This window comes from Miscanthus floridulus, chromosome 17 (assembly GCF_019320115.1).
Source record: "Miscanthus floridulus cultivar M001 chromosome 17, ASM1932011v1, whole genome shotgun sequence".
NCBI lineage: Eukaryota > Viridiplantae > Streptophyta > Magnoliopsida > Poales > Poaceae > Miscanthus > Miscanthus floridulus.
Window position 1 is genome coordinate 103,644,378 of NC_089596.1, and position 60,948 is coordinate 103,705,325.

At 49.6% G+C, this 60,948-nt stretch overlaps 4 protein-coding genes and 1 pseudogene across 4 annotated transcripts; 2 read left to right on the forward strand and 3 right to left on the reverse strand.

Moving 5' to 3' along the window:
* The first annotated feature begins 30,062 nt into the window (after window positions 1-30,062).
* LOC136518292 (protein CHLOROPLAST VESICULATION-like) lies at window positions 30,063-32,625 on the forward strand. The gene is made up of 2 exons (XM_066511937.1): window positions 30,063-30,314; window positions 30,425-32,625. Exons 1-2 carry the CDS (start codon window positions 30,208-30,210, stop codon window positions 30,753-30,755), a joined length of 438 nt encoding a protein of 145 aa, XP_066368034.1. The 5' UTR covers window positions 30,063-30,207; the 3' UTR covers window positions 30,756-32,625.
* A 3,778-nt stretch (window positions 32,626-36,403) lies between these two features.
* Window positions 36,404-37,133, forward strand: LOC136515027 (uncharacterized). The gene has a single exon (XM_066508721.1). The coding sequence runs from the start codon at window positions 36,404-36,406 to the stop codon at window positions 36,872-36,874; it is 471 nt and encodes a 156-aa protein (XP_066364818.1). The 3' UTR covers window positions 36,875-37,133.
* A 533-nt stretch (window positions 37,134-37,666) lies between these two features.
* Window positions 37,667-40,207, reverse strand: LOC136516119 (tyrosine--tRNA ligase 1, cytoplasmic-like; annotated as a pseudogene).
* Window positions 40,208-42,431: 2,224 nt separating this feature from the next.
* LOC136518666 (probable 2-oxoglutarate-dependent dioxygenase AOP1) lies at window positions 42,432-44,579 on the reverse strand. Its single transcript, XM_066512337.1, has 3 exons — window positions 44,040-44,579; window positions 43,636-43,954; window positions 42,432-42,837 (listed from the first exon to the last, which is right to left on the reverse strand). Exons 1-3 carry the CDS (start codon window positions 44,441-44,443, stop codon window positions 42,595-42,597), a joined length of 966 nt encoding a protein of 321 aa, XP_066368434.1. The 5' UTR covers window positions 44,444-44,579; the 3' UTR covers window positions 42,432-42,594.
* A 12,144-nt stretch (window positions 44,580-56,723) lies between these two features.
* LOC136518776 (uncharacterized) lies at window positions 56,724-57,679 on the reverse strand. The gene has a single exon (XM_066512470.1). The coding sequence runs from the start codon at window positions 57,618-57,620 to the stop codon at window positions 57,015-57,017; it is 606 nt and encodes a 201-aa protein (XP_066368567.1). The 5' UTR covers window positions 57,621-57,679; the 3' UTR covers window positions 56,724-57,014.
* Between the last annotated feature and the right edge of the window lie 3,269 nt (window positions 57,680-60,948).

Here is a 60,948-nt window from a genome sequence, read left to right on the forward strand (position 1 = left end):
TGGCACGAGCCATGAGCGAGCTGGTCCCCTCTGACTGCACCACCTCAAGGTCATCGCAGACCACTCCGAGGGCAGCGCTCAAGATACTGAGCTCGTCGCTCTCCACCTGAAGATTCCACCTCACCTTAGCAAGGTCCAAGGCTAGCCCGACAAAAATGCTCTTGGCCTCCAGCTTCTGGGTCATCATGTTTTTGAGCTCGACCTAGAGGGAGCCAACCTTCTACTGTGCATCATCACATACTTGGTAGGCCTGGTCATGCTCTCAGAAGGCTAGGTAATGCTCCTCGTGAGCCACGCCATACTCCAAGCAGAGCCTCTCCATGGTTTGGAGTAGCTCATCCCACTCCTTGTGTAGCTGGGTGACCACTGCAACATCTAGGCTCGACCTCTTCTCTAGGGCCATGAGCTTCTCCTCGGCCCCTAGCTTCAGCTCCCTTTCCTTCTCAACCTTAGCCAGAAGGTCAAGGATCTACTAGTGGGTCTCAGCATCCTTCTAGAGCATCTCGTCCCACTCCTTCCTGACCTTGGCAGCCTCCTCGTTGTCCCTCCACGACCTCACCGATAGGGCCTCGAATGCCTTCTTGGCCTCGTTAGGGTCCTAACGGGCCTCGGCCACTCACGACCAAAGATTGTCTACTTCCTTAGCGAGGGGAGTCAACTTGGCCACCCTTTGCTGGGTGGCAACAAGCTAAGCGGTCACCTCCCCATGTAACTGTGCCTCCTCAATGAGGCGGTCCTAGGTCTCCTTCTATTGATGAAGGAACTGAGACTTCCCCGGCTCTGGTCAGAATACAAAATGTATATAGAGAAAGAAAAAGGGCAAGAAGCAGGATTAGGCAAATACCTGACCAGAGGGAATGACAATGTCACGCAAGGCACCCCTGGCATGGTCCAAAGATTCTAGCATGGATATGATCCCAACATTGAGAATCTCCTGCTCCATGCTCTCGACGGCGGCATCGAGGGTGAAGAGCGTTGACACCAGATCGTGCAGATTTGTCCATTGGAGCAGGGGCTCACCCCACGTAGGCGAGTGGCTGCCTACCGATGTTAGGGCTAGGGACGACTCCTCGCCGGTCCTAAGCGCCGTCGACCCCTCTCGCCATGACGTCCCCACTGAGGGACCCCCTCCGGTGAAGGAAGGGGTTAGCGGTGTGGACGCCGACCTCTCTACCACCACCATGACTCCTGGGGACCCATCGACCGCGTCCCCCTCCATCCGGCCCACACCAGGCGCCATCACTTGGGCCACTGATGGTGCGGGTCATGCTGGTGCCTTAGGCATCGCTGCGGTTGCACCCGGTTGTGACCCATATGTTGCGCCTGCAACGATCGGTGCCACGAGCGCGGTCAGTAGCCCTGTCCGCCCCATCATCGGTAGCGGTATCACGGCCATCGCCGGCTGCTCCACGACCTCTGAAGGCGCCCTTTGAGCCCCCATGTCTACCCATCCTGCTGAGGGCACAGGCGCCACCGTGGGTAGCGTTCGATCGGCCAACGACGCGGTCACACTGGTGCCACTCCTACCAAAACGGGCGTGACACCAGCCGATGGTTGCCGCCTCAATTTGAGGGTGACGCTCTTCTTCGGTGCCAGCACCAAAGGATTGCACTGCCTGCCAATGCTGTAAGGGATGAAAGCATAAGTCACGATGAAATCTGACTAAAATATGAAAAAATAGAGGAATTGACAACTCACCTTAGTGTCATCAGGCGATAGATGCGTTTGGGGGGGCGAACCCTCTAACCTTTGCTCCGCCTCATCGGAATGAGGCCATTTTGATCCCACCCCCTGCTCTTGGGCAGAGGGGCTTGCTCCCCTTGGTTCTTGGGGTGTGATGGCAGAGCCACCCGCCTCCACTAGCACCTCGAGCGCATGCGGTAGAGCCATCCGCCCCTGTTGGCTCCTAGGGTAGGCCGATGGTACGACCTATCTCCACCGGCTCCCCGAATGTACCCTCCCCTCCATGGAATGGGAAGGGTCCCGACGCCTACAATGATGAACTGATACCTATTAGTGCATCCTCATTCTCCAGGTCATCCCACTCAATGTCGTCGGCTACCTCGTCATCGGAGTAATCATCATCATCATCATCACTATTAGTGTCCTCCCCTTGTTCCCGCATCTATAGCTTTCGTTGTTTCTTCCTCTTCCTATCGTCCTTCACCTTCCTCAACTGCTCACCCTCGGTGCAATTCGCCATCATCATGGCCAAATCCCTCGACAATGGTGCCAGGTGATCCGTCAGGATGAGATCCCTCGGTTGGCCCTACCCCTTTCAAAATTAGTATCAAGGGGTTGGGAAATCAATTGAAGAGAAGCCAAGAGAAGGGGAAACTTACAAAGACGACGTGGCCTGGTTCCGGCCGCATCGGAGGATGTCCCGGCACTGGGACAATGAAATAGAGGGGGCACTCGCATTGTCCCGTGAGGGCTCCACTGCCTCCTTGATGCATTGTGCAATCTTGGAGTTGGGGAGTGCCCCCTCGATGAGTGTCATTTTGTCGAACGACGCCTTGGGCGCCATCGCATATAGCGGGAGCGCACGCGTCATCAACGGCGCCACCCTTCTTGCGTGGTAGGCCCCGATGATGCCTGACCCCATCTGGTTGTTCTCCTTCAGGATGTGGATGGCAGCGATGTGGTCCTAGATCTTCTTCTTGTCCTTCTTTGGGATGCCTCACTTCCTCCATGACTCTGGGGCCTCTTCAATCAGGCGCCCAGTGAACTTCGGCAGAGGGGCAATGATGTCATTCTTGAGGTAGAACCACTGTGAGTATCACCCCTTATTGGACGTCGAGAGCCACATGGGTGGGTACTCACCGACCTGATTGTTCTAGAGCTAGATGCCGGCGCACCCCATCGGCATATGTAGCTTCTGCCTACCGCTCTTCTCCCTCTTCTTCTGGAGGGTGACAGCAAAGAAGTACCTCCATAGATCGAAGTGGGGGCTGATCCCCAGGAACCCCTCGCATAGGACGATGAACGCCACCATGTGCTAGATCCTGTTGGGGTTGAGATGCTGCAGCTCGATCTTGTAATAGTGTAGTAGCCCCTGAAGAAATTTGTGGGCAGGGATCACAAACCCACGCTCATGGAAGTGGGTGAACGACACCACATAGCCATCAGGCAGTGACGGTAGATCCTCCTCGCTGGACAACAGCCACTCCTCGGCTGAGGTCCACGTGTAGAGAAGACCGTGACGGACAAGGCCTTCCATGCGCTGGAAGGTGATGTTAGAGCGGCACCATAGATCCATTAGAGGTGGGGGCGGACGGATGCGGGCTCGACGGTGATGGGGATGCGGTGCTAGAAAACCTAAGCGATTGGTGGCGGCGGTCGTGCTGCGGAGGCAAGGATGCAAGGTATGGAACCCGGGGGATGAACCCTTTGGTTTTATAGGGGCGATGGATGCAAGGAAACCAACCACCCACCTAGATCTCCATGCCTACCACGATCTACCACCACATCTCATCGCAGGACGCACGCACACAATCTCTGTTCATTCCCTTAAAAACTCACCAGACGTTTCGCCTCTCCAAACGGGCCACGACCCATCATAGGTAAGGGAAACGGAGCTAAAAACTCTACTACGGCCCGTCTAGGCCTAGGAGTTCAAAAATTGGCCCACCAACGGGTTCAACAACCACTCCGGATGCCTTTTTGAAGTGAGAGGTGGAAAGGGATGGGCTTGCTAGCGGCCGATACCTAGGCGCATGAGCGCCGTAGACATCCCAGCCCATGTTTGAATCTCGATCGGATACGATCTATGGTTTTTTCCTCAAAAGAAAGGCAAAAGGCCCTCGGGACCGGTCGAATGGACCCGAGAACTATATCGATTGACTGTCAAGGGTCTGGAGTCGGTCACCAGTTGACCCGAGCCAAATCCCCATGAATGGGATGCCAAGGCCCCAACTCAGACTAGCCAACTAACAACTCAAAAAGCACCATGGCTTGTTCATAGAGGATAATCATGACATGGCTCAGCCCTCTGGTTGCCGAAACCATGGACGAGGTGACGATCACAAAGATGAGCCGACCCTTGACCGGACCCCTGCTACGCATGGAGGCTCGATGAAAGTTGGGCTCGCAAGGAGACCGAACGCACGACTATAGAATGACAGACCCCTGAAGGGGTCAAAATTAGGGAAGGACCTTTTCCGACCCACCAAACCTCATGGCTATACCCCCGAGGGGTCCAATCTCGACGAAAGGGAACAATCATCCCTAGGTCACGACGTGGGCGACAAAAGAAGGCCAAGGCCATCAGAGTCCTCCCGCTCAAAAAAACCTCCGAATGAGTTTTCTACTCCTCCGTAGGCTTGGGGCTACTGTCGGGGACCAATACTAGGGTACCCAAAGACGAGGAGCTAATGACCATCAACATTGACTCATCCGAGCAGTCAAGAGCACGACTACAGCTCCAACCAACCCCCGACGTGCAAGCTCCGCTTCTTCTGGCCACTAGGTCTGTGTTTCGCCTCGCCCGACCCTTAGGTCTGCGCTCTGCCTCGCCCGACCCTTGGGTCTACGCTCTGCCTCACCCGACCCTAAGGCCACGGGCTCCGCCTCACTCGACCCTTGGGTCTATGCTCCACCTCGCCCGACCCTAAGGCCGTGGGCTCCGTCTCGCCCGACCCTTGGGTCTGCGCTCTGCCTCGCCCGACCCTTAGGTTTGCGCTCCGCCTTGCCCAGCCTCTAGGGGAGGACTCCGCCTCGCCCGACACTTGGGTTTGCGCTCCTCCTCGCTCGGCCTCTGGGGAAGAACTCCGCCTCGCCCGACCTCGAGGCCACGGGCTTTGCCTCGCCTGACGGAGACCCATACCGCCGCCAACCACTCCAAGTCAAAGCGTATGGGCCTGAGTCAAAGCTCTGACACTAGGGAAGAGACAGGAATGCCCCGATGTAACCCGTGGCCTTGACGGGCCATACCAGAGGATTCACATCAAGAACAGCGTTAGACATTCTAGTGTTGTTCTGCCTAACCCCTATACGAACACTGACGGGCGCGTCAGTTCACCACGATGTTCGCCAGGACGAAGTGGAGCGCTATGACCGGCATATGACGTCTACGCATGGCGTTAGTGATGCATAGGACCGCAACGCGAAGCCGTCCCTGTTGACATCTACAGGGTCGGCGGGACCCGCATGAAGGAGAAGGACTCGACGATCCTGAAGGCCTTCGGCTCTCTCTCTCTCGTTCTTCTTTTTCTCCACTGTAGCCCATGCTTTTCCTTGGCCTATAAAAGGGAAAATAGGGTGTCCCATAAGGGGCATCGCAACACATCACATCGATTTAGGCTAGATCCGATCGAACCATCACGAACCCATCGAACCCCAAACATACGGCCGAGTAGCAACCGAGCTCTCTCAGCACCCATTCATTCCTTTCACCAGAGGCTTGGGACATGTCCCTCTCTCGCCCATTTGTAACCCCTACTACAAACTTTCAGCGTTAGTAACACGAGCAGCAACAACGAACTAGACATAGGGACATTCTGCCTAAACCAGTATAAACCTCGTATCCTCTAAGCACGTCATCCGAGCCAGACGCGTAATATTAGAAATTTACTTGTCGGTAGCAACTCGAAACACCGACAATCCCCACTCCCTACGGCCTCCGGCAAGATGTCGGATGGGGAAGGGAGGGGGACCGCTACGGTGGTGGAAACGTCGATGGCGGCAGCTCTCGGCCTGACGCGCTAGGGCGCCCGTGTGCCTGAGAAATGAAGACTTTTGTTGTCACAAAACTGATAAATGTTTTATTTCATAAAAATTATTTGCCTAATTAAGAAAAATAAAATGGTGTCGTGTGGTCAGTACATTAGCTATATACAGTATGCATGACAAAACTGACACATATAGCCTCTCCAGGACACTACTGCACGCAGGATTATTCTCAAAACACCAGGAATAAGGTAGCTAGCAACCTAGCTAGCTAGAGGGAGAACAGTCAAATACGGAGTTAGAGTGATGATAAATTGATAAGCATGGAAATTGTACATGTGCAGTGCTGGTGTCAGTGACGATTTTTTTTTAATTTTAACACTTTTGAAAACTAATTTTAAATCTAACATTGCCTGTTTTTTTTTAAAAAAACTAATACTTTTGGCCGCGCCTATTGCCCTGGCGCGGCCAAATGTCTATACCGCGCCATGCATGGTGGCGCGACAGAGGGCTGACGTGGCGGTGACCGGATTCGCTGACCGTTGACGTGGCAGAGCCTGCCGTGCCACCGACCTTGGCGCGGCAGTGCCGCGCCCTGATCCGTGGCGCGGTAGAGTCGAATAAAACTCCGCGGTCAGTCCCGCCTGCCCGAGCAGCAAGCCCGCCTGGCCGCTGCGCCCGCCGCCCGCCCGGCGGTACCTAGACGGTTTAATCGGAACGCCTCGCATCGATAGTGGGAGTTATTCTAAGTATTGCTTCACGTAAAATCAATAGTGGATTTATTTCTATCTTTTGTTGAATTTTTTTCATGGCCGAATAGAGAATTTGATAAGGCAATGATTTTTTTTCCATCTTTCATAATACGGTTAACCACCATGTTAACTAATCAATTACGAAAAATTTGATCGGATTGAAATGAATATTTTTAAGGGAACTTATTTATTTGGCTTTTTGCTTCCAAATTGTAGGATCGGCGGCGACGCGACCATAGACCCCGCTTCCTCGACCCCGAGCGCAAGACGCCGGCCACCGGCGTCGAGATGCCCCGGGACTGTCGATTTCTGAACTAGTTGCTACTTAATTTCGCATGCAATGATGCCGCGACGCATTGAAACGAATATGGAGCAAATAAATGAAGTCCGTGCGCAAGTTGACAAGCTGCCACATAACATTTTCATTGGTTTGACATATGTTTGATATAACATAACCAACTAAGCCTGCAAGTTTCGGACGTCAATAATAGTTCAACCTAACAAACTAAGACCCAGGAGTGTAAGAATCCCTCGGACGCCTCTGTCTCTTCGAATTTGTTGGCAACACATTGGGAGTGTAGCCAACATCGGTGTGGTCGCGTCACCGGTGCGTACGGCTCGTACCCTGCAAGTATATGATATGCACGATTACTTAGAATTCTTTATGATCGTTAGTTCATGTAGCCTACGTATTTAAAGAAACTACCTTTGTTAGTACCTGTGAGGCTCCTTGGGTACCAAGTGGGGCACCACCTAGCTGAGACATGCCAATCTCGTCCTACGGCCAATCGTCCCACTGGTCGTGCTATCTACGGAAGCCCAGGGGGTCGTCGTCATCGTCGTCCTCGGTTGCAGGGTCCTTTCCAGCGCTATGATGTGGTGGTGTATGCACCGCGGAAGTGGCACCTATCATCGACTGAGAAGAGCCGGCTGGTGTCCTCAAAGAGGCTGAAGACGTGCCACCCGACAGCGCTAGGAGTGGCGGTTCCTCATAAGGAGTGTCCATGCAGCTCAGCTTCTGAGCTAGCTTTCTATAGCTCTTCTTCACCTTCTGCATAAATAGACGTTAAAGTTAGTGCATTTCCCAAACGCATATACACTAAAGAAACATTTTTGAAATGGACTAGCTTATGTTTACCTCCACAAAAGTCGCAAGAACGCCGGTCCCCTACCCTCTAGACTCGTAAAGCCGGAACGCTGCTTCGTTGGACATCCTTGACAATTGTGTCGCCTGGGTACAGAAACATGATTGGATAGTTTTAGTACACATACTTAATACCAAAAGGATAATAAATTATACCATTCAAGTATCTTACCACGTATCTTTGAAGCGGGGCTCTCTGTAGCTGTGTGTCCTCCCTAGTGGTAACGTCGTACACATCTTCGATGACATCTTCCTCTGAGTCCTCATCAATCGGCTCCTCAGTGTACGGGGGCTTGATATGTGTCCTCGTAGACCTATGATGCCACCGTAGGTACTCGTTGAAGGTGTGCTGGTCGTGTGGAGGACCCGCATGGACTGGTTGTCGTTCCCCGGTCTCCCACAAGTGGATGTGCGCATTGTGTGTCATGCGCCAATCCTTGGTCTTATACCTCTTCCTGCGGTCATACCTGCAACAAAATGATGTTAGTTATACCACACACACCTCTGAATTGTAGCTTTGTTATTAATCTATAACGCACCCGTGCAATCTTTGGTTGGTGGAGTAAAGCGGTGGTGTGGCAGCCTGTCATTCTTCCAAACTGTCTGCGGACCCTGACGGGCAAGTGAATCTCGACCACGTGGAAGAAAATAAGAGGGACGTTGTAGCGATACTCCTCTGACTCGTCCCTAGTGACAGGACTGAGATAGTACTGGAGCTCTGGAGCATCCCAAGGACACCAATGCACCTAAACATTTCGTAATTGAGTTAGGCTGTGATATAGTGTATATCAAACAAGACACAGGTATGATAGTAAAGAGAACGTAACCTGGTGCCGTGTCAGGACGTCGAGACCGTCCATGTACTCCATGTACTTGCGCCTCACATTCCCTCTAACTAACTCTGATTCCGTCTATAAACAGAGCTGTAGGGAGTGTATCCTGCCCGTTCCATTGCTGCATTGAACACGATAATGAATTAGCCATTAATAAACTCATCATATGTAACCATATTGAAGAATATAATGAATCAAAGTACTTATCGGTAAACCAGTATTAAGGGGCCTCCCAACGGTCCATCGTTCCCAACACCAAATCTAGAGTAGGTACGAGCAACCCTCAAGGTTCCCATACCCTGAGGTGAGACGGCAGGCAACGCATAACTATCGATACGTCCATGCTAGGACTACGCTGCCCTAGTTGTACGCTGCTATGTTCTCCCACGGCTGGCGTAGTATGTCAAGGAAGATCCAACTGATGGTGTTGCCCGAGGCGTCTGGGAAGAGGAAAGCACCAAGAAAGTGCCAGAGCCACACTCGAGCGAACCTGTCGATCAGAGCCTCCTCAGCCTGTGGGTCTAAGTAATCAAAGCGCTCTGTGATCCAGGACGATGAAACACTGGAACTTTTTCTGAAATTGACCAAAGAAAATGAGACCCGATGGTTGCAGGAAAGCAATGCAAGTATTAAATAGGCTTGAATTTCTCACTTATTTTTCTTGGAAACCTCGTCGTTCGGTGGAAGAAAGCCAGTAAACCGAGCCACCAGCTCCCTCCAGTGATCGTTGTCAAATATCCCTGTCACTGGAAGCCCCCCCAACCGAAGGCCAAAAATAGCCTTCACGTCCTGCATGGTCAAGGTCATCTCGCCGTAAGGTAGGTGGAACATGTGGGTCTCAGGCCTCCACCTGTTATAAGAATAGAACGACTGTTAGTTGCCTTAAATTTGTTACAAGAAAGTTTACGTACAAAGAATACACTCGCACATGTCTATAGCTGCGGTAAGTAGTGCTAGGTCAAGGGGCGGAAGACCATGGTTGACAACATGGACAAGCTCGAGGAAGCCGGCACGCCGTATGTACGGCACGTAACGCTCGTCCCACTGGTGCGCCCTGGTGTGCATGCAGGGCCTCAAAGTAGGCAAGGCCACCTCTGCGTCGTTGTCACTCAAGATGTGTGCTCGGTGCTGGTCGTCGTACTCCACCTCAAGAATGGGATACAATGGGTGCTGCGTGGGAGGGACCATCCTATTACAAATTGATAAACAAAGCGTTAGAGTATTCAAATTAACAAAATTCAAATTAACATTATGTAGCATTGTAAAATTTGAACTGCTTGTTATGCAATACGAACACAATATGAAAGCACATCTATATATTCAAAGTAACATTAACAGATATATCACGCACTAGTAACATAAACAACTTCACTAGGAATATAAGCATTTGACGAAACTTCATAAAGTCATCAAAATCGACGTATCACGCACCAGTAAATACCGATATTTGTAAACTAGTATCTATACCCAAAATCCCCAACTAAATAACTAACTATAAACTAAATAATAAATACCTAATCAATCCATAAACTCAAAATCCTAACTATACTAGAACACACAACCTCAAACCTAAAAACTACCTGCGTAAATCACATACAAATTTACTAACCTAACTATCCTAAATCACTAACTATCATAAATCAATAACAATCATAAAACCCTAACTATCCTGAATTACTAACTATCCTAAATCGCTAATTATCCTAAATCAATAATAATCAAAATAATATAAAATCGAGAGGGAGGTATCTTAGGAGCGGGCGGCCTTGACGCGTCGGCGTTCGTGGCGCGGCCGGCGCGGGCGCTGTTTGGGGAGTGGGCGGGCGCGGCATGGGCGGGCGGCAGGCGCTGCGCGGCGGCGGGGCGCGTGCAGCTAGCGGGCGGGCGGGCGGGCTCGCTCGCGATATTTATTTGGCCTTGCCGCGCCATGCGCCGTGGCGCGGCACTGCCGCGCCAAGATCGGTGGCGCGGCAGAGCCCTGCCACATCAATGATCGCGATTCCGGTCGCAGTCACGTCAGCCCTATGTCGCGCCACCATGCATGGCGCGGCACAGGCATTTGGCCGCGCCAGGACAATAGGCGCGGCCAAAAGTGTTAGCTTAAAAAAAACAGGCCGTGTTAGATTTAAAATTAGTTTTCAAAAAATATTAAAATAAAATAAAAATTCTCAGTGACACCTGCCAGCTAGCAGAACACAAACGTGCCTGTCGCTAGAAGAGAAGTTGTTTATTAGGCAGGGGCGTTCCATTTTCTTCATCTGCCTGGCTGTGTGGACTTGTGGTGAACTGGTGATCTTAGGTTCTATGTATATATTGATTAATGATGCCTCAGTTCGTCAACATGAGTACTTGCTATACTTGTCACATATATATATATATATATATATATATATATATATATATATATGATCCTTGGAAGTCAAACCTTGAGAGAGAGAGAGAGATCCCTAGTATAATCCATGGATGTCGCCAAAAGTTAGACGTGTCAAATTTAGTAACGGGCAACCAAGACCTAAGTTTAAACCTAGGGGTGTATGACCTCGATCCCCAAAGGGTATTGCTATTTCTATTAAGGTAAGAATAACTTAAAGAAGTTTACTGCTGTGGATGCCTAAAATTAGGGATGGAAAATAAATTTTGTAACCTGCAACCAAACAGGCACTAAGTTTAATGTTGGAAATATGTGGTGTAAACTATATCTTTGACAGAAACATACATGAAAACTTAAGAAAAATACTTCAATCGCTCAATGAAACATGGCACTTTTATAGTGCATCTATATATGTACTCATATGCAATACTTGAGATGAAAACTCATTTTTAAAACAATCATACGAAAATGAAAAAAATTAGGTGCATATGAACAACAAGACAAAATTCCCAGAACTTTGTCTTCTAGTGCACATGCACCTGAAAATTGTCATTTTGTATAATTTTTTGTGTACTGAGTTTGCAATTCTCTTTTTGTGTGCTTACTACATATATGGGTTCACTATGGATGTGATAAGTTCCAAAACTTTTTTTTTGCATGTGTGTGCACATACCCAAGTATGTTTTCCGAATTTTCATAAAAGATGTTGTTTCCACCACATATTTTCCTGTTTATAAACCTAAGGGTATGACCTCTCCTCCTGGTTCATTGCTATTAAAGTAGGAGAACTCAAACTTGGTAGACGAGGTCTCTCTGTTCAAAACAAAATAGATTTCTATAAATTTTCAAACAAATTAAGGACGGTGCTGACAAAAGATGCATGTGCCCTCATCTCATTATTTTCTATCCCCGAGGATATATCCTAGATTTGGCAGTTTACCATTTGCACACACCTGTGATAAGGTTTTGTATTAAGAGACAATGTTTCATGTTTTTTTTAAAGAATGCTATTTTTGGGGGACAAATTTTAAACGTTAAAAAATTGTTTATTTTGGACGGAGAGAATAATTCATAGAGTACGTATCTTTAGATTTTTTTTCCAACCTTCTTAAATTTGCTCCTACTTCGCTCCTACGGGAAGTCGATGCTATACATGGAGGTGCTACTTAAATTAAAGAATCGTAAGGCACATACACACGTGTACTATTACCACCAAGAAATGAGAAGAAATAATAAAATAGTACTACATCATGACAACGGTTAATTGTCGGCATCAACTGATGATACTCTGATATAGAAAGTCCAATAATGCAAGCGACCGGGCAAAAGTTAACGTGAGGCGGCGCTAGGTAGCGTTTGATCGAGAAATCTTGTGTTGGGTTGGGCATCAACTGATACTCTGCATGCCGTCTTAGCTCTGCTGTCGCTTTTCTACATGATGACTACATGGACCGCGGCGTGTGAAAAAACAAAAATATATATACGTTCTTGTAAATAAACAAAAGATATAATATAATTATTTATTTCCACGTTTTTGTAACATTTTATTTGCACGTTAGACTAGATCGACCAGTAGTTGTAAGAGATCATCACATGAACACTCGCACCGCAAAGTGGTTCACAGCACTCGCCGTGTCGCGCTGGATGTGCTGCCAATCGACTGGACAGCTGCAGCAACAGCTTTCTTGTCTGTGGTCATTGATAGCCCGGTGGCCACCTTCTTCTATAGCGCCGGCTTTCTTGCTTTTGTTGTCGACTGCATGAAGCTGCAAGTATCAGAGTTGAGCTTCCTCTCCGCCATTGGGCTTCTCAGGCGCGAGTTCTCCCTTGTGGACATGCCATAATCATATGGGTCAAAGTCTTCTGGAAGAGGCCCAACAAACGCTATTAGAGTGGCATATAAAATCCATCTCCACCGAAGGGTCGCTCGTAAATTTCTGCTTGCCTATATAATGTCAAGAACATGAGGACAAGGGGGGCTCTCCCTTTCGACTCTTGTTGACAAAGCCTAGTCGTCTCTTTCCACTCTCCTCTCCTAAACCTGTTCGGGAACTGTTTCCCCAACATTAGCGCCCACCGTGCTCGGCACGAATTTTTTCGGAGAACTGAAAGTTGGAACCTTCGTTACCAGACCTTCTCCGGACCTTGTCCGGCCGGGCCTTCGTCGGCGGACCTTCTTCGAACAGCCTTCGTCGGGAGACCTCCGACCGGCCTTCGTCAGAGACCTTCTTCGGCCGGCCCTTCGTCAATAGACCTTCTCCGGCTAGGCCTTCGTCAGCGGACCTTCTCCGTCCAAACCTTCGTCGGGAGACCTTCTCTGGCCGGACCTTCGTCGGTGGACCTTCTACGTCCGAGCCTTCGCCGGGAGACCTTCTCCGTCCGAGCCTTCGTCGGGAGACCTTCTCTGGCTGGGCCTTCGTCGGCGGACTTTCTCCGTTCGAGCCTTCGTCGGGAGACCTTCTCTGGCCGAGCCTTCGTCGGGAGACCTTCTCCGGACGGGCCTTCATCAATGGACCTTCTCCGGCTGGACATTCGTCAGCGGATCTTCTTCGGCCAGCCTTCGTTGGGAGACCTCCGACCGGCGTTCGTCGGGAGACCTTCTCCGGCCGGGCCTTCGTCAACAGACCTTCTCCGGCTGGGCCTTCGTCGGTGGACCTTCTCTGTCCGAGCCTTAGTCAGGAGACCTTCTCCGGCCGGCCCTTCGTCAACAGACCTTCTTTGGGCGGGCTCTCGTTGGCGGACCTTCTCCGTCCGAGCCTTCGTCGGGAGATCTTCTCCGGCCGGGCCTTCGTCGGCGGACCTTCTCCGTCTGAGCATTCGTCAGGAGACCTTCTTCGGCCGAGCCTTTGTCGGGAGACCTTCTCCGGACGGTCCTTTGTCAATGGACCTTCTCCGGCTGGGCCTTCGTTGGCGGATCTTCTTCGGCCAACCTTCATTAGGAAACCTCCGACCGGCCTTCGTCGGGAGACCATCTCCGGTTAGGCCTTCATCGGCGGACCTTCTCCGACCAGCCTTCGTCGGGAGACCTTCTCCGGACAGGCCTTCGTCGACGGACCTTCTCCGAAAACCTTTTTCGGACGGCTTTCTTTGGGAGACCTTCTTTGGAGTGATTTTTTCGAGAGCTGGAACCAAGGGGACAAAAATCCACCGAAGTCTCCGAGCGAAGCCTTCGTCAACTTTGAACCCTGGAGGGAAGCCTTCGGCGCCTTCACCAAGGCTAAGCCTTCTGTCTCCAATGGTCCAGATAAGTCGACTTTAACTCCCAAAATTTCCAAAAATAATGCCAAGGATAAGTCTTGTACGCATAACCTTCGATTCTCCAAACAACAAAGTCTAACCACTGTTCAAAGTCTTGAACGCAAAAGCAAAGGAGATGTAGACCGTGTTCGGCTGGCTGGTTGGCTACAGTTTTCAGTCGGAGCGGTGTTTCCTCTCACAAATTTCAGCATAAACAGTGTTTCCCAGGGAACAGTAAAATCCAAGTCCAGCCGAACACTGCCTGCGTCTCCTTTGCTTTTGCGTTCAAAGTTGAGCAGTTTTCTTAATGACCACTGCCGAAGGGTCATAGACCCCTTTGCAGGCATGACCTCGTAAATGCAGGTGTTGAGATTCACCTTCTGGGACCAAGGTGTTCAGGTACAGCGGCCACCCATCGGAGGTCGTAGGAACCTTCAGGGTCCTTCGGGAGTTGCCGAACTCGTAGTCAGTCATCGGGAGCGCAAAAGCGGTGTCAGCTTAAGAGAAGTCAAAGGCGCCTTCGGCCCCAGTGGCACAGCTTCATCTCCGCCCCGGCGCCTCAGCCTGCGCCTGCTTGCGGAGCCCTGCAACGGAACCGAGCCTGACCAGCACCTTCGGCCGGCTCGACGACGACCAGCTTGCGTCATCGTCAGCCACCAGCGGCCGAGGAGCCCCGCTCGACCTCCACGAAGTCCGGGCGCACGGCCCGTGCCTTCAACGTGCGCGCGTGGCCATGGACGCCGCCACGGATGGCACGAGACAACGCGGCCACCACGTCGCTAACCAAGCTAGGCAGCAGGAGCGATGTTGCGTCGTTGGCTTGGCAGTCCCGAGCCACGCCGATGCTGGCTCCTATGACGCTGCGGTGATGGTGCCTGCGCGGCGATTCAGAGAGCCTGCCGATCAGTACACGCGCACGGACGGACCTGTTCTTCCTGCAAACTACGCTTCTAACGTCGTCGACCTGCTGGCTACCGGTCGGCTCCTCGGATCACGCCGAGACCGACTACTCCCTCCGGGCATCCCTGTTTTCGTACAGAAGTTCAGCGGCCTCGCCTACTCGGATAAAGATAAGTATACGAAAATAATCAGCTACTCAAATACTATACTAACAATACAGCAGGCTGCGTGCTTTTCCATGCTTCGAAGAGGCTAGGCCTGCTCGTTTGTTATTAGCCGGCTTATTAGGTAAATTCTACGGTATTTTTCTCTCATAACAAAAATAGCTTCAGCCGACTTATCAATCGGTTTTAATACCCGCCGAACAGCTCCATATAGCACACCTCCGGCCTCGGGGCACACCCTCGATGGGAGTTCGGTGGTGCGGAAGGCCGGAAGCTCGGACCTTCGGCCATTTTTGGGTTTTCTGGACGAAACGAGTACATCAGACAAAAATCCACGATGAGTATCCCTTCCCTTCTCCATTCTATTAATATTAAAAAAAAACAAGGTTTCCAAAGCTGCCAAGCCTTCGGCTTTTAAAAAAATTAATTAAGATACGTACATGCCTTCGGCACCGTTATACACACATCTTTTGAATTTCCTTTTTTCTGCTAAAAAGTTTACATCGTCTGACCTTGAGCTCTAGACCTCTTATCTTATTAAAATATAACCTCCATCAACACGTGTTTCTACTTGTTAGTGTGGAAGTAGTTAATTGGTATCTACTCATGCATGAAGTGTACAAGTAAGCCCTTGTTTAGTTCGCGAAAAGTTTTTCCAAAAAGTGCTACAGTACCCATCACATCAAATCTTGCGATACGTGCATGGAGCATTAAATATAAACGAAAAACAAAATTAATTGCACAGTTTAGTTGGAAATTGTGAGACGAACGTTTTGAACCTAATTAGTCCATGATTGAACATTAATTGCCAAATAAAAACGAAAGTGCTACAGTAGCCAAATTTCCAACTTTTCGCGAACTAAACAAGGGCTAAAAGAAACTAGCATGGACGAGATCCATCAACACGTGGCGCTGCAGAGGCAAACCTTCGGTTTTGCCTGACAAGGCAAAAGAGCGCGTGTTTAGAGGAAATTTTGGAATTTGGCTACTGTAGTACTTTCGTTTTTATTTGATAATTGATGTTCAATCATGAACGTTCGTCTCGTAATTTTTCACCAAACTGTGTAATTAGTTTTTTTTGTCTATATTTAATGCTCCATGTACGTATCGTAAGATTCGATGTAACAGGTACTGTAGCACTTTTTGGGAAGTTATTTTGGAACTAAATACGGGCAGAGTACTGGTCTTCGTGAAATTAATGGTATTGTCTGTCGGCTGGAGCATTCAAATCGTTGGATGGGCTGAGGCTGGAGCATTCGATTCGATGCAGCCTGTTCGCTTGTTGGTTTCAGCCAGCCCAAATCAACCAGCCAACAGTGTTTTTCTCTCACAATAAACCAGCACCAGCCAACCCAAACTAGCCCAGAAACCAACAGCGACATATTGATCTGTTTGAATCTTCGCATGAAGGCCGGATTTATCTGTCGAAGTATATCTTCAAATGCCAGATGATATATCTTTGACTCTGAGCCTTCGCATAAAAAGGCAGTGCCTTCGGCTGGGTATCTCTATTCAACCCTTCCGATGACGCAACACTCCAATCAACACTGCTATTCAAGCTTCGAACTTTCGACCTATCACTCCAAAGGTTGACCCAATTATCTCTTGAACTACATGTCATTTATGATAAAGCTTGAACACATATTTATCTATATTTATATACATATCAAATACTAACCTTTTGTACATGTGCTTAAAGTGTCCGCTTGCAGGAACCAAACCAATATAAGTGAGTATTTCTCACCGGTTTATAAATTCTCACAGCTTATAATGCTTAATGATTTCGCTCTTATGATTTACTTCATCACAATTGTGATCTAACCAACCTCTCTCAAAACAAAATTTGAAAATTAACCTTCGCATACAGCTTGTCACCAATGTGACTAAAAAAGTTGCCGCAGCCTTCACCACATCAAAAACAAAAACATGGCACGAATGGCTATGCCCTAACTGGCCAACTTAAAACACCTTTTTTTTCTTATTATTTATTTTCTACATCTCTATTCAATTACTAACATGCAGATCACCATCACTATAGGTATTATCTTCCCAAACTAAAGCCCCCATAGAGTATATTTTCTTGGTTATATGCATGTTTTCATCTTCTCAAGCCAAATCAGTCAGTACTCTCCATCAGTCAGCAGATCTCATTAAGTGTTCAGCTTTCATCACATATTTGTCTAACAAGTCTTGCATCATTCAGTATCCCCGTCAGTCAGCGGTTCTCATGGAATATTCAACCTTTGTCAGATACCTCAGTGATCATCTATCAGTCAGTGGTTTTCATTTAGTCAACAGCCTTCGTTAGTTATTGGTTTTCGTTAGTCAGTGGCCTTCGTCGGTCAGTAGCCTTCGTTAGTTATTGGCCTTCGTCAGTCAATGGCCTTGTCGGTCAGCAGCCTTCGTCAGTCATTGCCCTTCGTCAGTCAGCGATCTTTGTCAGTCAGCAGCCTTCGTCAGTTATTGGCGTTCGTCACTCAGTAGCCTTCAACAGGCAGAAGCCTTCGTCATTCAGCAGCCTTCGTCTGTCAGCAGCCTTCGTCTATCAGTAACCTTCGTCATTCATCAGCCTTCATTTGTCAGCAATCTTCGTCAGTTGGCAGCCTTCGTCATTCAGCAGCCTTCGTCTGTCAACAGCCTTCGTTATTCAGCAACCTTCATCTGTCAGTAGCCTTCGTCTGTCAGCAGCTTTCGTCTGTTAGCAGCCTTCTAGTCAGCAGCCTCTATCAGAAATTGACTTTCGACAGACAACCAACCTTTGAACCCACAAACACTAACATGTTTTTCACTTTTTTTTTGTTTTTTTTAGTTTTTTATAATATGTATCAACCAAATTTTATCTGAGCTAACCTTTGCAGGGAACTGATCATTTTTAAGTTCAATGTTACAAGTCACATCCATACCCATGTAGGTTCTTGAATGGCAGCCTTCGCTAGCCATCCAAAACTACAACCCTCTCATTCAAGGGCATTATTTCTTATATGCAGAGCTTATCTCTTGTTCAAGCATAACCATCATTTTTGCAGGGTGTATGATATGTTTACCCCTCTTAATATTTTTATGCAAATACATTCATTCACATCATCACATACATACATGCATTACATAAATGCATTGCACTACGGTAACCAGACAAAGACCTATCCCTGACCAGGCACGGTCGCGGGGCCGAGGACATTGTTGATGCCGCGATAGCGCAGTGGCATCTCATCGTGAGACGCGTCCACCCGCTCCACCTCGTTAGGCGGTGGTGACACAAACTCAGGCTCAGTCGGTGGTAGAGTAGGTGGAGTTGATGGTTGTGGTGTTGGAGGCGATGTTGAAGACGGAGCTATTGGTGCCGTGTGTGAGCCAGCTGGTGGCGCCGAGGCAGGGGATGTTGCTCCCCCCGCAAGTGGAATTGGCACCACGGGGACAACTTGCTTGACCGTCATGATGATGAAATCGCTGCAGGACGAGGCCACGCCATCGACCTCCCAATCCCAGCTCTTCTCTTTGTCGAAGATGGCGCACACGTCACGTGCACTTGCTTGTTCACCGGATTGTAGGCACGGTATCCTTTGGCACGCTCGTCGTAGCCGATGAAGACCACAGGAGAGCTCTGATGGTCAAGCTACTGGAGCTGCAGGCGCACATCTTTAACGTAGACGACGCACCCGAATGTGCGCAGGTGCTGGACAAATGGCCTCCTACCATGCCATGCCTCATATGGCGTCATGCCGTCTAGGCTCTTGGCAGGAGCGTGGTTCAGTAGGTACACCGCCGTTGTGACCACCTCCCCCCAAAACTCCATCGGTAGCTTCCTCTGCTTCAACAATGCTCGAGTAGTCACGACGACTGTATTATTCCGATGCTCCACTACTCCATTCTGTTGTGAGGAGTAGGGCACCATGAACTGGCGTTGCACACCTTTTTCCTCGTAGTGGCGTGCGAACGCATCTGAGGTGAATTCACCGCCGTTGTCAGTGCGGATAACGCGCAGTTGCCGCCCGCATTTTGCTTCCACCGCTGCTTAAACTTGTCGGATCAAAGCAGCCACGTTACCTTCCCCGGCTAGGAGGACCACCCACATGTAGCGGGTGTAGTCATCCACCAGCAACCGGAAGTAGCAACGATCACCAGAGGTTGCGGGCAAGATTGGCCCACATACATCGCCATGGACGAGGTCAAGGCACTCCTTTGCTCTGTAGTGCGCCTCCTTGGGGAAGGGCATGCGTCGATGCTTGGTGATCCACATGTTCAAGCTTAGGAAGACCACGCACCTGCTTGTCGTACGACATGCGTCGCGACACGTCGAAGGAGATATGGCCAAACTGATCATGCCATCTATTGGCGTCGTCATCGTGGCGAACGGCGAGGCTGACGGGGCACGCGACGTCCAGGTGCAACAAGCATAGCCTGTTGGAGCCGCGCCGCACCTTGGTGAGTAGCTGTTGCTGCCGATCTCAAATGCGGAGCACACCATCGTCGATGTAGACCTTGGCTCCGTTCTCATCGAGCTGCCCGAGGCTCACGATGCTGTTGCGGAGTTGCGGGATGTAGAGGATGTTGGTCAGGACCTTGTGTGCGCCTTGCTTGTCGGTGAGGACAATGGAGCCACGACCTTGGATACCACCCTAGAGGGGCATTTAATTTTTACCATTATTACGGATGACACCATAACATACACTACAGGAAACTGAATCTTTGCCGAGTGCGTAGAGATTTGCCGAGTGGCAAAACTCGGGCACTCGGCAAAGAGCCACTTTGCCGAGCGCCAAACCCAACAGTCGGCAAAGGACGATTTGCCGAGTGCCTGACTCTCGGCAAACTCAGGCACTCGGCAAAGAAGTTCTTTGCCAAGTGCCAGGCTCTCGGCAAACATGGGCACTCGGCAAAGAGTGCCAGGGGGCAAACGACATCCATGGCCATCACCTTTGCCGAGTGCCTGCCGTTAGGCACTCGGCAAAGAGCTGCCACGTGGCAGGCTCTGGGGCCACCAGGCCGGCTGGATTTTGCCGAGTGCCATGTGGCCGGCACTCGACAAACGATCTCTTTGTCGAGTGTCAGCCCTAGCACTCGGCAAAAAAAATATATTTTTTTGGTTTTGGCCGTCAGTTTTTTTTGTGAATCATTCCTACAGTACCATGATCAACATGTTCAAATTTGGCACATTTTTAGTACATTTTGCTATATTTTTCACTTTATTTTGATTTGTTGAATTTTTCTGGAAAATGTAGGTTTGAACTGCAGGTGCATCGAATATTCGATTTGAATGATTCAAAAAATGATATTCTTGTTTTTGAGTGTAAAGTTAGGCCAAATCCATGAACTGACCCAAAATTTCGATCAACGTGCGCATGGGGCAACGCCACCATCTTCCGTGCGGGCGGTTTTTTAATTCTAAAAAATGCAAACGAATTCCGAAAATCGCGAAACTTGTCGAGATGTCATGATATCGTATGCGTATGTTGTGGTCAAATTTTGAAAAAGTTTCCAGCACGTTGCACGTACGATGTTCACAAACATGGGATGTACTGGAAAATCAGTGGCTCCTTCCTACGATGACCCAGGGATACCTCCCCGAGCCAGTGTGGCGCGTACTGGCAGAGTTGAGCTATTTCTTCCGCCAGCTTTGTGCCAAGGAGTTATCTCAGGCCACGATTGCTGAACTGGAGCGTCTTGCACCTTTGTTGCTCTGCAAGATGGAGATGATCTTTCCATCCAACTTACCTCATTCCAACTTTGAGATTCCACTTTGCTCCTAGGAGCGAGTAATGTAACGATCTACCTGGCCTCACCTTGTAGGCCCGCACAGATGCGGAAATGAGTGATGAATTGAAACAGGTTGGCAGGGGCTTCTCCCATAGGGTCAAGTCATTCACCGTTTATGATGCGAATGGCTATCGCTTTCGCACGAGAAGCTACGAGGAGAGTCGGCCCAACCGAAGCACCACGTGCACCGGAGTTCGTAAGCCCAGCACCGATGAGCACGACTATTACGGCATAGTCAAAGAAATATACGAGCTCAACTTTGTGGGTCCCAAAGCTCTTAATCCAGTGGTTTTCAAATGCCATTGGTTCGATCCGGAAGTCACGAGAAGAGCCCCTGAGATTGGGCAAGTCGAAATTCGACAGGATTCCGTCTATAAAGGAGACGATATCTATATTGTGGCTCAACAGGCCAGGCAAGTTTATTATCTCCCATGGGCGTGCCAAAAAGACGAGAAGCTTACGGGTTGGTACCTTGTGCACTTGGTATCGCCGCGTGGTAAAGTGCCTGTCCCAAACGATGATGACTTTGACCCAAAGACAGATAGCGGAGAGTTCTATCAACCTGAGGGGCTAGAAGGGAGTTTGGAGATAGACATAACTTTGCTGATGGGCATGGAAGTAGACAACGACATCGATGAGGATGAGGGTGATGAGGTGCAGAATGCCAAGGACTTAAGAATGCTTGAGCGATGGAGGATGGAGCGCGATGGAGTTGTTGAGGACGATGTAGATGATGAGGACGATGTAGATGATGAGGACGATGGAGATGATGCCATTCGTGGATATGATGAGGACTTATACGAGCTCAACAATATTGATAGTAATGACAACAATAGTGATAGTGATAGTGATGATGATGACGGCACGCCAGTCACTGCCGTTCATGGAGATAATTTCTAATTCATGTTAATAATATATTGTTATCATTATTACCTTGCAATTATGTTTCGTTCATTTTGCATCTCTTTACAAGTACTTCTTGTTTATTTGTGAATGAGGGTTTAATCTTTATCATTGCAGGCACTCGAAAAAATGTCGGGTGGAAGGCGGTAGCAACGACAGGGGATCACCTCGGTCTACCAGAGGGACTGCTCACCCACCGCCGACGAGGAGCCACCGTCGGTGGAGCCATCGATGAGCGGGGAGAGGAGGCCCCACGGACGTCCCTCGGCGATGAGGAGGTTGGAGTTGCCTCCCGACTCGACGCCCCAACAGGGGGTGACGACAACGATGACTGGCAGTTCCTCTTCCTCGTCGGACTTGGACCACGGGGGCGAGGCGACACTAGGGGAGACGCCTTCCTTAGGTTCAAGCAAGGTCTACTCACGTGGGCCCTCGTCCCTCCCTTCAGCGCCGCTCGCGCCTTCCCGCCGCCCTGTGATTCGACCCTGCGGTGACAAGTAAGTAACCATTGATGTTTTCACTACTTGTTCATATGACATGTTGACAATCGTACTTTAGACTAACAATTCTTCTTAATGACTGGTGCAGTAACTGGACGATTGTGAGCGGAGGGGGCAATGCACGCCATGTCAATGGCATCCAGAGCCTCCTGCTTCGGAAGCACTACCCTGGCAGGGTCACCCACGCCGGGGTGATAGGGCCGCCCTGGTCGTGGGAGCACTTCGCCAGCATCGTGGACCCCGACCACAGCACCCTTGCGACGAGGGTCAAGAGGGAGTTCTGGATGAGTCTTCATCACACCGCATTGCTCAGTACTACGCATTCGTTGGACGTTCTTGAAATAATGAAATGATACATGATGTCTGTATGCAGGACTACTTCATGTGCGAGGATGGGAAACAGGCCGAGGCGGCGCGAGTGCAGGACAAGGTCTACAGAGAGCGACTCAAGGACCTATACCACGAGGGGCATATCCAGTGCATCATCACCTACAACATCGACATGCTTGGTCGGGTGGTGAGGAAGAGGGAAGCCAGGCAGATGATGCTCCAGAGGGAGACCAAACTCACTAGGGAGCAGTACCTCCAGGTAAGTAGGAAACATTCATTCTGATTCCTTCCATGAAAAATAAGTAGGCTTCAATTCATCTTCTGACATGTCAAATACTTGATGTCATGCAGATGTGTCCTGCTTGGTGCTCCAAGTACAAAGACTGCTGGGTGGACATTGTGAACAAGTGGGTCTCGGAGGACACGTACACTCAGCGCAGAAGCCGTTGGAGGTGCCGCCTGGAGATGCAAGGGCCATCACACCACCAAGGGAACCGGCCCCTCCTAGTCTACATGGAAAGATGGGTACGCTTCTGTTGATCTATTTATTTATTTATTCTAGCGCTCAATTGTCATTACTTGTAATCATGTTTGTGTTTTCCTCGCAGTCCCAGTCGAATGGTGGCCAGGAAATCAACAAGTTCATGGGGTACGCCCTGGCTCACAAGGGCCCAGCGACAACAGTGAACAACGTCTACAACCCAGAGGACGGGGCCGACACGTACACCAACGTGAGCGTCTACCCCAAGCTTGTCGAGTACACCTCGGCGGCTCGCACGCGCCATGGGGAGGACTTCAATCTGGCCACCCAGCCCCTAGATATGGACCTCATGATGAGGTTGGGAGGAGGGAAGCAGCACGGTCGGTACTAGATGGCCAATAGCGCAATTGAGTCATCCTCTGTTCCTAGACTGAGCCAGATTTGATAAACCAGCACGAGCTCCTCTGACATCTCCATAGCACCTCGGCAGCCGAGCTCCACATAGATGATGGCAGCATTTTAGGTAAGTATAGTTTTATTCATCGTTCACTGGTTTTACACATGTACCTGGCCTTTGCATTGTTTAAACCTTGCGGGTGTAATATTGCAGGCCCAGCTGGCAGAGTTGTAGGCCCAGCAGATGGACCAGGCGGAGGCCCATCAGCGGCACCTGGAGGCTATCTAGCAGCAGTCGGCGCATCAGCTGGAGGCTATCCAGTAGCACTCGGCGCGGCAGCTGCAGGACGTGGTGACCTACTTTTAGGGCCTTCAGATCCTGGGTTTGGTCCTACCTCCGTTGCCTCCCTTGCTGTTCGCTCCACCCCCTCCTCCTAGTCCTACAGGGACTCCGGTGAGTATATATGGTTGTTTATTGCTTTAGCTTGTGCAGCCATCCTACAGGTACTAATGAGATCGCTTCTCCTTTGTGCAGGCACAGTCGGCGGGTTCGAACCCGACTCCTCCAAGTGGCCCTTCTCCACAGCACGGGTGGCCGGTTGGCACGGTTGGCCCGACTCCACAGTACACGTGGCCAGGTGGCGTTCCTCCGTCTACGCAGCACGGGTACTCCAGGTGGACAGGCGGCCATCTTCCACCACCCGAGTGGATGTTCTAGGGTGGCCCTCCGTAGCAAGGGTGGCCTTCATGGCCATCTGGGAGCTCTTCACACTCTGGGGGCCATGGGGACCAAGGGACGCAGTAGGTACCTCTCATTTCGCTTTTGGACTTGTGATGGTTATGTTGGACTAGTGATGGATTGGCTTCTGTGAGGGTTATGTTAGACTTATGTTGGACTAGTGATGGATTTGTATGGATGTACTTGTGATGGATGGATGGATTTGTTACGGATGAACTTGTGGATGGATTTGTGTTGAATTGTATGGATGGAATGTGATATATATGTGATATATGTGATATTGTATGGATTTGTGTTGAATATATGTGATATTGCATGGATGGAATGTGAAAAAAAAAACTGCAAAAAAATTTACCCAGATTTGCCGAGTGCTAACACGGCACTTGGCAAAGTGACCATTAGTTTGCCAAGTGTCAGCACTCGGCAAAGATTGTTTCAAAAAAATTACTTTGCCGAGTGCCTGTTAGAGCGGCACTTGGCAAATATTATTTTTTAAAAAAAATTAAAAATTCTTTGCCGAGTGCCTGCCACGTCAGCACTCGGCAAAGAAATCGGCAGATGATGGTGGACATTAACTTTGCCGAGTGCTGACATGGCACTCGGCAAAAGCTTTGCCGAGTGCTCGACAAGTGGCACTCGGCAAAGAATTCTTTGCCGACGAATTCTTTGCCGAGTGCGGCACTCAGCAAAGCCTTTGCTGAGTGTAAAGCGGGCTTTGCCGAGTGCGGCCTGCACTCGACAAAGAACCAGAATCCTTTAGTGATAACATGTATCACTGACTCATGAGTCACTGACATGGTATTTTATATACCACTCACCCTGTAAGTCTGGTAAAATGTTAATTATTCCCCCCTCTAGATGCTCAATGTCATCTTCAGTCGTGGCAAGGAATGCCTTCGCATGTGGCTCATCAAGATCCACACCCTCCGGCGCCACTAAGAGTGCGCAAGCAAGCGCCATGAGAAGCGTTGGCTCCTCATCTTCCTCATTAGCTTGGGTGAGGTGCGTCTGCGCCTTCTTGGGCTTGCTACAGTCCTTTGCCCAATGCCTAAGGCAGCCACAGTTTTGGCACCTATCCTTCTCATCATCAACGCTGCCATCCTTGTTGTCCAGCGTGCGGGCCTGCTGCCTGGGGATAACACACAGGAGCTTCTCGACTATGCGCTACTCGGTGATGTCCTCGCCATAGAGGTTGAGGGAGCTCATCATCGCCGTTAGGCGGAGAGCAAAGTTGTCGATGCGCTCGCCATCACGGAATGAGAGCAACTCCTAGTCCCTCTAGAGTCGCTACAGCGTAGACTTGCGTGCACGCTCTGAACCAACATGGATGGACTTGATCACCTCCTTGGCAGTCTTTTTCACCGCCAGCGCGGATCATCTCCCGGGGCATAGCAGAGAGGATGGCGTCAGAGCCATGCGATCCTCCGTAAGATCAGCATCACTACTTGATTGCATCCTAGAAGCCATGAGCTTCTAGCTTCACCTTCATGAGGAGGCTCCAATCCTCATAGTTGTTGTGTCAGCTACGGATACGGCATGCCACCGACCTCCTTCACCACGCGCTAGATTAGAAATGTGCTTATATGGAGGACAACCCACCCTCCCATCGCTCCTAAGCCGATGAAGCCGAGGAGGACCTCCCATCGCCGAGATCCCTTGGGGCGGGGTCATCGGGGCTTTTCTCGGGCGCGTTCATCGGCTGTGGTCGCGAGGAGCGGATCTCCTTCAATGACTTAGAGGATTACTCCGACTCCGAACCGCCCTCACCGCCACCGCCTGGTATGGGTAAGGCTGTCGTGGGGCCGTGTGGGCACCGTCGACGTGCGCGTCGTCGTCGTCGTCTCCGGTGGAGGCCCAGGGACTTCATGGCTGCGGCTCAACGTTCACATCCATAGCTCAACCCGGCTCTGGCTGCCGCCTCCCGCCAACATTGTGACACCCCTACGGTGCACCCTACTCGTGTCCTGGAGGAGCCGGACACAGACGGCTTCTTCCAGGTGCGGAGTCACCATCAATGGCATCGTCGCTCGCCGCCCAAGCCAGCAAGGCCTGTCCTATCGGCATTGGTGGGCCTCTGTTTCAACTGCTTGGCGAGCTCCCATGTCAAGGTAGAGTGCAGCTTCCCAGCAAGGTGCTTTAATTGTTGGTGCATTGGGCACCGTGCCTTCGCATGCCCGCTCCCTGCGAGACCTACGGGCGCACTGCTCCGTAGTTACCCAGGGGTCATAGGGTCTCCTGGTGGTGGCTGACGTCCGATGGCCGGCGGGCTCGGCGCGCCGATGATGACACGCTATCGGCGCGGTCTGCATCCACGGGACGGTCGCCATCGGTTCCACGCTGCTACGCCCCACCGCCTCCGCCTCCTCTGCCGCCACCTCCGTCCTCTGGTGCCGTCGTGACTACTATGGGGACGACCATCGAGGCTCCTATGGGAAGCCGTGCGGCAAGCCGACGTCACACGGAGTTCGTCGTCGTCCCTCGTTCGGAGGAGTTGCTAGCTGCCGAGGACGCGCTCGGCCTTGCGCTTGTCACGGTGGTTAGCGGTACATGGCCACCGGTGTCGCCACCCATGGTGGCTCGGTTCCTCTTCGGGCGCTTCGGATTGATGGAAGAGGATGTAGTGGTTCGGCGCCATGATCCTAAGGATTTTGTCGTACGGTTTAGGCACCGCGAGGACAGAGACTGCATCCTTGCCACGCCACCGGGGGTGGCCGCTACCCCTCATCTGGTGGCCATGGCGGAGGACATCGTTGGCCACTGCTGGGTCGTTCCCATTTAGGGTGCTGGTGGGGATGAGGCACGTCCCCCTCCATGCCTGAAATGCGACCACGGCAAAGACCATCCTCGGGCCCGCTTGTGCCAAGGTTGACGTTGTTCGGCCAAGCGACGTACCGGCGGATGATGACCGGGAATTCTTCATCACAGCATGGTGTTTGCATCCACGGTTCATCCCCGACGAGCAGGTCGTGTTCATCCCGGAGCCACGCATCCTCAGCCCCGTCGAGGCCGCTCTGACCGTGCTTCCGGGGCTGCGCTACCTCGTGAGGCCGCGCCTAGTTGTGTTCCAAGATTAGAACACGCCGCCTGCGTCCCCTGTGGACGATGGCCATGGTGGGGTGATGCTGATGAAGACGACGGTCCAAGCGATGGCAAATTCCACCTAAGGGTTCATGATGGGTGCGGCGGCCCACCGCGGGGGCCGAGCTTCGGGGATGACTACTCCGGCGGGCGTGACAGCGACGATGATGGCTCCGTCGACAGCAACTTTAACCGCTATCATCCTGGGATCGACCGTCGCCATTGTGGTCGCTCGTCGCCGTCTTGCCTGACCGCCTTGGCAAGGCCGTCCGTACAAGTCGAGACGGTTTGTTGCCCGCTGGTCCTAGGCAGGCATGGGCTCATGAGTGCGGGCGTCGCAATTGGTGGTCCATGCGAGATCCCGGATGTCGAGTCACCGCGGCCTCGAGTGCTTGTGCCTGCGCGTCCTCAAGAGCGCATGCCGGAGGCCCCGTCACTGTCGGACACTGCTCCACACCATGCTGACATATCTCCTTTTCAGCTGGCTTCCACGCCGGCCACGCTAGTCGCTGTAGCGCTGACTTCTGCCTCGGGTACCGCGGGCGTCTGCCGGCTGCTGGTACCAATGAGCCCATCTCCTATGCTGCTGTGTATGTCTAAAGGCTCTTCGGCTAGCTTTGTGGGCCGCTTACTCACAGTCGACCCATAGCTACTCCATGGGGGTCGGCTCATCCAGGTGTCCCCCTATCCGGCGGCCATCGACGACTGGTGGGTTCATTGCATCGAGGTCAAGTTCACAGGCCCAACCCGTTAGTCCTACTCGATGTTAGGCGCAGACGTGTCCACTGGTCCCCATGTGCCTGAGGCTTCGAACTATAACCGCGTCCAGGCAGAGTTCGTCGGCCAAAACCGGCCGGCCTGCACAACATACCAGGATGGCCCGGGCCTCGCATGGACGATGCCCAAGCCTAATCACGATAGGACTCCACCCAGGCTTACTGCACCACCTACGGCCTCTCCCACCAAGCTTGGGCAACACGCGGCGGCGGCGGCGGCGGTGCCGGCTCCAGCAACACCATGGGAGATCTCAAGGTGCCTCTAGTCGTAGCTGTGCTCCGTCATCACGGAGCCTATCATTGTTGAGCCCCCACAACTACGTGCCCCCAGGAGGCGTCGTGTGGTGGACAACGCGCTCTCACCGCCGCGTCAGAGCGACAGGCTCACGGCCAAGAGCAGATGCAGGGCACCAAACCCAATGGTGCAGGCACAGAACATGTTGATGGCCAAGTGGGGAGTACGCCCGCAGTAGCCGGCTACACAGACTGGAGTGGATTGGGAGTTCGATGAGTACCTGGCCCTGTTCGACGGGCCCCTCTCGGAGTCCAAGCGGGAAGCGATGAGGAGGCTGTTCTCGGCCAGTTGTGCGATCGACGGCATCCAGCTTGTCGACGGGGTTGAGCTTGAGGTCTAGGCAACCTCTGCATCCTTGTCGCCAAATGTTGTCGATGTCAAACAAAAACATTTTCGTCTGGAATGTCTGTGGCCTAAATGGTCGCGCGCGGCGCAACGTCGTAAGGGACTTGATCGTCCAGGAGAGGGTGTCGCTTGTTTGCTTGCAGGAGACTAAGCTCTCCAATGTCTGCAACCAACTTGCTTCTGAATGCCTTGGAACATCATTTGAGTATGCCTTGTTGCCTGCTGTGAATACCGCCGGTGGAGTTCTCCTCGGCTGGAGGACGGACGCCTGGTCGGCGTCGCATGTGTCTCTGCAGTCACACTCGGTAACTGCCAAAATCGCCAGTCGCTCTGATCCCAGGCTGGCCTGGTGGATCACTGTCGTTTACAGGGCGCTGAATGCTAATGCCCAACAGGCTTTTCTTAACGAGCTCGTGGCTCTCCGCTCCTCGCTGTTGGGTGCCTGGCTCCTTTGCGGGGACTTGCTTTGGAAGGAACGCAACGCACGGACTTTCAGGAATGAAGCCAAGGACGCTCGCGAGCTGTGTTTGGAGATCCTACAGGAGGCCGCCATGTGGTTGCGGGCCGGGTATTCGATCATGTCGTCGCTCAGTTCATTCATGTAATTAGTCTCTTGTGTGGTCATTGCCGGCTTCCTTTGGTTTTTCGTTTGTCACTCTGTTTTATGTTTGTGCAGCTCGACGGGGCAATCTTTGGTTACCTTCGGTCGACGCCGGCTTTGTTTGTTTGGATGTTCTCTTTTTTCTCTTAATGAAATACGTGCTACAGGGCACGTTTGAGAAAAAGAAATGTGCTTATATGTCATCTAAAAGTTTATGGACCTAGATGATACTAAATAAAAATTTTAGAAATGCGCGTGTGCGATCTGTTTGGATCTTTTTTTTTGAGAATTTTATGTTCATGAATCTAAATGACACTGATTAAAGTTTGGGTATGGGCTTGTGCCATCTGTGTGCCCCATGCCCAGGGACTGATGGGGACTAGATCTTGGGAGTAGATGGCACTAAAGACAAGCCGGGTGAAATGATTTGGCCCAAACCAGAGGGGAAATGCAGTTTTCCCTTTTGTCGGTGCGGGCCAAATTTGAGTATGGGCCTGGGCCTAGGCGTAGGCCCTCGCCGGCTTCACCTTACGCCTCCGTTGGCTGCCTAGCCGAGTTGCTCTGAACAGTGCGGCACGTCACACGACACGACATAGGCGCACAAATATCCAACCCAGTTGGGTGGGGCCCGCGCTCCCGACGTGCCTGCCGGACCATAGCACACGCCACCGGTGGTTCCACACGCCAAGTCAGTAACCGGGAGAAGTACACGTTCCCGGCGCTAAAATCCAGCGTCCAAGTCCGAATCAACCGCCGTGATCTGACCAGCCACCTCTGTTTCTGCTCTGTTCACCAAACGCCCGCCACTTCCATGGGAACGCCTATTTACGTGGCTCCCGAGGGCACGAACGAGCCCACCGTCGATCACGAGCCGTCTGTCTCGGCTGCCGCCCGCCGAGCGCCGAGCACGAATCCAGAAGCTCTCGGGACTCCGAACGAGCATGGCGGTCTCCTCCATCAGCTGCTCCCTCAGACCTCCGGCTCCCGTCAGAGAAGCCTCCGCTCGCCTGACGACGCAGCCGTCGCCGCCAAAGACGACGACGCCGTGGTAAGTTGCTACCTCTCGCTCAAGGTCGGTTGCGTTGCGTCATGTCCAGCTAGCCCGGCGGCAATGGCCAGACGTCGCTCAAGATCCGTCGCCGTGATCGTTCTCTGCAGGGCGGACGGGTTACGGCGGGCGTGCGTGGCGGCGACCGCGGCGGCGTGCGTCGTGATCGGGGCGGCGGGCGGCGGCGACGTGGCCGCGTCGACGACGCCACGCGACGCCGCCGTCGTGGTGGCCCCGCGGTGGAGCGACCGCAGGGAGTGCCCGCCGTGGCGCGCCAACTCGCTGGAGAACATCGTGCCGGAGAACCTGCCCCGCCCGTCGGCGCGCCGGAGGTTCAACAGCGTCAAGCGGGCGCCGCGGAAGGCCCCCGCGCTCGGGCCTCAAGCGGTGGCGCCGTTCCTGGCGCTGCCATACGGCGTGGACGACTGCTTCACCCTCTAGGCAAGTTAGGCAGGTAGTACTGGCTGACCATTCTGCACTGCAGCTGAATTTGTTGTATTTGTTTTGTATACCCAACAAGAAGTTCCAAGTGAACGAAAACAATAGGATTCTTATTTGTATATATATTGTAGATTTCACAGGGGATCGTGCTATTCGATACAGTGGGAGATAGAATATACAGCTACGAGCATGTGATTCTTGTGTTGTAGTAGTATTTCCTTCGGTCTTTTTGCTCGCGTATTGTCACTGTCACGTCCAAAGGCCTGACAGCAACGCCAAAGCCATAGAAAGGCCAAACTTCATGTACTAGTAGCACGTACGTGGAAGGCCGACCAGTTGACACACCATTTGCGGCCTCGCCGGCGTGCCGAGTGGCGCCGAGAAGGTTTGCCACCGCCCACCGCTTGGCCGGCGGCCGGCCGCGGCTCATCGGCTGCGGCAGCGCAGGCAGGGAAGGGTTAGATAAATGGGCCTGACGGCTGCCGCAAAATTGCTTGGGCCCTACCTAGGCTGCCGAGTCCCCCATCCCGGTACCGTATCCTGGGCCTAACCGATCTCACTGCGATGAGGTTTAGGCCCTAACTGAGATGACTGGGACAGTCGAGAAGAGACCATTTTCTCAAAAAAAAAAAAAGTGACGAAAGAGACCAGGACTAGTATATTCACAACTGAATTCAGTAACTGGAGAGCTGACAGACTCAAGTTCGTAACCCACGAATGTGATGATCTTGTGATCCAAATCTTGGATTGCCGTCCAAACTCACATGTCAAAGAAAATTCATGTGATCCAAATTCAGTGAGCTGGTTGGCAAATTCATGTTTACTCCAAACTCACGATCACTAGGCCAGCCACATGGACCCATCGTCATGGTATACTTCTTAAAGTTCAAACAACATTTTGGATGCTTTCGAAACGAGCGTGACGACGTGAACCAACCAACTACCTACTGCTGTCAAAGAAACACCCACAGCATTAGCAGACCTGTGCACAAATATCTAAGGAAGCGGGCCCCGCGCTCCCGACGTTCCCGCCTTCCCGTCTGCGGCAGCATGATACACGCAACCGCAGCAAGCGAAATGAATTACAGCCGCTACAATCCATCGTCCAAGTAGGAATCGACGGCTCTGATCTGGACACGAAACAGCTCTCGACCATGGGAAGCCACTATAATAACTTCCGTGTCCAAACCAGCCAGTCCACCACTACGATCGAAACTTCTCAACAATGGCGGCTTCCTCTCCGCCGCCATCATCGTCAGCTGCTCCTTCCCCGCTCCGCCCAAACAAGGCGCTGCTGCAGGCGTGTCGGTGTCGTCGTCGCACGCGCTGCGCCGGGCGTGCGTGGCAGCCGCGGCGTGCACCGTGATCGGGATGGCGAGCGGCGGCGGCGACATGGCACGGGGCGGCGGCGCGGTCGCCTCGAGGGCCGACGCCGTGCCCGTGGACGTGGCCCTAGGCGCCGCCGCCGCGGTGGAGCGACCGCAGGCAGTGCCCGCCGTGGCGCGCCAACTCGCTGGAGAACATCGTGCCGGAGAACCTGCCCCGCCCGTCCGCGCCCAGGAGGTTCGACAGCGTCTCGGCCTCGGCGGCGGCGCCGCCTTCTTTCCTGGGGCAGCTTCCCGGCACGGGCTGCTTCCCTCTCTGACGCAGCCGGCAACTGTGGAAAAAGGAAGTTCACAGAAAAAAGAAAAGCTGTGAAAATTGGAAAACACACTTGTGTTCTATTTTTTTATTAGGTAAAGACTTGTATTTTGTATACTATAGGTTTTAGCAGAAATCAACTTTGCCTCAGTAGCTCAACAATATTTACTATGGGGGGAATTGAAATATTTAGGGCTTGCTTGTATGAATCAATGTGAATTTGCAATAAGCCCATGCAGTTTTTTTTTTCTAGCTTGCAAAATGTGCAAATCCTGCAATAATCGATCAACGCCGATGACCAAGGCGAATTTGGAAAGGCTTGTGATGATCTAGAGGACCGCGGTTGCTTTCGTGGAAAAGCAGAAAAGCGTGGCAGGCACAGTGAGTGCACGAAAACGAGGCCTTGTTTAGATTCCAAGTTTTTTCACTCTCTCTCCATCACATCAAATCTTTGGACACATGCATGGAGTATTAAATGTAGATAAAAAAAATAACTAATTACACAGTTTAATTGTAAATTACGAGACAAATCTTTTGAGCCTAATTAAACCATGATTGGACAATAATTATCAAATACAAACGAAAGTGCTATAGTGTCAAATACTGATTCCTAACACTCATCTAAACAAGGCCCGAAATGGAGAATTGATCGAGCCAGTTTCAGAGAACAAAAATTTGCTCGGAATTTTCATACAAAAGCCGCCCCAGGCTCGTTTCGTTTTCACGTACGTGGCGCGAGAGCCAGGGGGCGTGGGACCGGGCACGTACGAGCTGTTGTGCCGTGCCGTTGCCTCCGAACTGATCTCAGTGGTAGTATAAGTGTACAACAAGCTTCGAGTGAAGTACAGGGCCGAAACAGCCTGCCACGTCTTTCGTTTGGTTTATAAGTTATATTTTTTTCAGTTAATGAATAATATTTTTCTCTCATAACAAATCAGTCAAACGTACTTTCAGTCATAACTTATCATCTAAACGAACAGGACATTTGTGTAGTACGAAAGTGACCGTTTTCTTTGTGTTTTGTGCAAGTCTCGAAGTACAACATCCAAAAGAGAAGCAACACCTAGAAAGCTCAGGGCATGCTGGATCCTGGGCAGGCGGCAAGCCGCTCGTCTCACCTTGCTTGGTAAGGCCAGGCGTTTCGTAGTATCCAACAAGCTAGCTTTGCCAGGTAAACCCATGCACCTGAGCAAGTTTTTTCTTACCTAGGCAGGAGAGACACCAGCAAGATTCGTTTGCTCACACGTTGCTCTGATTATTAGTCGTGACTTCCCTACTAAATTGAAGCTCATCCCTGTCAAATGGTGCTTCTTCTCCACCAAATTGATGTTTCCAAACTGTTCTACACCCAAATTGAGCTTGTGGACATCCAAATCAAGCTTATGATAATAAGCTGAATCGAACTTTTCCCTACCCAAACTACGCTTGTTGGCTTCTAAATCGAGTTTCTTATAGCTTGAATTATCCTCTCTTGAACTCCTCCATGGCAACCTTGTCCATTGGACGAATAAGAGAGGAAATGGGAGGAAAGAAAACCAAGCAGAACGAGGAAATTGCTTTGCTTTGCTTAACATGGTGAGGCGAGGCGGGTGACGGTACCAAGTGTACCTTGAGAAATCAGAACCATCCTGCCACAACCTACATTCAGGTGTGGAGCTATGGATGTAGCTATGGTTGCGGCCGCACTCACGGCAAAATTAAAAAAAAGTGATTATATTTAAATTTTCACCATATATGTATCCACAAAAGTAAAAATCTACTCCCTCTGTCCCAAATAATTTGTCGCTTTTGGTTTCCGTGCCACAAGTTTGACTTGATTTGAAGAGAATATGTGCAATATTTGCATCTCCAAATAAATTTATTAAAAACTATATTCAAAAATATTTTCAATAATATTAATTATATACCATAAATATTAATATTTTTTAATATATATTTTGTCAAAGTTGTTTCTTTAGAAGTGAAAACACCATATATTTTAGGACAGAGGGAGCATGCAACAACAAAGTAAACGTACCACCCCTTTGATTGAATCCTACAAAATCCAAAGGGAACACTTTTGAACTCCGTGACTTAGGTCTCGTTTAGATCCAAAATTTTTTGGATTTTGGCTACTATAGCACTTTCGTTTTTATTTGGCAATTAGTGTCTAATTATGGACTAATTAGGTTCGAAAGATTCGTCTCGCGATTTCTCACCCAACTGTGCAATTAGTTTTTTTTCGTCTACATTTAGTACTCCATATATGTGCCGCAAGATTCGATGTGATGGATCCTATGCAAAAAAAAATTTGGCTTTTGGGTGGCATCTAAACGGGGCCTTAGCAGATTTGCGTTTTCTTTTGATAAATGGTAACCAACACTCGGGTCTTTTGTCCTGCTCCAGCACGCGAATTTTTAGCCGTGCGATTCGCCACGTGGTGCTCGCATCAGGAGGCGGCAGGCGTGGGGACTAATGCATGCAGAGATAGAGGAAGGGCAACTGCGTCAGGACTCAGTAGGCAGGCGTGGGGACCGATTTGCAACCGCATGCAGAGAGAGACGAAGGGCGTGGGGCTGATGCGCATGCGCGTCAGTCGTCAGGTGGCAGGCTGCAGAGGAAGGGCTACGCGTGCATGCAACGTTTTGGTTCTGTATTTGACATTAGTGAAAATTTCACATATATTTCTATGATATCTGTAGTTCACATAAATAATTTGTTAAATTTTCTGAAAAATTTAGCATATATTTTTCTAAGATCTGCAATAAGTTATATTATCCCCAAATCACATCATCTTGTTCAATATATACTAAATAATCGGTGTAAATATAGTAATAAGATAGTGTAAATATAGGTAAAAGATAGTGTAAATGTATAGACAAAAATCAGGTGCCAAGAGATAGACGGTTTAAACAAGAAAAGACCCAAAATTTCAAACACGTGTTTAGAATCACAAAAAAACTACAAATAAAAATAGTAAAAATTAGCTCGTTAGGAGCCCATCCAAGATTATTATAGACCCGACGAATTAGTAGCTCCCAACCACGGGTGGAGTGGAATCCAACAAAAAAATCATTAACTAAAAGAATAAAAAAAGCTTTTATTGAATCATTTAAGTTATAGAAAAATCCATGAACCTTCTTTCAAACGCACAGTTATTGGGTACACAGACTCTTTTGTATAGAATATCTAATTTTATGTTCCACCTTGCTATTCGCAAATCACGTCGTCATCCTCGGTCGCTTGATTGGGAGAACGCAAAGTAGGCCTTTGACAAGAAGCTCGGTCTCACGACCCACGAACAAGACTGCCTGGACTCGTCCGCGCGGGATCCCTCATCTTCGGCTGGCCCAACTGCCGCCAAAATCTGCAGTCGGCCCAGAAGCGATTTCGTTAGCGAAAACTCGGAGCCCAGTCAAATCCGGTTCGGCACGGTCCTCTCATTCCGAATCCGAACTGACGGAAGGACCCCACGGGCGCCGCTGCATTTGCCGCGGACCGTGGACGGCAGCTCTAGTCAGTTCGTCCGCCGACACGGACGTTCCTTCACGAGCTGAGCGAAGCGGTGCAGTTTTGGCGGCTGCAGAGATCATTATCTCCCCAGCTCCCTCGGCGCCTCGACAAGGACCGCGACGACCCGCCGAGCAGGACCATTTCAATGCGGGCGACTCCAACCGTCAACGTCCATCTAGCGCAGCGCCCGCCGCTCATCGATGCGCCGGCAAGAAAGAATTCAAGCCTCACGTAGCTAGAGCCTAGAGATCACATCACGTCAACACATATTGACCTGGCACCAGGATTTCAAGCCACTGATCAGCTGAGCTGCTTTAAGCTTGGTCCGTGCCAAGCATCTATATAACCACCAAGCCGCCAGCAGCGTGCTGCACACCTCGCGGCGGCACCAGATCTCGTCGTCGTCGTGCCGTCCGTCGACACCACCGCACGGCAGCAGCTAGCGGTCCCTGGTGCGCCCCCCCCCCCCCCCCCCCCCCCCCCCCCCCCCCCCCCCCCCCCCCCGCACGCAGACCATGGCCAGCCTCGTGTCGAAGCCGCGCCACAGCATCCAGATGTACTGGGCGCGAAGGAGCTACCAGCGCCTGGGCTCGCCGTCGCGACGCCTCAAGGTGGCCCGCCTGGGCGGCGGCAGGTCGGCGGGCTCCTCTGCTGCCGCGTCGTCGTCGTGGAAGGGCATCCGGTTGGCGCGCCGCGCCGTGGCGCTGCTGGCGGCGCCGGCGCTCCTGCTCGCGAGGCTCCGCGACGCGTACGTCGACGCGATGGTGGCGCTGGGCGGGTCCGGCATGCGGCCCTGCGCCGCGCTGGCCAGGTCGCGCAGCGGCGCCGAGGCCGGGCTGTGGGACAAGCGGGTGCCGCGGGCGCGCCGGGGGAGCGGAGGCGGGAGCGGGAGCAAGCGCGGCGGCGGCGACTTCGAGCGCCGGATGATGGCGCACATATACAGCATGGCGGTCACGCCGGAGCTCCCATGCGCCGACAGGGCCTGATGACATGCATGGACGACCGAGCCGAGTCGCGCCAGTCTCAAGATGTGAGATTGTGAGCAAGTGAGAATCGCATCTCACGTCACGTAATTACGTGAATGCAGGTCCTGCGCTCGTCATGTGGTGTTTGTGTCTCTTGAGGTCTTGACTTCGTTGATTTCCTTATTCTTCATCTTAAATTCTTATTATCAGAAGTGCTGCAAGGGCTCAAGTGCATGTATATTACAATCACGTATGAATAAGAGTGATACGGTTAACGGTAGCTGGTGCGTCTGAAGATATGGATTTGAAGACACAATCCGTATGAAATTACTGAAGAAAGCACTGAAATAGCCTCATACGCCTCCTTAGCAGAGCTCTTTGCCCCCAACGGCTCCCTGTACTCCACCGGTACAATAGCGAGGATAGCCTCCAACGCTAACATATCATCTTCCTCATTGTCGGTGCCCTTGTCAACAGCATTCTAGAGCCGTCGGGCTCTGAGCTTAACCTTCATGGTCACCGACCACTCTCCATAGTTGGTGCGAGTCAGCGTCGACCAACTGGTGCCGCTGACCTTCCGCACAGTGCGAACAACGACCTTCGGTCGTGGCTGGGCAGCCACAGTAGTGTCACTCTTGTCGCCCATCTCTGAACCGTTTATCATCGCCAGCGGTTAGTACGGCGACGGCGCTTGTACGGCTCTGATACCACTTGTTAACCCACGGGATCACCGGCTCAGGTGAGTCAACCACTCACCAGTCTTGCCGACCACGGCCGAGCACGACCGAGGCTGTCCGACAACACACACTACGGCTAGAGGTAGAAGAAGAGGAAGAACAGAGCATACACACACAATACAAGCACCAGTGTTGGCCGGAGCCCTGTATAGGAGATAGCAAATCTAAACTCTTTTTATTGAGTTGCAGCGGCAAACTATATATACAACTCTATCCATCAAGTATTAGTACAACGCACATGCTGCAACAGTAACTAGATAACACAGCAGGACTGACTTCTGCGCCTGTCCCTGCATGTGGCTACAGTCTGGTAGGTGAGCCGTTCGGCGTCTGCCTCTGCAGCTGCCACAGTACCACAGCAGGGGGCCTTTTCGGCGCCGTCCTCCCTTGCTGTGTGTTCGCATAAGGAAGCAGTAGATTATCTAACCATTACCACCATTAGCTTCCTTTCGAGCCACATCAAAACTTCCAAACCAAGGGAGAACAATGTATTTAATGTACTCCAAACATGGATTTCCTTCAACAACACTGATAGGGCAAAATGCCTTCTTTATCTTGCAATTTATCTGAGACTGCAGTAAACAAATTGTATAAACCATTATAATCATCATTTTGTTGAAAAAAGGGACAAATCATTAGCTGTTAGGTGACTTTATAGAAGAAAAAAAAACTTGGCACAAATGTGAAAGCATATCATAAATTACTGCAGAAGGGATAGATCATCTAGTAAACTGAAAGCATATCATAAATTACTGCAGAGGGATAAATCATCTAGTAAACTGTAATTTTACTCAGTCAGCTACACAGATGAAATTATACTATACCTCCTAAAAAATGATAGTGACATCACATATTATAATAAAGAGCACACTGCAAGTAATTTATGCTTTACTGCAGGTGTAGAGCCAGGCTGGTAACAAAAGATCAGGGATACACCAAGACAGAAAAATAAAAGACTAAAGCCTCCTTCGGCACGGCTCATCCAAAACGGCTTCACCGGTGAAGCCAAAAAAACTGGTTTTTCCCGGCTTCTAGTTTATTTTAACCCCGGCTTACAAAACAGCTTCACGCTACAGTGCCTCGATTTGCGCAAAATAGGTGAAGCCAAAGCCGGCATAAGCCGTGCCAAAGAGGCCCTAAACGGTGTGTGATAATCTCTTACAAGTTTCTTAACTTGAAACTGGAGCTAGTTACAACTATGTTTAGTCAGCATTATTGATAGCATGATATTTTTATCACTGGATTCTAAGCAATCAGGCAAATAACGTATCAATGGGAAACACCCATCATCTTCCATAAAAATAGCCGAGGATGGATCACTCTTCGACATTTTCGCTTGGCCTTCCTTTAAACCAGGGAGCATGTCTAAAATTCAGGTTAATGGATAAAACTGCTAGTTCAAAGATAAAGAACATATTGAAATTAAATTAAAATATACATAAATACATGTGTATATATATCCACGCAAAAAGATGTGACAAAATAATTGGTTTGGACTTCCCACTCAGGTCACCATATTCCCTAGCTAACATATTCACTTTCCTTTGATCCATGCCCAACTGGCATATGTCTACCTGCAGAAGTGAAGGTATAAATGAAATCATCAACAGCCATCACAGATCATGTATTAGTCGGCCATATAATATGTGCGACTAAACTAAGAAAACATCAAAAGCTTAAATTTATAGATACAAAAATGAGTCAATAAGCTTCCTTTTTTGCTTAGCGTGCTTGGTGAGAACTCACAGTACAAAAACTAGGTTCTGGATTAACTAACCTTCAGAAAGAACACATCCGCACACTGCATGAGTGGATACAAGAACTGTGCAGCACTCAAGTCATCCTTCTCACTCCGACCCATGATCTGACAACATCTACACAGTAAAGAAAATGGTTACATGCACATCATCAAAAACTGACAAACTGATAATGAATTGGCTAAGAGGTATACAAAACCCTAAGCTAGCTACCTCATGATTCTACTGATAGACCTTTTCTGGGCTATGTCCATCACAAGCGGCCAATATTCATTTGGCCGATTGAATATTTCTTCAGAGGACCATAGGAACTCCACCTCGTCCGTCTCCACACCAAGCGATTTCCATACTTCAATCATGCATGTAAAGGCCAACCGTACGGATTGCATCTAAATCCCCTCCCATCTTTTTATTGAGCATAGCAAACCAGTCTGCCATCAAGATTTTCACTTTGCAACCACAACTGATCATCTTATTAATATTGATCTCCTTCACGACGCCCTAAAAAAAGAAGTTTGTTTTTTTTCGTTCAGTCATAATCAGATATTAACTGTCGAACTGAAGAATTTGTAACAGGCTGACAAGGCCCTGAATGAGGGAGAACAAAGATTTGTACCTGCGCAATGTGTATATATACGGCCAGACGGCTCGAAGCCGTCGTAGCAGACTGGGTTGGGTTTAGTTCGCAGCAGATTCAACAGCTCTTCAAACTCGATGCACTCCTCCGCGATGCTCCGTAGAGTAGCATAGCGCTCCTGGAGCATGGTGTCAGGCTGATCCACCGCGACAGAGACGGAGGACGACGAGACGGGCTCCACCCGCTGAGGTAGATCCACGGCGTCACCGCCAGGGGACGACATAGGGGGATCAGCCAGCTGCAATGCATCGCCGCCATGCTGCCGGACAAACCCACCGCGTCAGGCAGAATCCATAGTTGCGTCCCAATTGCGATGCAAGCGGCTGCTGTTATCCGGGCTGCTTTTATATAGGGGGAGCACAAGGCTTCCTTAACGCCCACTCCAACGCCCGAACTGTTTTGTATGGGCCGTACGGGGGGAACGAGGTCGTCTGCAGTTGGCCAGATCGACTTGTCTCTGCAGTCGCTGGATATCTAGCCGTTCACTGGTATCCAACGGTGACCAGGATTCCTGGATCGGAGCATGTGCGCTGCCTCCACGGCTCCACGCTGCTCGCTGGGCTCCGGCCCAATATCAGCACGGCGCAAGTAGGTCAGCTACGCGAGCTCCACGAGGGCGGACGAGGCGACGGCAGGGCTACGGCGCAAGCTCCATGGTCGACGAAGCGAGCTCGAGCAGCAGGGCCCATGGCCGGCGCAGGCGAAACATCTGGTTGCAGCGCGAGCTCCGTGGTCGGGGGCAGGAGCTCGAGCTGTCAATCAGTATGGTCATGGCCGGCGCAGGCGCAACATGGCCGCGGCGCGGGAGCGAGAGAGGAAACAATCGGGGCTTTTGGCGCGAGCTTGTAGCCGGCGAGCTGCGCACGCTCCACCAGTCCACCCTGGGTGCTGCGAGCTCCATGGCCAGTGGGTCTCGGTGGGTGAGCATGAGGATGGCAGCCCGATCCGCCGATCCGGTGTCGCACCTAACGAGGACGGGAGCACCGCGGCACTCAGGTGATGCGCCCGGCGATGACGGAGGAATCGTGTGGCCTAGCCTAGGGAACGAGAAACGGTGGCGGAGGTGGGAGGCCGGAGTCGCGAGGGGTAGAGCCGTGTGGAATTGGCTCACATGGGCCGGTTGGAGGCCTGTTAGAGCTTCTTTTGAGCTGACGCTTCGATCAGATATGAACGGCAGAGACAAGTCCATCCGGGCAACTGCAGAGGATCTCGTTCCCCCTACGAGCCTACGGGATTCGATAACGCTGGCACACGGGCGTACGTCCAGGCATGTTCTGTCCGGACGGTCCGTTTTTGGGCCTGCCCAACGTCAGACCCAACAGACCTCCACCGCTCCACCTTCAGACTTTACGGTTTCTCAAAAAAATAAAAAAAATGCAGCGACATTTTCTTTTTCCACTGCCGCACGCATGCGACCGCCTCGGGCGCATCTACCACGCCGCCGCCTGCCGCTGGCCTTCTCCAACGCGGCGGCCTTCTCCAGTTGCGGCCTTCTCATCCAGACGCCGCACGCCCACTCCTCCTCACTGCTGTCGCGCGCCCATCCCGTGCCACTCGCTGCCGCCCGTCACGCTCGCCCATCCCGCGCCGCTCGCTCCCACCCGTCGCGTGTGCCGCCCATCCGGCCAAGCCAAGCCCGATGCTATTAGCGATGTTGTTGGTGGTGGTGCTCGCGCGGCGCCGGCTCCGACCCTAACGGCTAGAATCGCCCGTCCCCGGGCTCCCCCATGTTACAAGTGCATGTTTCAAGTGTTTTAGATATTTCGTATGTATGTTTCAAGTGTTTCATGCGGATGTTGCAAAAGTAGATCATGATGTTGCATATGTTGCAATGATTGTACACGTATGTTGCAAGTGTCTGTTCTCAATGTTTCATCTGTTTTTTCATATGTACGTGGCAAGTGTGTTTATCTGGTTGTTGCATATGTTTGCAATTGTTTTTCAAGTGTTTTTCATGTGTTTTTGAATGTGTTTGAGGTGCATGTTTTGAATGTTTCAGCTGTTTTATACGTATGTTGCAATTGTTTTATTTGGATGTTTCAAAAGTAGATCGGGGTGTTGTGCATGTTGCAACGTGAGCCACTTACCGCAGCTGCTGGGGCGTCATGCATGGAGAGGAGCGGCGCAGCAGGCGTGGAGGGACACGGGCGGGCCCCGCCTGTGCGTGCAGCAGGCGCTGGCGCGGGTGTTGTAGCGGGCGCAGACATCCGGACGCAGGGTCCGTCCGGACGCCAGTGCTGCCGTACTCGTTAACATTTGATAGCTTTCTGAGTCATTAACATTCTCGTACTCGTTGACATTTGATAACTTCCTGACAAACTGATAACGATTTAGCTTATTTTAAACTGACAAACTGATGATGGATTAGCTTATTTTATTTTATAAAATAAAACAAGTTTGGCCCATAATCCTTAGCTTGCAGAGTAAACTCACCACTTTGCTCCGAAGTGTTGGTAACAGGTAAACATTCCACTCGTTTCATCTATAGCGAGAAAAAAAAACTTTATTCATTTCTTTCATGGATACCAGAATGCTATGTTATTCTTGTTCATGTCCAGACTACAAGAAATGCAGCCGAGGTTATTCTTGTTCATGTTATTCTGCTGCTTATTACACTCCACAGAAGGCCTTGAGTTTATCTTGGTGGCGAGCGCCTTCTTCGGAAACACAAAAGCAGACGAAGTCGTTGTTGTCATGCGGCTTGAAACGGGGAGGGTGTTCGTCGTCCACAAGCTCATCTGCCACCTGAACCTTGAAGTTGGGGACAGAGAACAGCATCGCGGAGTATCTGGCGACATCACCGGCGACAGTAATCCGGTGGAATGGAGCGTATAGACGGTCGTTTGTCCATGCCTGGAGTAAGATGAAGAGCACAGCGCAGAAAGGTCAGAATTCAGACAGGATCAGTGTAGAAATGGATGGCTTTAATCTTAAGATCGAGAAGCTAAATGCTATCTGATGTTCAACAGTTCAAACTGAATTTGAAAAAAATGTCCCCGTTAGCAGCGAAAGTGCCCCCCCCCCCCCCCCCCCCCCCTAGCTGTATTTGAAAAAGAACTTATTTTGTTATCTCAGGACTAGACTAGTCCTTCATCTTATCACTGTTGACATCTGCGTGCTATTGCACTGACAATGTTTTCTGAATGGCTCCTCAAACTGAATGTTCGGCTAGGTATTGTATTTGCGCCTTGTTTAGTTCCACCCCAAATTCTCAAAAAGTGCTACAGTACCTATCATATCGAATGTTTGCGGCTCGTGCATGGAGCATTAAATGTAGACGAAAAAAAAAACTAATTGCACAGTTTGGTGGGAAATTGCGAGAGGAACGTTTTGAGCCTAATTAGTCCATGATTGAACATTAATTGCCAAATAAAAACGAAAGTGCTACAATAGCCCCAAATTCCAACTTCCTGAAACTAAACACGCGCTTGCTCAAACATTCAATTTGTATAACCGAACATTCAATTTGCATAACCAGTTAATGGTACTTGGTACCATTAATTCTTGCTCGACTGACCATAAGATTAGGGCTCTGTTCGGCTGGCTGAAAAAACAGCTGATGCTAATGCTAATTTATTGTTTGAGAAAAATATTGTTATTTCGCTGAAACGTTTGGAGCGCTAGCAATGTAACCACAACAAGAGTTCGTACCCGGAGCGCGTTGCCGACCATGAAAACCAGCGACGTGGGCGACGGCTCGACGACGATCCACTCGCCGTCCCTGCTCTGCATCTCCAGCCCGGCCACCTCGTGCTGGCAGACGACGCTGAGCCAGTCGGTGTCCTGATGCGACCCGTACCTGACCACCTTCTCCGCGGCGTTGGGCGCCTTGTACTCCGCCATCCGGAAGTGCCACATGGACGCTCTCAGCGAGTCGTGGTGCTTGGCTACCCCGAGCCCTTCCATCACCATCCGCCGCACGGCCTCCTCCAGCTCAAAGATCCGCCGCGCCGCCTCACCGACAGTACCGCTGCGCCGCCGCAGCAGAGAACAGGGTCAGACCAAGCCTATAGAGTAAGATCTGCGAGAAGGACCGGACGAGGTTTTATGCTTACCAGAAGCCGTCGTTGTTGTCGCCGGCGTCGGGCCACAAGAGGCGGGCGAAGTCGCGGACGGACTCGTCCTTGATGACGTCCACGATGGCGACGCTCTCGTAGCCAGGGAACCCCGGGATGTCGCCGAGGTAGCCGTCGAACGGCCTGTCGGCGCCGTAGTAGTTGCGGCGCTTGGCATCGGCGGGCAGCGCGAAGAGCGGCCTCACGGCGCCGTCGAAGAGCTCGGCGTGGAGCTGAGGGGTCAGAGCCGGGTACTGCGCTTCGAAGCAGCCGAAAGTGGCCAGCGCGTCCATCACTTTGCCGCGCGCCTCCTCCCAGGCCTCGCCGCCCGGCGTGGACGGGACCACGCGGGAGAAGTCGATTTGGGGGAGCTTCTTCGCCTCGCTGCCCATCCTCGCCGTCATGGGATCTCTCGCCGAGCTGGAGAGTCTTGAGACTGAGCTCCGTGCTCTGCTTTGCTTTGCTTCCCGACCGGTGCGGTGGTTGGTCAGCGACCGACCCGCGACGCCGTTGACTTCGAATCGACAGGAAGACAAGTGGGCTTCATATTTTAGGCCCAAATTTTCCGGAGTCGACGGGGGAGAAGCCCACTGCGTTCTCTGTTTCAGAGCTCGTCACAGGCCGAAACGTTGGCCCAAGTAGAAACTGGACAAACTGTCGATCTATCTAATGGCCACGTTTGCTAAAAAAAAATGGCCACGTCTAGGTTTGTTCTCTATTTGTCGTAGGGTTTGGTTTCTGATATCATCGACGAGGTGGTGGCCACGATGACGTATTGAAATGAGGTCTCTCAGGCCCCTCCCTACCTCGATGACGTTCAATCTGACGTCAGCGAAGGGCCAGTAAGAGCATGTTTTGTCAGATCTATTGGTTCTCTTCAGATTTTGGTGATTGGTGTGTTTATCTTGGAAAGCTGTTGGCTGACTTTCGACACGATGATCTCGACGTCTTCTTTCGGTATATTCGAAGGCAAGGCCCGATATTTTCAACACTCTGTTCTGATGGTGAAGAATTGTAAGTCTGGGTTCCTCCAGTCAATATTCTTTCAATGTACTACCTCGTCCATAAAAGAATGCAATTATGGGAATCGAACCAGTCAAATTAACTCAAGTTTAACCAAGTATATAGTAAAACGTATTAACATTTATGTCTCCAAATAAATTTATTATGAAAGTATATTCTATAACTAATCTAATGGTACTTATTTTGTCTCATGAGTGTTAGTACTTTTTTATATAATATTAGTCAAAGTTTAAACTATTTGACTACTCGAAATGTGAGAATTGCATTCCTTTGTGGACGGAGGGAGTATACTAGATCTCGTTGTCAGTAGTGACTGCCTTTTCGGTCTTCAAAGCCATGTCTGTCGAGGATGTTCGCAGGTTCCGCAGCGAGTGCCACGGGCATCGTGCTCTTCGGCATCCGCAAGAAGCTGGAGCGTGCGGAGGAGGCCGAGGCCGAGGCAGTGCGGGAGGTGGAGGAGGCCGCGGCGGTGGGCAAGTAGGCTGTGACGGAGGCGGTGGCGGACGTGGACCAGGCTCCCAGCGGGTGGAGATGGATGCCATCAATTCCAAACGTGACAGAACGAGACAATGGTATTCTCATGTAACGGTTCCATCTTTCGATGGTATTTTACGTAACAGAGCTTTTTTTATGGTATTTTTCGATTCTTGTGATCTTTCAATGATATAGAACCAATTTTCTCTTTTCTTTACCATCTATTCAGTGCGATTTTCAAGCTCCGCCAAGCGATGGATGATCAAAGGAAGAAGACGACCGATTTGTTTTTTATGTAATCTTATTTTTTAGAGGTCGTTTTATATCTTATTATCCATCTTCTGTACGAGTCTTTGTTTTCCTCGATATATATCAGATATTGTCAAAAAAAATGTAATTTGCTAAAACAAAGAGAAAAAAAAAATGTAATGGACACGTAGACAGAGAACGTTAGCCCACGAATGAATTTAACTAGAGCCAAGCCTGCCTGGCTACGTACGGTCAGACAATAACTGACGTTAGCTGCATCATTTTTTTAGAAAAAAAAAATGACGGCCACTGATGTTTGCACCCACGAACGCTTCTGACTGATTCAACCTTTTGTCTGAATAATAGACTTGGAGTTTGCCAAGCTTTCGATGAGCAACATGTATGGTATCATTGTTTTGGCTGAATCATCGCATGCCATGCATTTAAAAAGAAGATGAGGCATTTGTAATGAATTGAACTGGTCGTAGATGACTCAACATAAGTTTATCATCATCCAAGTATCCAACATGCATAACCGGCGAAAACGATCGATCTGAGCTAAGAAGTTTGCTCATGTCATGCCTGCCAGACTGTTCATGTTTCAGGCCATAAGAAATCCGGGCAGTGTCTTTTCTCTGGTATGGTCTGTAAATTCCATTGTAGGTCTTGTTTGGATGCGTATGTGTTCACTTAATCCATATGAGTTGGAGTGGATTGCAGTGGAAATTAGTTTAAGTTTCAACCCAACTCACGTGAATTGAGGTGAACACATACGTATCCAAACAAGCTTATATTAGGGGTAGTTTCCCACTTCGAGGGCAACATGTTAAGACTTGTAGGATCGTCTAGGAGTAGATCCGGGGTGTTAAACATTTACTTGATGAATCAAAGACCTAGAACACGTTCTAGACAGAGAGACAGAGATAGAGAAAGGATAAAGGAAGAACGTGTCGAACCTGACACCGTAGGGGTGATGATCCAGAAGCCGCCATCACGTTCGTCGGTGAAGTCTGCGCACGGACAACGACGTTCGGGGAAGAGGTCGATGAAGTCGTCGACGTCGGTGGAGCGAGACGACGCGGCTGGTGGCTTTCCGTCACTGGCTGCGCCCCTCTCTGATCGGATTAGGGTTTAGGTTTCGGTGGGGAGCTCGGCTCAGGCGAACCTCGTACTCAGAGCTGTCGGCCCCACCTCTATTTATTGCGCAGTGTGATAGGGGTCCTCCAGCCATAGTGGGCTGGACGCCCCCGATCAGGGCGCGGATCAAAGGCCCAACTGGGTCATTGGGCCCAGTTTGGGATTAGAGATCAATCTAACAATCTCCCCCTTGATCTCCTACCATCTTTTAATTTCATATCATTTACTTTTGTTCATTCCATTACAGATTAGCGCAAAGAGCATGTTTCATTGTCACGGTCAATTGACGATAGATTTAACAGCTACAACACACCACTCTGTTCTGAAATAGATACTTAACTTTGGGCCTTCTTTTATTCAGGAATTATAGGCTTTCCCTTAAACCCATGGCGGCTACATGTTCTCTGAACACGTTGGATGGTAAGCCTTTTGTAAGTGGATCCGCGAGCATCTTTTCGGTACTTATATGCCCAAGACTTATGACATGATCTTGGACTTTATCTTTCATAACATAATACTTTATGTCAATGTGTTTGGCAGCACCATTTGACTTATTGTTATGAGCATACTGTACTGCCGGATTATTATCGTAGTATAACTTAAGTGGTCTATAGATGTCATCAACCACCTTTAAACCGGGTATAAACATCTTTAGTCAGTTCACCTGCCCCGTTGCCTCATAACACGCTATAAACTCGGCATACATTGTGGACGATGTAGTGACGGTTTGCTTTGAGATTTTTCATGAAATAGCTCCCCCTACGAGAATGAATACATATCCAGACGTGGATTTTCTATCATCTCCCGCATAATCAGAATCTAAATATCCCACTATATGGAGTGAATCTGATCTTCTATATGTCATCATGAGGCTTTTTGTTCCTTACAAATAACGCAAGACTTTCTTTACTAATTTCCAGTGTTCTATTTCAGGATTGCTCTAGAATCTGCCAAGTAACCCGGTAACAAATGCCAAGTTAGGGCGCGTACATACTTGAGCATATTGCAAGCTTCCGACAGCTGAAGCATATGGAACCGCTTTTATTTGATCGATCTCATATTGGTTCCTAGGACATTGAAAATCCCCCATATATGTCGCCCTTGACTATAGGAGCAGGTGAGGGATTACATTTGTGCATACTGAATTTCTTTAAGATCTTTTCTATGTATGCCTTTTCTGACAGTCCTAGTACCCCTTTACTTCTATCTCGGTGAATCTCGATTCCTAGAACGAACGAAGCTTCACCAAGATCTTTTATATCAAATTTTGAGGACAAAAACTTCTTTGTCTCCAGTAGTAGACTGACATCACTACTAGCAAGTAAGATATCATCCACATATAGGACAAGAAAGATAAACTTCTCATTTTTAAACTTTGCATAGACACAACTGTCCTCTACATTCTTTTTAAACCCAAAATTTCTTATTGTCTGATCAAACTTTAAGTACCACTGTCTTGAAGCTTATTTTAATCCATAAATGGATTTCTTTAGGCGGCATTGAAAGGTCCTAATATGGCTAGAGGGAGGGTGAATAGCCTATTTAAAAATCTACAAATCAACTAGAGCAATTTGATTAGTATGACAAATAGCGTAATACAAACTTGCTCTAGCTCTACAAGGGTTGCAAGCCACCTATCCAACAATTCTAGTTGCAATGATTACTTAGGCACACAAACTTGCTATGTAAATACTCACTAAGAGCTCTCAACCTTGCTACTCTAAAGAGCTCAACTAGATGAATATAAATAATAAAGCAAGCTCTCAATTCTAATTACACTAAAGAGCTTGTGTCAACTAGTTTGCAAGAATGTAAATAAGTGAGTAGAGTGATTATACCGACGTGTAGGGGATGAACCAATCACAAGATGAATATATAGCCAATCACCGGGAGAATGCCAAAGACAAGAGACAATCGATTTTCTCCCGAGGTTCACGTGCTTGCCAACACGCTACGTCCCCGTTGTGTCGACCAACACTTGGTGGTTCGGCGGCTAAGAGGTGTTTCACAAACCTCGTCCACACGATTGGACACCGCAAGAACCGACCCACAAGTGAGGTAACTCAATGACACGAGCAATTTACTAGAGTTACCTTTCGGCGCTCCGCCGGGGAAGGTACAACTCCCCTCACAATCACCGAAGGCGGCCACGAACAATCACCAACTCGTGCCGATCCTTCACCGCTGCTCCAACTGTCTAGGTGGTGGCAACCACCAAAAGAAACAAGCGAAATCCGCAGCGCAACACGAATACCAAGTGCCTCTAGATGCAATCACTCAAGCAATGCACTTGGATTCTCTCCCAATCTCACAATGATGATGGATCAATGATGGAGATGAGTGGGAGGGCTTTGGCTAAGCTCACAAGGATGCTATGTCAATGAAAATGTGCAAGAGTTATCCTTTGAGCCGGCCATGGGCTATAAATAGAGCCCCCATCAAATAGAGCCGTTATACCCCTTCACTGGGCAAAAACGCGCTCTGACCGGACGCTCCGGTCATACTGACCGGACGCTGGCCCTCAGCGTCCGGTCACCCGATGGACGCCACGCGTCACCAGCTTCAAACGCTGTTCGTCAGATTTCAACGGCTACGAAGTTGACCGGACGCTCCGGTCAAAACTGACCGGACGCTGAAGCCCCAGCGTCCGGTCGTTTCCAGTAAACTCCCCGAGGCATATTTTTTCGACCGGACGCGTCCGGTCCACCTTGACCGGACGCAGACCAGCGTCCGGTACACAACCCTAGCGACTATGCCGTCTGACAGCTCGACCGGACGTAGCCCTTCAGCGTCCGGTCGCTGAGTGACCCAGCGTCCGGTCAGTAGACCGATGCAGCATCATTTCGACCAACTCCATTTCAACTCTAACTACTTCACCCTTACTCAAATGTGCCAACCACCAAGAATTTTGCATCCGGCGCAATAGAAAATAGACATTTCATTTTTCCAAAAGCGCCGAATCCGAACCCATCTCAACCCTGCAAACACCTTGCGCACATGTGTTAGCCTTTTTTTCAAATATTTTCAAGGGTGTTAGCACTCCACTAGATCCTAAATGCATATGCAAAGAGTTAGAGCATCTAGTGGCACTTTGATAACCGCATTCCGATACGAGTTTCACTCCTCTTAATAGTACGACTATCTATCCTAAATGTGATCACACTCACTAAGTGTCTTGATCACTAAAACAAAATGGCTCCTATATTTTATACCTTTGCCTTGAGCCTTTTGTTTTTCTCTTTCTTCTTTTCCAAGTTCAAGCATTTGATCATCACCATGCTATCACCATTGTCATGATCTTCGTCATTGCTTCATCACTTGGAGTAGTGCTACCTATCTCATAATCACTTTGATAAACTAGGTTAGCACTTAGGGTTTCATCAATTAACCAAAACCAAACTAGAGCTTTCAGGCATCCTATTCGTTCTTTTCCTTCCATGACAAAACCTTTCGGTTGTGCCATGTAAACATTTTCCTCCAAGTCCCCGTTGAGAAATGCCGTCTTTACATCCATCTGATGTAATTCTAAATCGTAACGTGCCACTAATGCCATTATGATTCTGAAGGAATCCTTACATGAGACTGGAGAAAATGTCTCATTATAATTAATGCATTCTCTTTGCGTAAAGCCTTTTGCCACAAGTCATGCTTTATATCGCTCTATATTCCCTTAAGAGTCAAGTTTTGTTTTGTAGACCCATTTACAGCCTACTGTTTTAGCTCCTTTAGGAATTATTTCTAAGTCCCAAACTTTATTGGCATTTATAGATTTTATTTCATCTTCCATGGCCTCAAGCCACTTTGATGAATGATCACTTCTCATGGCTTCTTCAAATAAGGTGGGATCATCCTCCATTTGAAATTCCTCAGTGTTGTATACTTCATAGTTAGTAGGAATAGCTGATTTCTAACTCTTTGAGACCTTCTAGGGGCCTCCACATTTGGCACATCTTCTGTTTGAGGCTGTTGTTGCTCCCCCTCATGTGTGGCAATAGGTTCTACATGATCCTGAAGAACAGGTTCCTCATCGTCATTCATTGTTGCCACAGGTGGAATAACAACAGGTGTTGGCACCACGGTATCTTGTACTATCGGTGCAGTGACAGCAGGTACTGAGAAAAATGGCTCATGAATCATCGGAGTGGGCGCATACACCCGCTTCTCTTTAAGGTCAATTTCTCGAGCTATCATGCTCCCCCTCATCATTTCATCCTCTAGGAAGATAGCGCGTCTCGTTTCCACAAACTTTGTATGTCTGTCTGGACAGTAGAAACAAAAACCTTTTGACTTTTCTGGGTAGCCAATGAAATGGCAACTTACTATTTTGGGATCTAGCTTCCCAATATTTGGGTTAAATACTTTAGCCTCAGCAGGGCTCCCCCACAAACGTAAGTGGTTTAGTAAGGGTACTCTTCCTGTCCACAACTCATACGGTGTTTTGGGCACCGACTTACTTGGTACTCTATTGAGAATATGAATGGTGGTTTTTAACACCTCCATCCACAGGCTCAAAGGTAAGGTGGAGTAACTTATCATACTGCGCACCATATCCATCAGGATATGATTGTGTCTTTTAGCTACTCCATTCTGCTGAGGTTCATCTGGTGTAGAATACTGGGCTACTATGCCATTCTCCTGTAAGAACCTTGCAAAAGGTCTAGGAATTTGGCCATATGGGGTATGCCGATCGTAGTACTCCCCCCATGGTCGGACCTGACTATCTTAATCTTTAAATTATGTTGGCTTTCAACTTCTGCCTTAAATATCTTAAATTTATCCAATGCTTCTATTCTTTCTTTGATTGGATAAATGTAGCCATAACGGGAGTAATCATCTGTGAATTTTATGAATGAATCATAACCATCCACACTCTTTACAGAAAATGGACCATAGATGTCTGTGTGAATAATCTATAAAATTCCTACGCTTCGTTTGGCATCTTTCTTAATTTTCTTTACATACTTTCCTTTTATGCATTCTCTGCATTGTTCTAAATTTGAGAGCTCTAATAGAGGAAGAATATCATTCTTAACTAGTCTTTCTATTCTCCCTCTTGAAATATGGTCTAAACGACAGTGCCATAATTTAGACGACGCATCGTGAGCTCTCTTTCATTTTCTATTTACATCCATAGACGAGGATACATTCTCATTGTCGCACGCAACGTTCTCATCATTGCATACAACATTCACACGATCACGTAGTGATAACAAATAAAGCTCATTTTGTAAGATAGCAAGACCTACACATGCATTATTAAATGTTATCTTACATTTACCATTTCCAAAATGGCAATCATATCCATCATTGTCCAAGCATGAAACACTAATCAAGTTTCTCTGTAAAGAGGAAACATAAAGTACATCTCTAAGTAAAAGTCTAAAGCCATTAGCAAGCTCTAGAGAAAGATCGCCAACGGCTTCAACATCTGCTCGGACTCTATTTGTAACTTTAACGTGTCTTTCTCTTCTTTACGTAGTCCTCGTTGAACGGAATCCCTGTAAAGAATTAGCAACATGAACAGTTGCACCTGAGTCAATCCACCAAGGAGATTTCGAATACTGTACATACAGGGATTCATTTATGAACATAATAATGTTCTCACCTTTCTTTGCCATAATCATCTTTAAGTAGCTGGGATAATCTTTCTTATAATATCCTATCTTCTTGTAATAGAGACACTGGTCTTTCTCTACTGTGAACTTGTTCTGCTGAGGCTAATGCAGCATGGGACCATTTTTCTTTGACTTTGAGGAGGAGTTAGCATTAGTATTCTTTTTCTTGTTATCTTTCACATAATTGATAGTGCCACCATTGGTAGCTTTCATTCTCTCCTCCTCTTGCATATACATAGCTATGGGCCTCTCTAAGTCCCACTTCTCGGACTGTATGTTGTAGTTGACAACAAAAGTGTCAAATTCCTTTAGCAAGGAAGCAAAAATCAGATGGATAAGGAACTCTTCCTTGAGAGCCAGATCCATTGGTTTTAACTTAGATACCAAATTGCTCATCCTTAGTATGTGCTCTCTTATGCCACCATTTTTAGAGTACCTCTCTGTCACCAGCTGCTTTATCAGCTAGGTAGCATATGTCTTTGAAGAGCAAGTGAACTGACTCTCTATTCTATCGAGGTACTCGATGACCGTGTCACACTCTGGAATTGAGCCCATAATTGCAGGCTCAATCGTGTTCTTTATCACAGCCAAATATTTCTTGTTGATAGTGACCCACTTTCTATGCTCAAGGTCATAGGACATCTTTTGGGATGCAAAATCCCTCTCTCTAGTTGCCCAAGCGGCATCAGCCTCATTTGTCTCCCTCACCGGTGCCACATGCTCAGTGGGATACGGTGAGGTGACTACACAGTCCACCTCAGCCAAGATGAAGGCCAGGTCAATCTTTTTCTTTCACTTCGTGTAGTTGTCACCTTTGAGAGTGGGGATCTCTTTAATACAACCCATCAAGTTGTATCCGTCTGAAAACACAATTCATATAGAGTGAGAACATAAATAATAACAACAATTACATGCCTTGATTCCAACGTTGATCAAAATTAAAACATACAACTGTTTATACATTAAATCTACATCACCGTTGGGCAGAAGTAAAAATAATGCATAAAATCATTAAAATTACGATATTGTTATTAACAACGTTGGTCAGAAAATAACAACATCATAATCATGTCAAAATATCTTTTTCTCCAATTAAATATCACGTTGGTTCAAAATAACTGGAGAATAAACAATTTCTTTAGCAGCGGAAAACGTATACTCAATTTCTTGAATTTTACCCACAGGGGAAAATTACTTTTTCTATTTTCTTTGAGCTATTTTTCATTTTCCAGAAATAAGCGATTACTGGAAAATAAAAAAAGAGAAACTGATCTTGGGCCGGAACTCGCACAGTGGCTCGGCCCAGCTCTGCCCTTTCACTCGCGCGCACGTGCGCTACACTGACCTAGGCCGCAACCTGGGCCTGGGCCGGCAAAGCAGCCCGACGCGCTTGCCCGCCTAGGCCGAGAGCGGCCCGTTGAAACCTCACCGTCGAATCTCATCCGACGGTCGAGCGCAGGCTTCGCGGGATCAAAGCCCGCTCGGCCGCGTCGGCCGGAAACCCTAGCCCCATTCCCCTTTCTCCTCTGCCTTTCTCTCTCAGCCGCGCGGCGCACCGAGCGAGTGAAGCGGTGGAGCGGGCAGCCATGGCGCCGTCGCCGGCCCCCTCGCCGGCGTGCACGCTCCCTAGCGGGTGAGCGCGCCGCCGTCGAGCGGCCTGGCCGCGGCGCCCCCTTGGCCGAGCCCGGGTGAAACAGCTCCCCCGGCTCGGCGTTCTTCTCCCACGCCGGCGAAGGGTCAGCCCGACGCATGGCGAGGTAGGTCCCTTTTCTCTTCTTCCCCGTCCCCTTCTTCTTTTGGATTTGGTTTCTACTTCTCTTATCCGAACCGGTGTTGGGGATTAGGGTTTAGATCTAGGGTTAGGGTTCAGAATCCGACCCACTGTTCTTCTTCCCCAAAGGGACTTCACGGGTTTAGGGTTTGGCTTTGATTCTATTCTAGGCCGAATCCCTCTTCTTTTGCTCTTTCCTTCACCCAGTTAGGGTTAGGGTTAGGGAACCCCTTCTGTCTGCTCAGATCCGAAAGGATCTAATTCATTCTTTCCTTTTCTAATCGTTTCTAACCCCTGCCGAGATCTACCCCTGGCTAACCGGCTCTGATACCATTGTTAAGACTTGTAGGATCGTCTAGGAGTACATCCGGGGTGTTAAACATTTACTGGATGAATCAAAGACCTAGAACACGTTCTAGATAGAGAGACAGAGACAGAGAGAGGATAGAGGAAGAACGTGTCGAACCTGACACTGCTGGGGGATGATCTAGAAGCAGCCATCACGTTCGTCGGTGAAGTCTGCGCACGGGCAGCGACGTTCGGGGAAGAGGTCGATGAAGTCGTCGACGTCAGTGGAGCGAGGCGGCGCGGCTGATGGCTTCCCGTCACTGGCTGCGCCCCTCTCTGATCGGATTAGGGTTTAGGTTTCGGTGGGGAGCTCGGCTCAGACGAACCTCGTACTCAGAGCCGCCGACCCCACCTCTATTTATTGCGCAGTGTGACAGGGGCCCTCCAGCCATAATGGGCTGTGCGCCCCTGACCAAGGCGCGGATCAAAGGTCCAACTAGACTGTTGGGCCCAGTTTAGGATTAGAGATCAATCTAACACAACAACGCTGAGAGAGAACGAATGGAAAATGGTCAGAGTGATTATTTTGAATATTTTGTGATGCTCCTGGGGGGGTTCGTCAGCTGGAAAGCCTGAAGACACGACCTCATCACGATCATCGTCCACTGCAGAAATGGTCAAATGGATGGTGTTAATCATATGATAAGCACCAAATTAACTACTAGCATTAGTTAGTGGTGAGCAGTGCATGCAGGCGTGATCTATTGTCGCATAGTGATGTACAGTACAAGCTTAGCTAGTTTCCATGTAGGATGACAATTGTCTGGATGACTGGATGGCTGCATATTCCGGCAAATTTTGCACCTCGTCTAGTACTGCATTCTGCAGAGAAAATCTCTTGAGTACAAGTAGTACTAAAATAACAGCCAATTCGAGTGCAAACGAGATAACGGAAATATATTTCTTCCCATAAAGAACTTGCCGAAACTGCACCCCGTTGTCAATCGTTGTCCAGTCGCCTGTTCGTTGTCCAGTAGCCGGCGTAATGCAGGCAGACCTTTTCTTGCACGATATGGAAGACCTTGTTCGGCTGGGATGAAATTCGATACTGTTCATGCTGATTTATGCTGAAATTTTGTGAAAGTAAACACTGCTCCAGCTGAAGAAAAAAAAAAAAGCATCCAACCAGCCAAAAGTGACCAGCCGAACACGCTCTGTGACCCGAGCCAATCCAGGCGACCGGGCCTGCAATATAAACTTCTCATTCTGCAAATCTGCAGCTATCCATGCAGCCAAAATCCCCGGTCCCACTGGATGCCTACACGCGCGAACAAGACGAGATGGGCTCAATCTCTCAGTTTGCTCCCGGAGACCTGTGACGTCGCCTCAGCAGTTGTTTAACCTGCCGGACGCCACACCGGTACACTGCTCTCTCATCAGTGATCAGTCTCTGAATCACGCCTGCAATGCCAAGCCAATCCATTTCCCATGCATCAGCCATGCCTGCCTAGATCCTCCTGTACGTCAACAAGTCTCTGCCAAATCTTCTAGATGATGGATAGGCAACAAGTGACCCCATGATGTTGTGCGATTGCACATCCCGATATCACCACGTGAGTGCGTTGACGGGGATCGGAGGGGACAGTTTGGACGGGACTCTTATCTTATCGGCGACCCGACGGCCCCCAGAGAAAAAACCAACGGTTGAAAAATGTGCAGCTGCTATCATTTTCATCTCTCTTTCTCGAAGAATTTCTAGAGGCAGCACGTTCGTTGGCAGCAGTACCGCAGGTACACGTCCTCGCCCTTCGTCAACACACATGGCTCCGGAGTTGGACTAGCGTGCCGCCGCGGCCTGCGGATTATAACGGGATGCGAACCAAAAAAGTCACCGGAAAGTTTACTGCAGACAGCGACGCGCCGTGTGTCTTTGTGCCGCGCGGTGAATCTTGGAAAATTCTGGTCTTGCATTGCATGTCCCTTTCGATCTCTGTCGTCGTTGAAGGACATAATGATGGAAGGAATTCGAGAACAACGCAACGGTTCATGTGAATGTATGAGACTGTCTTGTCGTTGGCTGAATAATATTCCTACAACTTGCATGGGACTATGGGAGGGAACCACGAATTTGGTCGCCAAATTTTCTTAGAAATTTACATACTACAACAAGCTGCCTCTTTTGCAGCAGGGGTGGCTTGCTTGCATGCATAATGCATTCGTGCCCAGTACGTAGTAGTACTGGGGTGCATGCATCATTACGAGTAAACGGCGCTAGTACTATTTGACAGCTTGGGATTCTCTAAATCTCTCTTACAATTACAATTAAGCTACGGAGCTCGCTCCGGATCGCCGGGTCGATCGGCGGCGCAATCTCACTCCTTCTCCAGCGGCAGCTCACGTACATGCAGCACGGATCGCTCACATGTCGAGCAGATGCGTGGACGGGATTCCCGCGGCGAGGGCGGGCGTCTTGGGCGGCAGGTGCGCGGCGGAGGCGTGGAGCATGGTGGTGAGCTCCTTGGACGCGACGATGGACTTGTAGATCTCGAAGATGAGCCGCTGCTCGAACTCGGTGGGCTTGCCGTTGCCGCCGGGCGCCGGGAGCTGCCCCTGCTTGCGGCGCGGCACGCGCCTGGTCCAGAGTGCCTCGACGGCGCTCGGCAGCGCGAGCGCCGACGTTCGCTTGGCCAGCGCCAGCATGCCGCCCACGTACGCGTCCCGCGCCCGCGCCAGCGCGCGCCGCGGGCCCGCCAGCAGCACGCGCACCCGACGACGCATGCGCGCGCCGCCGCCGGCGCTGGAGCCCAGCTGCCGAGACCGCGAGCGGGGCTTGCTGCCGCCGCCGTCCTCCGCCAGGCGGTGGTACTTGCGGCGACGCCAGTAGGCGCGCACGCCCTGCGTGAACCGTATCGGGAACGCCTCCGCCTCCATTGGTTGGTGCCTTGGCGGTGTGAGTGGGAGGGCGGCAGCAGAGGGGGTTCGTGTTTGGTGGATGGACAGAGCCGGGTGGCGCGGACCCTTCATCTATATATGCAGGCACGGTTGGTGGGTGGGGAGGAGAGAGGACTGCTGGTGCGGTGGCGCACGGGGCAGATGACGCGGGCCAGGTGTGTGTGCAAGTGCGCACCGGTTGGTGGTGTGGCGGCTGGTTTCTTTTCATTGGGGGGGGGGGGGGGGGGGGGGGGGGGGCATTCTGGTGGACTGGTGGCTCGTTTAGAGCCAGGCTAATAATACAGCCGGCTTGCTGGCTGTAAGGTTTCTTGTAGCCTTCTCTCAGCCCACTCATACAGTAGTTAGCTCTTTACAGTTAATACATGGTCCACTTGTCTCTCTCACAGACTTTCTTGGTTCTTGTGCCCAAGCCGGCTGTAAGCTTACAGACCGCTTCTTCTCTCTCCTCCTCTCTCTTCTCCACCTCAATATTTAGTCGGCTTACAGCCTGCTATTATACTTGCTCTTAGGAACGGTAGGTCGTCGTTTTCCGGCTCTCCTGTGATGTGATGTGATGCGCCGTGCATGAGAATCCCAAGTTTTTGTGCTCCGTCTCGTGAGATGTGTGAAACAGTTTTGGATTCGCGTTGAACGTCTAGAAGCGAATTCTACATTATTTTCTGCATTCTACGATGTACATATTTATTAGTAGGATTTGGGCTTACTAGCTGCTACGGACTTGCAGATGGGTTGACTTTGTACGAGAAATGTATATGCCTACTGAAATTTCTGCAGGTTTGAGCAGAAAAATTCCGTTGCTTCACTTTTTGGAAAAAAGCTGCTGGTTTCAATTGAAACACGCACGCTTGGTTTTCCGTTGCTGCGAAGCTAAACCGAAGTCAGAAAGAGAGGCTTCGTCTTAAGGGGTTGTTGGTACGTGGGAGGATTGGAGACATCGTCGTCGTGCCAAGTCTTGGACTGGCATCAGCAGCAGCAGCAGCAGCATCTTGGATTGGATCAATGGATGGTCAAATTAAAATGCCGTAGCGAAATGAACCATGTGTCTGATTGAGATTTGAGAGGAGATAAGAAAGGTCGAGGGGTATTATTTTAGTGAACGACGAACGATCGTCGGTTGAGGAAATGACTTGTTGGCTCACGAGCGTGTGCTTTTGCGTGCGCATTCACGTGTTTGAAATGGCTAAACATGATCTGATGCATATGTTTTCATTCAAAACATGTGATGTACTACCATGGTTGTTAAATACGCGAGTACATGTATACGGCGATCCATTTTTTTTTTCAATTTAGCCATTTTTAATCAATATTTCACATCTATATTCTTGGACGTCAAAGGTGTGAAAAATCCATCATTAGGTGTCAAAAATCCATCATTGAGAAAAATGCATTCCCTTCATCTCCCATGACACACGTACTGACGTACAGTATTAGTCAGTGGGTCCTTTCTATCTCTCCTGTGACCTTGTGCACGGCGGCGCAAAGGCAGGCATGTGCAGTAGCCCGTGGACCTGTGCCGGAGCCAGAAATACCATTTTTATTTTTTTAGTCGATCGTATTTTTTTTAAATTTAGTCAAATTCAAAAAAATCTATATTAACGGTTGGGCCGCAGGGGGATCTTGCCCCTCCCCCTCCCCCTCTCCCACTTTTTTTATTTTTATTAACCCTTTTTAAAAACTATTGGAGCATTTGAGCAAACTACATAGTCTTCTAAATCATTCTAACGAATATAAAATACAACTACTAACTATGCCATATTAAAAGGATCGAGGATATCACCTAGAGGAGGGTAAATAGGCTTTTCTAAAAATTCAAACCTTCAAAATGCGAAAATGATTAGGATACAAATCAGAGAAATAAACCCCTAACGAGTCAACCACAAAGTGAATAACAATAACTAAGTAAAACTAAGAGCCACAATCATTCAACACAGTGATTAGAGAGATGAACAAATAAAATCAGCTCAGGTACCCAATACCGGACGTGTCCGGTATCAATACCGGACGCGTTCGGTGTAAGTTTCTCAGCCAAAACTTTTGAAATAATATCCATCCCTACGGTCGGACAACAGTGAGCCTCTATGGTGGTTTTCTTAAGGATGCAAGGTATAACATCAGATGGGGCAGTGATTCGGGCTACCTCGGCGGATAACTCCATTTCTGCCAACCACTCACGACTCATGATAGCAGAGAGTCCTTTGATGTGTTCTACGAGGAAGGACTCATTATGCGGACCATCATACTCAGATGGTGCAGAGTGCACTAGAGGTCTCATTTGAACCGGTAAATTCGAGGCATTACCAAAATCTTCAAAAAGATCTTCCTCAAATTCAAAGGGAAATGAAGAGGGATTAGGTTCGTCATCCTCTAAAGTGTGGTGTGTTCCCTCATTGGGAGGGTCTATGGGAACCGGATCATGAGAAAGATTTGAAGGAATTTCAGATTTGGTTGCATGTACCTCCTCTTGTTGGTCGGGGCTTGGCTCGACTACTTCTTCAGAAAACTCAACGTAAATGCCAGTGTAGGGGGTGTTTTCAAGGATTTTCTCAAGAATGGCTTTCCCCTCACTAATGGTCTTGTGCGTGAATGAGCCTCCCGAAGAAATGTCAAGGTGGAGAGCATTTTCCTTGCTAAGACCAAGATGAAAGTGATGTAGAAGGACGTGGTCAGGCAAGGAAAGGTTTGGGCCAGAATTGATAAGACTCATGGACCTAGCCCAAGCTGTTCCCAGAGTCTCCTTCTCCTTCTATTGACTTCTAGACTCAATTTAGCGACAATGATGAAACTTGATGATGAGATTAATGATAATATTGATCACTTAAATACTTTCTCAATGTTACTTGTACTTATAATATTTGAAATGTGAACCATGAGCATGCCGTATTTTTAACAAACGCCCTATTTTTCTGCAAACGTACAAATGCCTGATAATTCTCTTTTCCATCTACCAAATATGCATATGTTAGAATTAAGTCCTACGAGTACGCAATGTAGTCACGGTGCTACCGTTAAGTTGTTTTGCAGGTACTTCGGCTTGATGATCATTGAGCCAAGTTCGATGAAATCAAAGCGTAGTAGACCTCGAGACGAGCATCCCCAAAGTGAGTTGCATGTATATATGATGTTAGAAATGAGTGAAAGAGCGGAAAAGTAGGTGTAGTATGGGCTAAGATGCAATCATGTAAATCCAACCTTATAAGTATTTTATATAATGGTCAATGATGTTTTAACTATCATTTAAGTTTTTCATAATGGTTGTGATATGTGATTCAATTGATGAATGGCTCGTTTTGTGTAACTCGATCATATAAGATCCTGAAGAGGAAGTGCGGATGACACTCTCCTGAGGGACCCCATGTCGGTCTAGGCTAGAGCGGGTCGGCGAGCTAATCCTCGTTGTGGC

Excerpts from the sequence above, each read along its gene's own strand:
- LOC136518292 (XM_066511937.1), top strand. The coding sequence starts at position 30,208 with ATGGCGGTCTCCTCCATCAGCTGCTCCCTCAGACCTCCGGCTCCCGTC. Across the intron at positions 30,315-30,424 it reads CCAAAGACGACGACGCCGTG|GGCGGACGGGTTACGGCGGG; the intron begins GTAAGTTGCTAC and ends CGTTCTCTGCAG.
- LOC136515027 (XM_066508721.1), top strand. The coding sequence starts at position 36,404 with ATGGCCAGCCTCGTGTCGAAGCCGCGCCACAGCATCCAGATGTACTGG.
- LOC136518666 (XM_066512337.1), bottom strand. The coding sequence starts at position 44,443 with ATGACGGCGAGGATGGGCAGCGAGGCGAAGAAGCTCCCCCAAATCGAC. Across the intron at positions 43,955-44,039 it reads GACAACAACGACGGCTTCTG|CGGTACTGTCGGTGAGGCGG; the intron begins GTAAGCATAAAA and ends GCGGCGGCGCAG. Across the intron at positions 42,838-43,635 it reads TGGTCGGCAACGCGCTCCGG|GCATGGACAAACGACCGTCT; the intron begins GTACGAACTCTT and ends ATCTTACTCCAG.
- LOC136518776 (XM_066512470.1), bottom strand. The coding sequence starts at position 57,620 with ATGAAGGGTCCGCGCCACCCGGCTCTGTCCATCCACCAAACACGAACC.